The 72089-nt window shown below is 44.0% G+C and overlaps 1 long non-coding RNA gene and 2 pseudogenes across 4 annotated transcripts; 1 reads left to right on the top strand and 2 right to left on the bottom strand.

The window, feature by feature from the left end:
* Positions 1-13751: 13751 nt before the first annotated feature.
* LOC306652204 lies at positions 13752-54118 on the bottom strand. Of its 2 annotated transcripts, XR_013761319.1 has the most exons (4): positions 53938-54118; positions 53569-53734; positions 15449-15528; positions 13752-14039 (listed from the first exon to the last, which is right to left on the bottom strand). It is a non-coding gene; the product is annotated as an uncharacterized lncRNA (long non-coding RNA). The 2 variants fall into 2 exon arrangements; XR_013761320.1 differs by lacking the exon at positions 53938-54118 and having other exon boundaries at positions 53569-53911.
* On the bottom strand, positions 17820-36422 carry LOC306652212 (putative RNA-binding protein 19; annotated as a pseudogene). Its single transcript, XR_013766986.1, has 12 exons — positions 36353-36422; positions 35447-35547; positions 34573-34669; positions 33513-33716; positions 31926-32056; positions 31338-31453; positions 30859-30955; positions 29803-29913; positions 29102-29305; positions 27240-27368; positions 19934-20116; positions 17820-18023 (listed from the first exon to the last, which is right to left on the bottom strand). The product of XR_013766986.1 is annotated as a putative RNA-binding protein 19 (transcript).
* A 13463-nt stretch (positions 54119-67581) lies between the features above and the next one.
* Positions 67582-68691, top strand: LOC306652207 (cell division cycle-associated protein 3-like; annotated as a pseudogene). The gene is made up of 3 exons: positions 67582-67593; positions 67799-67859; positions 67953-68691. The product of its transcript is annotated as a cell division cycle-associated protein 3-like (transcript).
* Positions 68692-72089: the final 3398 nt, after the last annotated feature.

Raw genomic sequence — 72089 nt, 5'->3', positions numbered from 1 at the left:
AAGGCCCTGCTGCCCACCTCCAGTACACCTTCCTCTGCCCAAACCCAAACTACCCTTCCAGACCTCCCCTCCCTCTCACTCTGGATCCATGCAGCATTGTCCTCCAGTGGCCAGCTGCTGTCACCAAGTGTGACACCCTGAGTTCCATCATCCACACTGCAGCATGTGGACCTCCAACTCTTCTTTGGGCTGAACTGTCCTCCCTGGCACCAGTGTTCTGCCCTTGCTTCATCCAGGCATCTGCTGATGGCCATCTGGGTGAATCTACCTTTGGTGACTGGGAATCATGTTCCCAGGAGCAAGTACCTATTTAAGTCCCTTCCAGTGGGTGTCTTCCCAGGAGTGGAGCTTCTGGGTCCTAAGGAAATTTGGCTGCATGGACTGAGGAGCCACAGAAACACTCCAGAGTGACTGCACCCTTAGGTCCTAACTCCAGTGCCCAAGACTCCAACATCTCCTCCTTTTTCCTAACACCTGTGTTGTGCAGGTTTGGGGTTGTTTTGTTTTGTCAGAACCATCTTAACAGACATAAGGTGATACCTCACTGGGGTCTTTCTTCACCTCCCCCTGGTGATTAATGAGGCTGAACATCTTCCTCACTGGCTATTTGTTCTTGGGAGCTGAGTCTACTTGCATCTAATGGAGTCGTTTGGTGGAGGTTATTGGATTTCAGAGTCCTTCACATATTCTGTAAGATAATTCTTTGTCAGGTATATGATTTGTAGACATTTTATCCCATTCCTTTTCACTCTGGTTATCTATGCTTTGATGCACAAAAGTTTTAAATTTTGATGAAGTTCAGCCTACGTGTCTGCTGTTGTTGCCTGTGAATAATATTTTAGAGCTGGATATTGGTTCTCTCTTGTGGGGTCTGATGCAGGAACCCTCAAGCACTGGTTAAGGGTCCTGAGATTCATGCCTCTATACAAACATGGGCATTTGGAACTGGACCCCATATGCTCTCAGACCCACAGATCCCTGAGCACTGCTGTCCATGGAGTGGGCCAAGAGGAGGCGGGCCAGGGAGAGCAGAGACCATGTCAGGCAAGTCGCCCTTCTGCTGCTCCTGAGTTATTAACTGTTTGATCTCAAGGAAGTCAAAGCAGATGCCCCTGCACTCCATAAATGAGGTCATATGAGTCACTTTGACTCCCTGGACCCGACCCCCAGCAGAGATGCAGGAATTAGTTGCTGCCTCCTCCACAAGAGCATCCCAAATGAATCAGCAGATTCCTCTGTGTGGCCACCATCCAATTGAACCAATCGTTCCCCCCTTGTGGAGGTAGATGAACAAAGGTCAAAAGGCAAGGAAAGAGCAGAGTCAGTGCTGGTGTGCCGGAAGGTCACACTGCACACCCTCGTGACAGGGTGAGAGACTTCTCGGCCTTGCCTGGTGGGCATAAAGCCACCAGCTGCACCATCGACACATCAACTTATGGGGGATCAGAACCTAGCAAAATAAAACCCAGGAATATCCCAGGCCAACTCTGCTACAGACAGGCATGTGACCTAGCTGAACAGAATAAACAGGACCACAGAGCAGGGGAGGCCAGGCCTGCCTCTCACGGCCTCACTCCAATGTGCAGACACACCCGTGCAGATGCTGGCAACTGCCCCCTGGTGCTCATAGGGCTTGGTGAGCTTGACCACCGTCATGGCATGCCATGACTTCCTCTGTCCCTCATCATTAAGATGTGATGTCCACCCTGCCATGGGCAGCCATGTCGCATGGCACATGGTGCCTCAGCCACCATGCCCTTGCTCCAGATTCCAACCCCCTGAGCCCCTCCTTCGCCCTCCCCAGTGCTCTGGTGGTGTACCACTGTCCTCCTGGATTCTAGCTGGTCACAAACTCTTAGGAAGGACCCCATGGAACCCTCCTTGAGTGTACTCCTCGCACAGTGCCCTACACACATACCTGAACCTGGTGAACTTGCACTGCATTGGGTTCAGAAATGAAAGTCTCTTTTCCTTGTGTTGCAGTGGAGGGTCACAGTACTGTTGGAGGTGACTTCACGCCTGCACTTGTGAAATCAAGTGAATTACAAGTTCCTTTGTGAAAAATTGAAGAGAACAGTCATGACAGAGGAGGAGATAACTTTTCTCTGGATTGTTCTTTCAGGTAGGTGATCAGTACACACACAGTGCTCCCTTAGCCATGGGGTGTATGTCCAGACCCCAGTGGATGCCTGAGTCCCCCGGAAGCACCAAAGCCTCCATACACTGTTTTTTCCTCTACACAGGCACCTGCAGCAGCATGCAGCATATAAACCCAGCACAGTAAGAGATTAAGAACAAAAATAAAACAGAAAAATTATATAACATCCCATAGTAAGAGTTAATTAACCCTTGTGACTGACTTACTTCTGGAATCTTCAAAGCAGATTTTGACTGTAGGTAACTGAATGTGGATAAGGGGTGACAGTGATCTCTATCTCATTTTAGGGAATAGCAAACACTGCTGTGGCAGATGGGAGGGGGGCTGGGGAGAACACACAGATGTGGCTTCCCTGGTTGCTAAGAACTTGAGACTGCCACAGGGGAGCAGAGCCTCAGGTCCTGAGTGTCTCCAGTAGGTGTGAATGGCCAGCCCTCTCATTGTCAACCTGAGAGGTCAGGGGTCACTGAGAGGCTCCTATCAGCCCCTCCACAAAAGGTGAAGCAAGACAGTCCCCAGGCTCAGCCTGAATGAGCACAGCAGGACCATGAGACTTGCCTGCAGGAGGAGGCAGGCAGAGGCCCCAGGGCTAGGCTGACCACACCAGGGGTACTTGGAGCTCTCTGGGCAGTGGGTACAGCCTCTCACTGAGGCCCAGCATTTCCCAGCCCTGTGGGCAGATCACTGCTTTGCAGGGCATGGATGTGGTGAGAGTGGTCGGGAGGAAAAACAGAGGAAGGAGGAGGGTGCTGCTGACCTCCAACCTCTGGGCCTCACGCTGCACCTGCAGCACCGAAAACACCAGGGTGACACCCACAGTGACTGCCCCTGCTCACTCCTGGGAAGGTCTTGCCCACTTTCTCAACTCATTTTTTTTTCAGTAGTTTGCAGATTTACCAATGGATAAATACTGTCTGCTCTAGGCCCTGTCTGAGCCTGGCAGGTTTGGCCCCTGCCCTCATGGCAATGCAGAAAAAATTAGTATTTCAAGGGAAGGTGTCTCATCATATTGCATGATACTAGTCAAAGCCTTTAAATCTGGGCTGAGACTCTTCTGGAAATTCAGAGGATGAAAAATCCTAACAAATGGTGCAGCACGGATTGTGAGTTTGATCAACCCCTCTGGCTCCTTGTGTTCAGAGTTCATCCAGGCATCTGCCCCAGGGGCTGGCAGGAAGTGTGGAGTCTGAGGCACTGGGCCTCCAGAGTCCCTCTGCACCTGGGAGAATGGAGGGCTCATCCATGTTTGGAAGCACTGTCCTAGAATGTACCTGAGGCTTCACAAGCTCCTCCAGGGGGTGCAAGACCACGAGGACCACCTGAAGGAGCTGGAGTGGCCTTGGCTGGGATCAGACACATGTAGAGAAGCAAATGAGATGCTGCAAAAGCAACGGCTAGCCAGCATCTGGAACACCCAACGCTATAGACACGGAGTGGGAGGAGAGGGAGGGGAGGGCCATTTGGAGTGGCATTGTCTGAGACACGGGTGTGTCTAAGGGCCACACTGCTCCAGGGACAAGGGCTCATTCAAGCACCCCAGTGAGTCTATTTCTGGGGCAGTCATAAAATTAGGGCCACTGGTTCTCCAAAGAGCCATGTAGGAACCAAACATGAGAACACAATGCCTCTGTACAGTGACAGAGTTCAGGGCCAAATAGCAACTGTGCAGAAGAGGCAATGTAACAGGAGATGGGAAACTCAGAACAGAAGAGAGGCTCCAACCAAGACCCCAGTCTGAGCCCACATGGGGCTGGCTTTACTTCTGCTTCTACAACACAGTGACACCGGGCAGGCTCAGCAGTACCTCTGGCAGGTTTAAGCAAGTGTCTTGAGCCAGACAGAGAAATCAAAACCTTTTCACCTAACTGGAGTTGTCCTCAGACCTCACAATGGGAAAAGTAACCAGGAGGCTGCTGATACTCCCACCTACATGGATGGTGAAATACAGCCACTGCAAGCCAGAGAGACCTGGAGCAGGAAGGCCTGGTCATTGGCACAAGGGCCCTGGTGGCTCCAGGCTGCAGGTTCACATGGGGTTAGACTACTGGCTCCCCACCTGGCTGCACAAAGGGCCACCTGCAGAGTGCATTTCATCCTGAAGATTGGTCCAAACCCAAAACTCTGGTGAACTCAGTGTGGGCAATTCTAACATCAGCCCAGCCTGAGATCAGCTCATAACAGGCAACCCTCCAGGATGCAGAGGACCCACTTGGGCAAGGTGTTAAAATGAGGATTCAGAGACCCCTGGCTTGGGAAGGGGTGTCCCCTCCATCTGTCAGTTAAAAAGTGTTGCCCTCCAGAATGGCAACTTGGCTGCAGCCTGTCAGAGTGGAGACTTGGAAGCAGCAGTCGGCCTATGTTGAAATGCCATGATTGCTGGTGGGGATGGGGCAGGCCAGCTTGGATCCTCCTGAACAGACAAGATACAACTGTAAGGGCAGCTGATCTGGGACAGCTCAGAGGTGGCTAAGTCTCAGGGAGAACCAGGGCTGCAGGGCAGCAGCTCTGCTAGGTTTCACAGAATCTCTCCACCAACCTTGCCCAGCAATCACAGAACAGATGGACAGACCTGGAAGTGGCTTCACAGTGAAGGCCCAGGAGGAAAGCAGCAGCCCCTGGGGAGCAAGGCCAGGAGGGCAATCCCCCAACCTCCGTGCAGGGTGGTCACTCCACAGCTGTGAGAAGGAGACAGGGTAGGACTGAACTTGGAGCCCCACTGCTGCTGGAGGAAGGTCGGGAGCACAGAACCACAATTGTACGAGCAGGCCCTTCATTCAGGAGGCTGCATGGCCAGGGTACACTGTGCCTCAGTGTGGGCCCCAGTGGCTTGTGGGAGGGAGCTGGGCTTCCTTCTCGACACTGAGAAGTGCCCCCAGCCCTCCTGCCCCTGCTGCCTGTCTTCCCTGTCCTTCACTTAAACATGGCATGATTAAATTTAAATTTCAGTCACCATCTCTGATTTAAAGTCCAAAATCTCTCTCTTGGGGAAAGTTCACCATGGGGCCTGCTGGGTTCAACATAAGCCTTCTGCTGGTAAGTTCCAGTGTTAGGTGCCTGTGAGGCAGCATCCAGAGGGAAACCATGACCTCACCACTCTTTCCTGGAGCTTCCTCTGTGGGCCCTGTCTGTCTGTCCCTCCCTCTCTGTGTTCTGTCTGCCTCTCTCACACACATATACACAAACATGCAGTTATGGATTTATATATTACATGGCATATTTTAATTTCCTATGTATGTCTAAAAATATTACTATCAAAATGTGAAGGGACAACACATTAATAGATTAATGACATCTAATTTATTTCCAATTTCTGGGAGAATGTAAATATCCTCTTTTAGAGGGATACAGGTACAAAAAGATAAAGTACAAATAAAAATAATTTTTACTCCATATGTCTAATTTTTACTCCATATGTCAGTTCTTCAAGAGAATAGAAAGTTTTCAACTTGTCTTTATCAGTTATAAATTTGGATAATAAAATTGGGAAATAAATATCATGTCATGTCACTTAGAAATTACATTTTAAAATGCAATAAAAATAGAAAGAAGAAAATAAATCTGTCTTGATGATTTAAATGTATTTATATAATTAGACTTTATTCAAGACTCGAATTTAATTTTTCTAATCATTTGTTGAATGACCCCTGCACTTAAAATTCAGTTGTATCTATGCAAAGCCTTTTTAAGTTGCTGTTTTTCCTCTGTAAAGTGTCCCAAATGACCAAAGCAGAAAATGTGCTTCCCAAAATACCAAGCCCTAACTACAGTACTTATCTCATGAAAGATCCTAACAGCTCAATGCAGGAAAGAAATTAGTTTTATAGGTAATAATGCTTCCTTTTATCCCTGAATTTTTTTATTCTCAAATCTATTTGAAAAAAAATTTGTGATGTTCTTTAAAGTGAAGGCCTTTGGACTCTGGACTCACCAGCAGAGGCCAGCTGAGAGTCCTGTGTCCACTGGAGCCACATTGGCCCCACTCACCTGCTGGGCTGGCATGGTCCCATCCTCTCTGGGAAAGGGAGAACCAAGTTCCATGCTGGAATCTGCAGAACCAGTAAATATCCGTGGCCTCTCCTAGGGTCTTGAGGAAAATCTCCCCAAGAAAAGCTATTACCTTAAGCCCCACAGACATCATGGCTCCCTCTGTCTCCAAAGCATCAATTTATCTATTAGCCTGATCTGCCACTGCCTGTTGCAGTTCTGTTCCATGCTGGGTTTTATAAATTGCATAAAGATAAAAGGCTTACCCTGCAAGATATAATATTGAATTTTCACTAAAATGAAAATTTTCCTGGTGCCCCTTATATATTTAAAATGGCTGTTTTCTTGCAATGAATATAATTCACTATCTTTTCTGAAGTATAATCCCACAAGGTTTGACCAAACAAAAATGCTCTAATGATTACAAATGGCTCAAATATTCTGTCCAGTGAGTTAAGTGATAAAAGTTTCTATGTTAAAAGAAATAAGTGGAATTTCACATATATAATAATTTTGAAGCATCCAATTTACATAGATATCATGGGAAAGGATCCTGGTGCCTTGTTTAACTGAATCATTAAGTGCATGGCGGATTTGCTAAGAAGCTGCCACAGGCCAGGTGTGTTTCTTTTAGCATAATAAGCCCTCTAATGGAGTCTTTAAAAGCTTCAAATGTATACTTAGATTAACCTTTCTGTTTTAGGAATCCTCCCACCTCAGGGAAAAAAGCAGGCCAGAGGAGAGGAAGAAAGCCTGCCCCACTTCTTGCGCCCTCTGATTCCTCCAAGCCTCTCCCTCCAGCACACATCCTGTCCTCCAACCCTTCTCTTCACGGAGGCCTGTGAGCAGACCTCTTCTCACTCCACTGGCTGGAGTACCTTCTCTGATCCAGTCCTCTGGCTGCTCAATCAGACACCACTGGTGTGTGCGCCTGAGCCCAGGTTTGCCTCTGGATCCCTCTAGCAATGCAAGGTGGATCCCCAGAGGGTATTGCAGTGGGGCATGTCAGGAAGGTCAGGCTCCACCTGAGGGCCAGGTACAGGGCTCAGGAGGGAGTGACTTCCTGCTGAGCAGGGCCCTGCAGAGCCCTGTCGAGGACAGTTCATGCCTTCATGCTCCCACTTCCGCTGGGCTGGCCTCAAGCCGCCATCTTTCACTCTCCCCAGGAAGTCTCTTCTCCAGGCTGCAGCCTCCTCGTCTCCCCTCATCTGCTGCACAACAGCCCTAGCTGCCTCCTCCAAGAGGAGGACCTGACCATGGCCACTTGCTCTCCAGCTGTAATGGTTTTCCCCTCAAAAGACATGCAGCATACATGCAAGAGCAGACCCAGGAAGTGACTGCCATGTGGCTTTGGGTGGTGAGAGTGACACCACACCTGTGACAGGGGGGTTTGTCCAGGTGTGATGTCCCAGCACACCCTGTCACAGTGACTGCCATGTCCTGTGCCTTTCCCTCCTCTGCTGGCCTCCACCTCAGGGAGTTCATCTCAGCTTGGCTTGTCATAGCCTGAGGCAAAGCTTGAGTGCTCAGGCTGAGTCATGAGCAGTTGGGAGCAAGGACCAGGGAGAGGGGAGCTGAGTGGAGGCTGCAGGGCCTGCCCCGGGGAGGGCTGGTGGTGGGTGTTCAGGTGCAACCAGGGGCTGAGTCACACCCTGGGGCCAGGGCAGAGCTGTGGACCACAGGTGCCCACAGCCAGGAGGCAGCTGGTCTGGGGCAGGCGGGCCAGCAGAGCACAGGAGCTCACAGTGGACCGGGAACAAACTCCCTTTGAAAAACAGGCTGCCTCTGAGGGTCAAGATGACCAGGCCCAGGACGGGACCTTGGATGGACAAGAGGACTGCAGGAAACACCAACATGGCCATAGAGACACCAAGGAGACCCGGCTTTGGGTCAGAGCTGCACCTCTTCCCTGAGCCAGCAAGGCCATGATCGCTGTTGCAGGATTCTCTGCTAAAACCAAGGGGCATTCTGGAGACACAGGGACACCTTATTTCAGAGAATTTATTCTCTTGTACCAGCTGAAAAAATTGCATAACAATTAGTAAAGGAGAGAAAAACAGAAAAGCTGTTAGGCTGTAGCCCACAGGAGATGCCCCATCTGTTGGCGATGAGATTGTTGTGAAGGGTAAAGAGGTAATGGGGGCCGGGAAGCACCTTGGGGTCACTGTTGACCAAGCCGAGGAGGAAGCACTCAGGATGGACTGGCCCAGCGTGAATAATGATGGCATGCAGCAGAGCACTGAGCTCTGGAGGGCCAGCAGTGCCCTGGGAAGACCTTCAAGAGTCCTCCCCTGCCACCTGCCGTCCTGGGACCCTCTCAGAAGCAGGTTCTCCTGGTCTCTTTCTGCACCCCTCCTGTGCTCCCTGACCCAACGGTGGACTGGCCAGCAGTAGAAGGTGGTGGGCAGAGCCCAGGCTCCAGTGGCGGAGTGGTTCCCACATTGTTTTAGGAAAGAGAAGAGAGACAGATGGCTTTCCAATGTACCCATGACTGTAGTTAGAGAGCAGCAGGCCAGCCACACACCTGCCACAGATCCAGCCAGTTGGACACCTACCAGGGACAGCGTGTAACACCCGGCCACAGACCCCATGGCAGGTGGCAAGGGCTGCCTACCCTTCCTGACCAGGATCTGCAGTGAGAGGAGAACCCAGTAGAGGTGGCGGAGCTACACAGCCACACAGGCAAAGAGCCAGGTCTCATCAGGTGTGAAGAACAGGGTTCTGAGGAACAGTACTCTCTGTGGAAGGCTGAAGAAAACTGAAAGCATTTTGTTCTCGTCTTCAGTGAGAATGCACAGAAGACTGGCTGCAGGGAACCAAGAGAAGGGACGGGGTAAAGAGTAAGCCTGCCAGAAGGCACCTGGGTTAGGACTGGCAGCGAACAGGAAGGTGCCACACAGGAAGGTTCAGAGAAATCACAAAGCAAGCTGGGGACTGATGTCTTCACGGAAGCAAGCAGAGACCACTGGTAGTAGGAAAACTCACTGAAGACCTGGGATCCCTTCCTGGGGCCTGCTGAAGGCCAGGGCAGTTCAGAGAGAAGCTCTGTTAGACACATGAAGGGCAGAAAGTGCAGAGAGCTCCCACAGTGACCAGAAGCTCTGCGAGACTCACATAGCACAGGGAGGCTCCATGGCAGGTGCTGGAGCATTCAGGGTAAACTGCATGTCAGCTGAAGTGGAGGGTCCCCAGACTGTCACTGAGGCACATGAACCAAACCCTGAGATGCAAGGACCCGGCTCTGAGATAGTGAGTGTGGGTGTAGCCTTTGGTGCAGAACTCTGTGCCAGTCACAAAGCACACAGAAAGACAGTAAGGCCTTTCTAAACAGGCATGAAGTGCCACCACAAACCCACAGGACCTGAGTGGGGGACACAGCAGGGGCGCTCCTGGCACAGATGTGCAACTGTACATGCAGTTTCACCACTGACGGAAAAGCTTCCCCTATGCTGAGGAACCCCTCCTGACTCTTACTGCTGTAAAGCCCCAGACCTCACTTGACATGTTCTAGAGCATTTCTGATGAGGGAGGACAGTCTTCCCTGGTCTTGCACAGTGAGAGCTCGTCCTGATGTTGGCAGAGAACCTTAGCAGAGCTCAGATCTTAGAAACTCCAAGTTGCAGGAGTGGCAAGGTTCAGCTCAATCCAGTGCCTTGAAGTGCACTTTGGTCTCTATGACATTCAGTGAGCAAGGCACATTCCTCCGAGGGCACAGAGAAGTGTGGCTGGGTCCTGGTGCTCACAGGCGCCCACTGTGATGCTTCTCTACCCTCCTCTTCCTCAGAAGGAAGGTGGGTGTCAGCCAGGCTCCCTCCCATTCTGGTGGCTAAAGTTTCCCTCCCCATCCTGCAGCATGATATGAAAGTGAGTGTGATGGCCACTCAGCTCAGGAGTTCTAAGGCAAAAGGTCCTGGAAACAGGTAGGCCTCCACAGCCAGCAGGGAATGCTGATCAACCTGTGACTGGTTTCTCAACCCATGACACACATTTGCTGTGTCCTCTATGATTCTTTTCAGTCTGAAGGAAAAAAGAGCCCATAGAGGCCTTGCTCACAGAGGGTGAGCTCAAAGAGGCCGAGCTCACAGACATTTTGCTCACAGAGGCCTTGCTCACAGGGGCCGAGGTCATAGGGGCTGGGCTCACAGAGGCTGAGGACACAAGGGCTGGGCTTACAGAGGCCAAGCTCACAGGGGCTGGTTTCACAGAGGCCATGCTCCCAAACACCTTGCTCACACAGGTGGTGTTCACATAGGCAGAGATCATAGAGGTGGTACTCACAGAGTACGAGCTCACCGAGGCTGGGCTCACAGAGGCTGATCCCAGAGAGGCATTGCTCACAGAGGCCTTCCTCACAGAGGCTATGATCACAAAGGCAATGCTCACAGAGGCCGAGGTCACAGAGGCCTTTTGCTCACAGAGGCTCTGCTCACAGAGACCTCGCTCACAGAAGCTGGGGTCACAGAGGCTGAGCTCAGAGATTATGTCACAGACGCCATTTTCACAGAGGCTGTATTCACAGAAGCAATGCTCTCAGAGGCCTAGCTCACAGAAAACTAGCTCAGAAAGGCCTTGCTAACATAGGCCTTGCTCACTGAGGCCATGATCACAGAGACCATACTCACAGTGTCAGAGCTCACAGAGGCCGTGCTCAGAGGCTGTGCTCATAGAGGCCGTGCTCACAGAGACCTACCTCACAGAGGACTAGATCACAGAGCCCTTCATCACAGTGGACGTGCTCACAGAGTCCGTGCTCATAAAGGCCGGGCTTACAATGGCCATGCTCACAAAGGCCATGCTCTCAGAGGCCTATCTCTCAGAGGACTAGACCACAGAGGCCTTTCTCACTTAAGCCTTGCTCATATAGGCCTTGCTCAGAAAGGCCTTACTCACAAAGACCTTGCTCACAGATGATGTGCTCACAGAAGCTTTGCTCACAGATGCTGTGCTCACAGAGGCCATGCTCACAGAGGCCATGTTCACAGAGGCTGTGCTCACAGAGGCTGAGCTCACAGAGGAAGAGCTCAGAGAAGATGAGCTCACAGAGGCCTTGTGTCAGGCTGATCTCAGAAAGGAACAGCTCACAGATTCCATGCTCACAGAGACCTTGCTCACAGAGTCCATGCTCACAGAGGCCATGCTCATAGAGGCCTGCTCACAGAGACCTTGCTCACAGGGGCCGAGTTCACAGGATGAGTTCACAGAGGGCTGTGTCACAGAGGACAAGCTCACAGAGGCCAAGCTCATAGAGGATGAGATCACAGAGGCGGTGCTGATAGAGCCCTTGCTCTCAGAGGCCTTGCTCACAAAGACCTTGCCCACAGAGGCCTTGCTCACAGAGGGCTTGCTCACTGTGGCTGTGCACACAGGCCTTGCTCACAGATGATGTGCTCACAAAAGTCTTCCTAATAGATGCCATGCTCACAGAGGCCATGCTCACAGAGGCCAAGTTCACAAGGCATGAGATCTCAGAGACCTTGCTGATAGAGGCCATGCTCAGAGATGCCTTGCTCATAGAGGCATTGTCTCAGTCCGAGCACAGAAATAACAAACTTACAGATTACATGCTCACAGGGACTTTGCTCAGAGAGGACTTGCTCACAGACGCTTTGCTTACAGAGGCCTTGCTCACAAAGGCCATGCTCACAGAGACTGTGATCACAGAGGTCATTCTCACAGACTCCAAGCTCACAGAGGCCATTCTCATAGAGGCGGTGCTCACAAAATTCTTGCTCACAGAGGCCTTACTCACAGAGGTGGTGTTCACAGAGTCCTGGTCACATGGAGTTGTTCACAGAGAGCTTACTCACACAGGCCAGGCTTAGAGAGGCCGAGTTCACAGAGGATGAGATCACAGAGGCCTTGCTGACAGAGGCCTTGCTCACAGAGAACTTGGTCACAGAGGCTGAGCTTAGAGCAGATTATTTCACAGACACCTTGTTCACAGAGGCTGTGCTTACACAGGCCATGCTCAAAGAGGCCGTGATCACAGAGGCCTTACTCACAGAGTCCATACTCACAGTGTCAGAGCTCACAGATGCTGTGCTCAGCCTCCAACCTCACAGAGCCTGTGCTCACAGAAGCTGTACTCATAGGGGCCGTGCTCGCAGAGACCTTGTGCACAGTTCCTGCTCACAGAGGCCGTGTTCAATGATGCCATGTTCTCAGAGGCCTAGCAAACATTGGACTAGATCACAGAGGCCTTGCTCACTTAGGCCTTTCTCACATAGGCCATGCTCAGAGAGGCCTTGCTCACAGATGCTGTGCTGAGACGCTGTGCTCAGAGGCCATGTTCACAGAGGCCTTGTCTCAGACCGATCTCAGAAATGACCAGCTCACAGATTCCATGTTCACGGACACCATGCTCACAGAGTCTGTGCTCACAGAGACCGAGTTCACAGAGGATGAGATCGCCGAGGCCTTGTTGATAGAGGCCTTGCTCACAGAGGCCTTGCTCACAGAGACCTTGCTCACAGATGCCAAGGTCAGAGAGGCTGAGCTCACAGAAGCCTTGTCTTGACTGAGCTCAGAAAAGACGAACCCACAGATTCCATGCTTGCAGGGACCTTGCCCAGAGAGGACTTGTTCACAGACACTGTGCTCACAGAAGTCTTGCTCACAGAGGCCACGTTCACTGAGGCCATGCTCACGGAGAGCTTGCTCACAGAGGGCTTACACAAAGAGGGTTTACTCACAGAGGCCATGCTCACAGAGGCTGAGATCTTTGAGGGCCATGTCACACAGGCCATGCTCATAGAGGCCGAGCTCACAGAGCCCGAGCTCAGAGAGGACTAGTTCACAGATGCCTTGTTCACAGCAGCCATGCTCACAGAGGCTATGCTCACAAAAGCCAAGCTCACAGAGCACCAAATCACAGAGATCTTGCTCACAGGGGCCGTGCTCACAGAGGCCATATTCACAGAGGCCGAGCTCAGAGAGGCTGAGCTCACAGACACCTTGCTCACAGAGGCCTTGTCTTAGACTGAGCTCAGAAAAGACGAGCTCACAGATTCCATCCTCACAGTGAACTTGACCAGAGAGGACTGTTCACAGACAATGTGCTCACAAAAGCCTTGCTCACAGAGGCCGTGTTCATAGAGGCCATGCTCATGGAGAACCTGCTGAAAGAGAGCTTGCTCACAGAGGGCTTACTCACTGAAGGCTTACTCACAGAGGACATGCTCACAGAGGATGATTTCAAAGAGGATGAGATCACAGAGATCTTGCTCAGAGAGGCCTTGCTCAGAGAGACTTGGTCATAGAGGCATTGTCTCAGTCCAAGCACAAAAATGACGAGCTCACAAATTCCATGTTCACAGAGGCCTTGCTCATAAGAGTACTAGCTCACAGAGGCCTAGCTCACAGTGTACTAGGTCACAGAGGCCTTGCTCACAGAGGTCTTCCTCACAGAGACCTTGATCTCAGAGTGCATGCTCACACTTGCCGTGCTCATAGATGCCATCCTCACAGAGGCTGTGCTCACAGAGGCCTTGTTCAGAGTCCGTTCTCACAGAGACCATACTCACAGAAGCCATGCTCACAGAGGTCTTCCTCACAGAGGCTGAGCTCACAGAGGCTGAGCTCACTAAGGCTGAATTCACAGAGACCTTGCTCATAGAGGCTGAATTCATAGAGACCGTGCTGACAGAGGCCGTTCTCATAGACGCCAAGCTCACAGAGGCCTTTCTCACAGAGGCTGAGCTCACAGGGGCAGTACTCACAGAGGCTGTGCTGGCAGAGGCTGAGCTGGTAGAGGCCAAGCTTACAGAGGCCATGCAGAGGGGTCAGAGTGCAGGCATAGAAGGGCATTCCCCAAGATGGTGGGGTGAGAGCCAGACAGCGACCAGTGTTCACAGAGACCCAGCCTCCAAATGCTCCCTGAACCCTGTGGCAGTTTGAACTTTACAGCTTTCAAGGGCAGAGGCTCAGCCACTGTTTAATAGCATCTGAAGGTTCAGGAGCCCTTATGGTGTGGCATGCAGAGAGAGCTTGTTATCTAATCTGCAGCTTCCAAAATCCCCAGCCTAGCACCCTGCACCTAAAGCAGTGGTCCCTGTGGGTGTAGCTGGTGTCTGAGTGAAATACCCCTAAAGTCCCTCCAACCTCCCAGGAAACACAGCCAGGTGGCTCTGCATGAGCAATCCTCGGTGGCCACGGGCATGCATGTGCACACTGCTGGGGCTGAGCAGTGCACTGTCTGCATGATAGAGTTGAACTAAACCTTGACCTGAGTGCAAGAGTAAGATGACCACAGGGTCTGAGGAGCCACATCTGAGCTGACAGCACACAGTGCTGGTGATACACTGGGAGTTCTGGTGTCTAACCAAAGACTTGGAAGTGCTATTTTCTGTTCCCTGCCCTGGCAAGGCCTGGCATGTGGGCCTCAGTGAGGGAGCTGTGGTCACTGTCAGTGAGGTTGGCTCCCTGGGGGTGGTACAATCCCCTGGCCATGTGCTCCCTGTGGCGATGGCTCCCTCCTCCTGCTAAGGGTCCTATTTATCCCAAGACATAGCGCTCAGCAGGAAGGCTGTCTCCTCCATTTGCACCAGATATTCAATCTACATTCAAATACTCTCCAGCCCCTCCCACCAGGTTTGCTGCCCATCTCTGGCACAAGCTACAGTTTTCTGACCACTGAGGGTTTCCTGCCCATCTCATCTCCACACAGGGACTGGAAACTGTCCTGGAGCACAAATAAGACCCTTCCCCATGTGCTCCCAAGCCCTCTGACAGTCTTGTCCAGCCTTCAGGCTGACATCCAGTCCTTCAAGTGACCTGAAAATCTCGTCCTAAATACCTCCTCCTCCCGATACCTGCCACACACTGCTCTGCCAGCTGCCTTCGGGGGCTTATTCCCCCAACTCCTCAAGTTCCTGACATAGGCCCTTTGCACATGCTGTCTTCTGCTCCTGGATGGCTTTCCCTCCAGGTCTCTGTGCAGGTGACTTCATGTGGGCAGGTTTCAGCTCAGCCATCTGCTCCTCAGGGGCTCCTCTTAGCCCACTCAGCCCAAGGCAACCCCACTTCTGAAGTCATGTGAGTGAGTATGCAGCATGATTTTGTCTTGTCTTAATTGATGGCTCCACTGCCCGTCTCCCCACCAGAAAGAGGAAGGGTTTCCCCAGGCCTACCACAGTGCTGTCATAAACTAGCCCCATGACACAAGCACGTGTGTAGAATAACTGAATGAAAGTGGTTGTCGAGGGCTGTGGTAAAAGGACGGGCCCAGCAGAATAGGAGATCAGGGGTTGCCCCCAGTTTCAGAGGTGACAGGCCCCCAGCATGGGCACTGGCTCACAGCCTGCTTACCTGCAGCTGCTTGAGGGCTTTCTGGGCTTGCTCTGGCTTCCAGTATTCCACGAATCCAAACACCGTGGAAAGCAGTGCTCCTGGAATGGGGGCCCACCATAAGAGGGAGCATAGAGTGAGTCAGGGCTCAGCTTTGGATCCTTTCCAGTTCCCTTTCTAGCCCCCAAACATTCTCAGTTCTGGGCTTGCCATTTACGACTAGTTGCCCCAGCAAATTCGCTGCCAAGGTTGACTATTGATTACCAGATGATTGATGTGATAATTAACTTCCTAATACAATGCTGGCTTCATGAGGGAGGGGGAACTGACATGGGGCTGACTACTGTTCTCCAGCAGGAACCTCTACCTTGATGGCCCTGCCTCCATGTGGTGTCGTGAGCACCCAGGGCCGCCTCCTGGGGGCATTTGTGACCCTCAGATCTGGCTCCTGGATTTCGGTTCTAAAGTTCTGATGTGGAGGGTGAAGGTGCCCTGGCTCTGCCTGGTTCCCCACTCCAAGGCAACAGGAGGCCAGAGGGCAATAGCAACAGCAGCCTCTCCAGGGGCGCTGCTTCCTGACAGTGTGTATGTGTGTCCAGTGTAGGGGGTAACACTGGGGAGTCCCATGGGGCACCCCAAAGCACAAGGTCTCTAACTGCACCTCTGCCTCCCCTGCAGTGCCCTGTGCCTGTGTTTCTATCCAGAGGTTGATGGACCCAGGGCCAGGCATGCTAGGGAACCGTGTGAACAGCCCAACAGGCTCAGAACTGCAGGGACAGGCAGTCCTGTCCCATGGTGACTGTCATTTGCTCTCTGAGCAGAGAGCTTTTGTTTGGGGGCAGAAGGCTGTGGGCAGTGGGCTGCTGGCATCTGCACCTGAGTGTCAAATGTACTCCTGAGAAAGAGGAGCTCACCCAGCCTCCAACATGGCAGGACCATACTGCCTGGGAGGCTGGTCTCTGCCAAGAGCAGCACCTGGCTCCCGGCCTCTGTGCCCATGGGATCAGCCCACAGGAAATGCTGACCTGGGACTGCAGAAGAGGGGCACATGCTGATGCCAAGGACCCAGCTCTGCTGGCCCCCTGTGTGCCAGTTCTGCATGAGCTCTGCCCACCATCTCTCCTTGTGCCCCTCAAGGGTTAACAGTATGACCTGCTGCTGCACAGCCACCTGTGCCCAGGTGTTTTTCATGCCAGCCCCAGGCCAAGCGTGGACTCATCCTGCTGCACCTAGTTTACCAGATACCACCTAGCTCTCCCCAAAGCCTGGCTGGATGGCAGGCTCCCAAAAGGACAGTGGACACCCCAAGAGCTGTTTCCAACACCAAAGACAGGTTGTCAAGGTGCTGCTGAGTGCTCGCAGGGGCGAGGGCAGGCTCCCAGAGGGGCAGTGTCCCTGCAGCCTGATTTATCTGCTGCCATGGCAGCCTGAGCAGACAGAGGCAAGGGACCTCTAACTTCACACACAGAAGCACCTGCTTAAAACCCTTGGCGGTTCCCTACCAGGTTGCAGTCCAAACCCCTGCAGAGCATAAAAGCCACTTCCTAAGCTGGAAAGTGCCTCCCTTTCCACCTCCTGCCTTGGCCTCTGCCACCAGGCTGCTCAGCCTCCCTGCCTCTAGGCCACTCTGACTTGAAGAACCTGCCACAGCCCTCCTGGTCCTGTGCTGATGCCATGTGAGCCACAGTAGCTCACATGTCCTCCAGCTACTGTGGGTGCCTGGGAACAGGGACCACATCTCTGGCGCTCACTGCCTGGCGGTCCAGGCCAGAGAGGGAGTAAATGAGCAGTGGTCACTCTTGATTCATGCTGCACCCCACCATGTCCATGAATCAAATGGCTGCTGAATGGGGTACGTGGCTGTGATAAAGGACAAAGGACGTGTCCTTGCTCATGTTTTGCAGGGAACCAGGGCATGAATGAGGGGAGGCCAGGAGGGTCAGATCAAGAGCCGGGGCTGAAGGGAGAGGTCAGGTGATTTCTGCCTGCCCACTACCTAATGGACAGGGAGGTGAAGATTAATGACGTGATGGAATGATCTAAAAGTTCTATGTATGGGTCATTTCCCTTGGAACTGATGGGGGAAAGCCCACGATCAGTCCTTCTTGCTGTGTCTGGAAGGAGTGAGCACCCGGTTGCTGACAGTACCCTGCCTGCCCACTAAGTACACAGCTCCAGAAACATGTGACAGTCTGCGAGGCTCTGGACAGCTCAGGACACATGGGCCTCTTTGACTGCGCAGCAGGGGTCTCCAGGAGAGAAGAGGGGATGTTTCAGACAAGCCTGGCTGCCCTCCTGCCACAGGTATGATTTCTTCTGAAACCACTTCCTTCCAGCCAAGATTTCCATGGGTTACCAGCTTTGCTCTTCTTCTTGGAAACACAGTAGCTCCTCACAGCACCCGCTTAGGAAAACACCTGGAGAAGAGAGGATCATGCAGCCCCGGACTTCTGGGAGCATCTGCCACCTGCACGGGAACCTTTCCAGTCACCACGGGACCAGCCGCAAGCACAGGAAGAAAGAGGCATGCAGAGCTGACCCCAGGAGACTGCTCACTGTGCACAGGCCTGTGCCAGGCCCCACACCATCCACTCACCTAGTGACCCAGAGGCACCCTCATATGGGCAGCTGAAGGCCAGTTCTCAGGAGCTGGCAGTTGGGGTCACAAAGCTGGACATGCTGGACCTGGCCTGGACTACTGAGCCAGGCTCTGAGCCACTGTGCAGCCTGCCAAGTTGTCCTCCCACATCTGCCCACGGAGATCCTGGGTCATTCAGAGGTGATGAGCGATGGCCTGTTCCAAGTAACCTTGGCAGTCCCTCAGGTCTCTCAAAATGGCAGCTGGGCTGCTTTCTTGCTCCACTTACATAGGGAAGAACTGGACTTTGGAACAGCTGAGAGGTCTGCTGCAGACCCCAGAAGCTGGGGTCAGTTCAGAGGCATGGAGTATACTGACCCCATGCCTGACCGTCACTGTCCTCTGTGCTTAAAGCCAAAATAATCCTAAAAAACTGTAAGTCACACCCTATGTTTCCCCTCCCTTCTGCTGTCTCCCTTTAGAGCCCAGCTAAGGCACACTCCACGTGGCTCTGGCTCTGGCCCCGTCTTCAGTACCAAAGACAAAACAGGTGCTCAGTACTGTCCACCAAGTGAGTGACAGGCAGCAGGAGGAGCGGAGACCCTCACACACACCAGTGGCAGACTCTTGCTTCAGGCATGGACCCTCTACCTAGAGGATCTCACTCGCCCTAGTCAAACCTTCAAAACAACCCAATGGGAAAGTTCCACTCACACCTCTATGACAGCCAGATAAACTGAAGCACAGAAAGGCTACAGGGCTTGCCCACCAGCAAGGAGTGAGGCCAGGATCCAGGCCCAGGAGGATTGTCCCCCGATCATGGCTCCACACTCAGGTGCTGGGACAGGGGTCCTGTGATCTGGGTGTGCTTCCCCACAGTGCTCTAATGGGCTGTGTGAGCTCAAGACAGTGAGGCAACCTCTCTGAAGCTCCATCTCCCAGCTGAACCAGATGGTCCTGGCTGAACCTTCCAGTCCCAGGGCCTTCAATTCTGAGGAAACCCTTGAGCTGCTGTTTGTGCAACTCCAGGAAATGTTGATCCAATAGTGATGTCCCACACCATGCCAGAAGTGACAAGGACAACACAGGACCAGAGCTGGCCTGACAGGCTCAGAGCCACCTGCCCTTGAGACACTGCTAGGGTGCGCCTCTAAAACCACGTCACGTGGGTATCAGTGCTTCACCAGGTGCTCCGGGGCCCTTGGCCATGCTGCCTGCTTGGGTCGGGGCCTCTCCACTGTTGTGGCTCTCCTACCTAGGGACAGTCACGGCACAGAGGTGGGGTCGGTGGACAATGCCTCTTCTTTTGAACCCTCAGTAGAATTTTAGAGCTCAGGGGACATTTCGAAAGGAAGGGGAATCAGAGATTTGCATCCTCTGCCATCTCCCTTTGAGGACAAGTTCAGGGCTGTGAGCTGTGTCACTCATCCATTAAGCAGGAAATCAGGTGAGCATCTGTTCTGTCCCACGATCAATTCACTGAAAGCAATACCTCTGTTGGGGAGTCCCATTTGGGGAGGTGGGGAGTTCACAGACCCCATTCTCGGAGTGGGAGGGACCCCTCTCCCATCCTGGCCCTGCAGTCCATGGCATGCCATGCTCACTGGGCATCTGCCAAACCCCTGCCTGGAGCTCCCTACCCTGCCCCTCCTGCTCTCCTCCCACAGGTACAGACTTGCCCCGTCCAGACGTGCCAGGTGGGGACACCCTCACTGACGAGTCTCCTATAGGCTCCATTAAGCCACTCACCACAGAAGCAGTTGGGGAACTGTTTTCAAGCACGTTTGCAATGTGGACCACCCCCCTCTGACAGCAGGGGTGGTGTGCGGCAGGGTGGGCTGTCCACCACCTGAGCCATGCTGGACCCAGAGTAGATGCACTGCCCGCATCACAGCCTGGAGCGTCCCCCATTCCTGGTGGATACTCACTTCCCTCAGCGTCTCCTCTGTGGTGTTGAAGTTGAGATTTTTAATAAACAGAGTGCATCCTGGAAGGCTCTCATCTTCCTCTTCCTCCTCGTCCTCCTCCTCTTCTTCTTCTGCCCCTGGTTGTGGGGGCTTCTGCTTCTTCCCCTGTTGGCTTCTCACCTTCTGGGGTCTCACCATCAGCCACTAACCCCATCAAAAACAAACAACCCATTATGTAACATCTCCCCACCAAAGCCAGGGCCTAAAGCATGGAACGCTGTACCAAGGGGCTCAGCCTCTGTGGCATGGTCAGAAGGGACAGCAGGTGTCAGCAGCGAGAGCGTCAGGGAGAGAGACAAAGTCCCACCATCTGCCCCTGTTGTATTTTATTTTTTTTTGTACTGAGGATTGAACCCAGGGGCACTTACCCACTAAGCCACATCACCAGCCCTATTTTGTATTTTATTTAGAAACCAGGTCTCACTGAGTTGCTTAGCACCTCCCTTTTGCTGAGGCTCGCATTGAATTCAAGATCCTCCTGCCTCAGCCTCCTGAGCTACTGGGATTCCAGATGTGCCACCACACCCAGATCCTGCTGTTTTAAAGAGAATATGACAGAGATCCAAACCTACAAGCCCCAGATAGGACTAGGCCACACTCATTTTAACTTCAAATCATGGAAACTATGTTCTTGAACCATGAACCTAAGCAAATGTTATTTTTCCTTAAAAAATAGCACTTAGTGAACTTTCAAACTGAAATGCATCTTAGAGTTTTGCAAAAATTACAGAATGGGAAAACACAGAGCATTCTAAAATCCCTTGAATATGGATTTCAAATACCCCTTGAACATGCAAGTGTGTCAAAGTGGTTTTGTCTATACATGAGGAAGTCATAGTATTTTGTAATAGTGGAAACTGGGAAAACCCACCAGTCACAGACATACCAGCAAGGCCACTGGAGGCTGGGATGGTAGGTCACCACTGAAATGATGTGCTGAGGAACGCTGAAGGGCACTGAGGGACCCCAGGAGCTGAAGGTGAAGATGAGGAGGGTGGTGTGTGGTTCCGTCAGTCTGCTTGAGCGGGGAAACATGCAGCCATGAGAACAGTGGGCAGGGGCCGTGGCCGCTTCCACAGCAGCAGACCCAGGTGGTTCACCAGTACCTGTCACCACCTCCCCTGCACCTCGCCCCCTCTGAAGGAACAGGTTCCGGAGAAAGGGAGGGCAAACGTGGCAGTGCCCACGGGCACACTGGACAGAAGGGGCAGGGCCACAGGTGGTTGGCTAGGGCCCTGGCGAGGGTGGTGGACGCCTCAGCCTGAGGACCATTGGAGAAACCCTACTTTAGGGAAATGCGCTCAGTTTGGCTCAACCTCCCCAGTTTCACCAAGTCCTGAGAGCTGGGCCTGGGGACAAGCCCTTTCCCAGTGAAAGGCTCAACAGCTATCTATCCCACAGCCCCAGGGGGACAGCTCCAGGGCAGGGATTCCTCACCCCAACCCACCTTGGTGCTGAGCAGGTGGCCACCCTGCCCGAGACTCCAGCCCTGCTCCCCAGGCTGGCAGAAGCTCCCAAGGTCCTGCGGCCCAAGAGGAGCCCACGGGTTTCTCCTTAGCACGCTTCCCTCCAATAGCTCCCACCTGTGTGGGGCCTAGGGGGCTTCTGGGTTCTCAGACCTGCCCTGCACTGTCACACCAAGTTCCAGGCCCCTGTTCCCTGCCTCTTGCTTGTGGCTTGAAGCTTTCCAGTCCTGATTAGGTGTCAACTGCTTAGCCACTGAACAAGCATTTCAAGCCTCACAGAAACAGCTAGTGACCGAGCTGGATCCCTCCCAGGGCCCAAAGGACACCTCCAGTCCTCCAGCTTCCTGGGTCCCAGGCCACAAGGAGGAAATCTACATGCAGGCTCCCCCCACCCAAGAAACAACCAATAGACTCAGCAAGGGACTGCAGGTGTGGGCACTGATACACAGAAACCCACTTTCAAAGGAGAGAGGAGGAAACAGCCTACTAAGGACACAGCAGCTCAGACTCCAGGTCCTGGAGGAGAACTTCAATCAAAGTGGAAGTCAAGACCATAAGTGGGAAAACCCTCTGGGTCTCCTGGTCATCCTGCATCTCAGAGGTTGAAGGCCAAGGAAAGAGTGGGCAGTAGATCTCCTGCCATGTGCCAGGACCTCAGCTAGGTGCCTTGGCTACCTGGCCTCATCCACAACCACAGAGACCACATCACACACACAAACAGGTGGCCTCGGGAACATTCCAGCATCCCAACACTAGATGCCAAGCAGCTTTAGGAATGCAAGACAGGTTCCCAGAAGACTGACAGAAACTTATAGTGGGGAAAGGTGTGGGGACGATGGTACCCCAGAAGGTTCATGGCTACTGAAAGGGGTAGCCTCTCCTCAGCAATAGCCAGTTTATGCCCCCTTGGTATGGCCAGAAGTTCAGAGTTTTGAAAAGAAGCGTAATACCCAACTTTACATGGGAAAACCCAGTTTTTCAATCTTGGCAACTTAATTCAATGGCACGAGGCTTTTGTGCCAGGCAAGAGCTGGTTAACTGACAAGCAAGCAGACACCTCTCCCTCTTCCTCAGAAACCTCTGGCAAAGACAGATCACTTTCCCTGCACTGTCCCAGGGGTCTGCCAGGGTTCTAGGTGTGGGAGCCTCCCAGGGACACCCTGGGGAGCCCAGGGCCCTCGGCAAGGTGGAGTTGACTCCACCCAACCCGGCCCAGGAGCCTGGTCAGGTGGTCACAGGCATTTGGGTTTAGTGAGAGCCGAGCTGAGCTGAGCAGGCTGGGTCAGTGGGCACCTCAGGAACTGTGCTCAGGAACGGTCCCTCCCCAGGCAGGTCAGCCGCTCTCAGCCCCGCCCAGGGAGGGGCACTGGGAAAAACAGCTGGCTGGAGATGAAAGCCGTGTTCCCGTGTGCCGGGCCTTTCCCCAACAGTACAGGCTGGCTAGTTCCAGAGACGTCCACGTCCTAACCCTTCACACCCACAATGACATCCCTGCCCCTAGAGTGCATGGGTCCTGAAATGCTACAAGAGGAGGGCATGGCAGTCTTTAGAGATCTGCTGACCCCAGGGGTCTGGAGACAGCGGTCAGGAGGGCAGAGCCGTGGGACATGCATGCAGAACACAAGGCTGTGGGCCTGTACTGCCCGTCTCTGCTGTGTATCACCCACACAGCCTGGGCCAGTGACAGAGCTGCCCTGACTCCGCATCCTTCCTGCAGCCAGGAATAAAACCACACTGACACACACACACACACACACACACACACACACACTCTCTCTCTCTCTCTCTCTCTCTCTCTCTCTCTCTCTCTCTCTCTCTCTCTCTCCTGCACTGTGTTGAGCTGTTAAGAAAAACAAGCATCCACTACTCATTCACAAGCCTAGTTACTATCACCTGCCATTGGACAACAGAGTGGCTGCCCTGCCAGTGGCCTCTCAGTGCCTGCTCCCAGTTTGCCATCTCCTATGACCTCATCCCTGACCTCACTGGCCTCTTTGCTGATGCTCAAGCCTGTCAGAGCCATGCTGACCACAGGGCCTTTGCACTTGCTATCTCCTGGCCCAGCCATCTCCCCTCCTGTCTTTCCGGACCTGGTTTCTGCTTGCCCAGTGTCAGTCCAAACATCCTGCCCTCAGACAGGTCTTCCTGACCACACTACCACACTAGTAAAAAAGGCCACCACGTCCCTGGAGTCCTCTTTCCAGAGCCCCTAGCCTGTTCTGAAACCACCTTCCTTACTGGTTGCATCTGAGTCCCCAACTAAAGGGGAGTTCACTGAGGACAGGACCCAGCCTGACGCATCATCCCTGCATCCCCAGCACTGGTCCAGAGAGGACACACCAAAAACATCTGCAGATGGCCAACAAGCCTAGTGCTCGAGGGGAGCAGTGGGGACGGGCAAGGGCTCAGGCCTCAGGGCTCACAGCTGCGGGGCACATCCCCACGCCCTCCAAGTGTGTGACCTCTGGAGGTCACTAACCCCGGGGCTTCCTCTTTTCCATATGTGAGTGGGGACCGTGGTCGGAGCTGCCTGCAGGGTGACTGCGAGGTGAACATCAAGGCTGTGCAACAGCCCCTGGGCCCATCCAACACCCCAGAAGCAACACTGCACCATGAACACTGCCCCTGGACCCTGCATGTCCAGCTGGCCAGGCTGGCACCCAGGGGAGCCCATGATGCCCTCTAAGGGAAGGTGGCTGTGGGGGAGGCCCAGCCCTCCTCCTGCGGGTTCAAGGTCAGACCTCTGTGTGCAGGGAACAGTGTCCCTGCTGGCCCTGAGGACAGGACCCAGCCTGACACAGTCACCCCTGCACCTCCCAGCACCTCCGAGCCACCAGGCCAGACTCAACTGCAACCCACATCCAGGTCCAAGCAGGTCCAGACATGGCCCAGGGCTGAGGCCACCACCCAAAGGTCTTTTTAAGAACTTTGCTGCTGGCCTCAATGGGGAGACAAAGGATGACAAGAAAGAAAAAAATAAGTGACTGTGAGCCTCAAGCAGATATTCGCCAACAGAATCACCAGTTCCTGGCAGGAGGAAGCAGAGGAGGGGCCGGCTGCAGGAGCAGGAGCAGGAACCACTGGGCTGCAGGCAGGAGGCAGGGAGGGGCTTCCGCAGGAGCCCCACAATCAAATCCAGTCACGCGGCACCACACAGCTTTATTATAATCACGCTGCACCACCCCTCCAAGCTCCTGCGCTGTGGCCACTGGCAGACTGTTATCAGTTGCAAGCAGCTTTCCAGGACCCCCCATCCAGAGTCCTTTATCTGGAAGTGAGGGTCTTGGTTGTGGGGAGATAAAACATGCTGGCCTCTCCCTGGAGACTGGCAGAGAGCAGAGCAGAGCACTACAGAGAAGCACGGTCCCTCCTGCTCCCCCTGCCCAGCCCCAAACCCAGGGCCTGGGGCTGCTGGGCCCCCCACCTCCTGTCATCCTGAGGAAGCATCTGGAACAATGTGCAGAGGGTGGGTGGGGTGCTTCAGAGGAGAGGGCACAGCTCAGGGGACCAGGGACTGATGGCTGTGCAGGCAACATGGTCAGAAAAGGAGATCGGCTCCCAGAGGCTACGGCAAGCCCAGCAGGTCTGGACAGATCCCAGCTCTGAAGCCTCCTGTCAGCCAGTGAGCAGACACCAGCCCCTCCAAGCTGCAGGCCTGTCAGGACCCTCAACACTAACCTGAGCCTGGGGACAGAAGAGCATTCTGACAGGGTCCAGACACTGGTGCCCAGAAGACACTGCTCGTGCCCCAGAGCAGGCCTGCACCTGAGGTCCTCCTTGGATGCGGCCATGACCAGCCCAGGAGCTCCTGGGAAGTCTGGGCCATGTCCCTTGTGGTCACCCTGGACAACAGTGGCAGAGTTACAGGCGTGTGCTCCCGCTGCATGGGGGTAACAGTGGTCAGCATGGCATCTCCCCCATCCTCAGGGGGGTGCCTGGGCACCACCCTCACTGTTCAGGACCAGAAATGCCTGAAGAGAGGCAGCTGGCTCAGCCCCAGAGAAGGCATGGGACAAGAATCCTGCCCACCATCACTGGCACACATGACCTCCTCCCCAGAAGCAGCACCTCAGCATGAGAACATGGAGAGCTTGGCACCAGCAGGCAGGGAGCAGGCCCTGTTCTGCCCTGGGGCAGCACCCTCTCTGCACTCCCTCAGGGTGCATGGTCAGGGAGACAGATGAGGTGCCTACTTGAGAGGGCACTATCTATTTCAAACAAAAGCAGCCCAGCCAGATGGAGGCAGACACAAAGAAGAAACAAGGAATGTGCCTATCCCCTGCCTGTGCCCAAAGCAGGGAGGAAGAAGCCAGACTGGAGCTGTCTGCAAGCCTCCTGACCCCGCCACTGTGTGTGCTTGAGAGAAGGGTTCAACTGGGTCAGAAATCATCACCCGGGTTCATGTGCAGCAGCGGAACTGAAAGCCACGGTGGCTGCCAGCTGCAGGGTGATGGCTGCTTATGGACACAGGAGGACCCCACGAGGGGAGTGGTTCATGAGCACAAGCAGGGTGGCACCACAAAGCCAACCTGGGCGGCACAAAGGATGGACTGGAAAGGTTCACGCCTTTCATCATCCACCTAGCAGATGGGGTGCACTCCATCTGCAGAGTGAAGGGATGGGTGTGGCTTCCAGGCCAGCGGGTCCCAAGTGCCCTTACAGATGGCTAGTCCTGAAGACCCACGGCCATGCTCACATGAGCCGCAGGCATGGAGGAAGGCCCCGACCAGGCAAGGACACGGATTCAAATATTACAGGGGCGATCAGAGGCTCCACTGCCCTAGGCTTTTGTTTTTTGCCATAAAACACTTTTTTGGTAAATATATGAGGACAATGGAGATGGTAGACAAGGGGCTTATCTGTCTTTAAGAGGAAAATTCTCATTTTAGTAAACTGAGCAATTGGTAACCCTGTGTGTGGTGGGCTGAGGGGTAGAATCTTAACAACTGGGTCAAACAACCCAGTCTGCAGGAGGCTCCTGAAGGTGTCTGACTAAAAGGTGTGGTTGTGGGTCCCTGAGGAGCTGCCCATCTCCTGAGGAAGCTGTGGGTATGGGGCAGGTCTCAGTTCTTGGTCAGGCAGCTGTGGGTATGGGGCAGGTCTCAGTTCTTGGGCATACTGACAGGGGTGAAGTTCAGAAATGTTCCAGGTCATGCAGTGTGCACAACAGTCTCTACAAGGAAAGCTTACTCTGCTCACATGCCTACTGTGCAGGTCAGCCAGGGGGCTGGGACCACCCAGGCTGGGGTGGCCCACCACTGCTCTTCCCTTTCCTGCCTGTGCAGTCGCTGGACACCAGGGGGCACCGTGCCACATGCAAACAGGGCTCTCCTCCCTGCTGCCAGCTCTCCACACCTACAGAGCAAGGACGCTTTACCAGCTGTTCTGAGTATGAAGAGATCTAGGTTTTCTTCCCTCACCCTCAGCTGCTACCTTACACTGCATTCACAACACTCTATCTGGTACCAGCGATTGAACCAGAGGTGTCTAACCACTGAACCACACACCCGGCCCTATTTTATATTTTAGAAAGGGTCTCACTGAGTTGCTTAGTGCCTCGCTAAGTTGCTGAGGCTGGCTTTGAACTCACAATCCTTTTGCCTCAGCCTCCTGAACTGCTGGGATGAGTGGTGTGTGCCACTGTGCCCTGGTCTGATGCTCTATTTTTCAGGATGTTTTACACATCTATACAATTAGAGACTGAAATCTGTCAGTGTGCAAGATGAACAAAGTGTTAAACCAGTGGCCTGATGAACACTTCCGTACTGCCCTGGTCTCCTCCCACATAGACTTGTTCTTACACATTTCTGGCTCCACCACGTTCTTTTCTGCAGATTTCACTGGTGCCTCTTGGTGATCTTTCCTCTGTGGGGCTATGCCAGAGAAGATGCCAACTGGAGCCCACTTGAGATACAGCGGGACATGGGGAACTGCAGAGGCAATGGTGCCATCCTGTGGGACTCCATCTCGGGACATGGCTGGAGAGGGATTCAGTCCCATGAGCAGATGAAGAGTCTGAGGGTCTGAGGATATGGGTGCTCCCCAGGGCAGAGGAGCCAGAAAGAGAAATGAGGTCCAGAGCCCCAGAAGAAAAACACTCCAGCCCCTGGGCGGCACCTTAGGCTGCAAAGGAGCACCCATGCCTCTCCTGCCTTGCTCAAGGGTGGAGTCAAGGCGCCCCCTGCGTTTTCTCTAGTCAGAGGATGAAAGGGGGAGTGTGACAAGGGGAAGAACTGCTAGCAAGGGGCGGATCCAGCAGGAAGTCAGTGTGGTCACCCAGAGAAGCGCTCTTGTTCCACACACATGTTCAGAGGCGGTTTCTTAACCAAGGAGACACAGATGTTGCTAATGGCTACCTCAGTAGAAGGTGCTGGGAGCTCCAGGGCAGGGTGGAAGACTTGTCAACTTGGGCCCTCTGGGACTTGTTTCAAATTTCACAATGCAAGATTCACAAGTTAATTACAATCAGAGAAAAAAACACAAGCAGTCAGGTGCTGTGGGACACACGTGTAATCCCAGCAGCTCTGGAGGCTGAGGCAGGAGGATCGCAAGTTGAAAGCCAGCCTCAGCAACTCAGGGAGGCCCTAAGCAGCTCAGCAAGACCCTGTCTCTGATAAAATATAAAAAAGGACTGGGGATGTGGCTCAGTGATTAAATGTCCCTGGGTTCAATCCCAGTAAAAAAAAAAAAAAAAAAAAAGAGAGAAAACTCATGCTCGGGAGCCAGACTGAGGAGCAGAGAGTAAGTTGTGCCACTTCTGAGCTGGGTGACTTTGGGCCACTGGGCCTCAGTTTCCCTATGTGCAAAAGAGGGACGTGGCCTTGCCTGGGTGGGCCCTTCGCCACCCTTCACCTGGTGATGATTCCTTCCCACAGCAGCAGGAGAAAGGAAGAAGGGCGTCTGTGGTGCTGGCACCAGCACCTGTCTTGTGGGTCAGGAGCTCACTGACTTCCTGGCAGCACAGTGGGCAGGGCCCTAGCTGGGGATGACCATGGGGGGCAGCAGCTGTGGATAAATAACCTCTGCACGTGCAATGCCTGCCCTGAGGATCACTGGGGGACCACGGTCTGCAAAGCATCAAGGCACCTGACAAAGAAGAAACGACTATGCCTCCACCCCAGAATCTAAGGAGACGTCACATGCAACTGTCACCAAGATCCCGAGGTGGGATGTCCTGTGTTATCTGGGTGGGCTGTAAACCCAGGAGGAGATGTGGGACCAAGAAGGCCCAAAGATGGGGCACAGACGGGAGTGGGATGGTAGTGGTGCAGGGAGCCGAGGGACACCAGGAGCCCAATGGTGGCAGAGACAAGGACAGGTCCTCCCCAGAGCCCTCAGAGGTGCTGGCCACAACCTGGACTTGGACACCTGCCTGCCTGCTCTGCAAGGTGACCTTCTGTTGGTCTAAGCCCACATGCCGTGGCTATAAATATTCTTAAACAGCCCTGTGTATGGTACTCAGCTTATCACGGGTACAGGACAGCAGAGAAGCAGACGGTGAAGGCTCAAGTTGAGGCAGGAAAGGAAGCCAGGGAAAGTGGGGACAGGGCAGGAGAAGGGGCAGGGCACTTTCTGCCACTGCACTGCAGGAGGGCAGAGCTCAGGGTGAGGGCCCTCCCACACGTCAGGTCCCTCTCCCCTAACCATGCAGGGGCAGCCCTACCTTGGAGTAGACCAGGTGTCAGAAGGCCCTGCACACCTCCAGGGACTCCAGAAACTCCACTATGATGGCAGTGACCCTGCCCTCAGACAGCAGCACTCGGCCCAGGCTCCCGAAGTGGCCAAAGGTCTCCCGCAACTCAGCTGCCAGGGTGACTGCGGGGAGGTTCTTGGCCAGAATCATGGTCTCTCTTTGCTCTGCTGCAGCCTGTAGAAAAGACAGGAATCGTGAGGGATGGCAGCGGGGGTTCATTCTGACACCAGCACTGTCTGGAGCCCCAGGGGCCAGGTTCCTGGGAAGCAGACCCAGGAGGCGCCACCCTCTCCAGCAGGCCACCTACTGGCTCCACAGCTGGGTAGTTCTGCTGAGGGGTCAGCCCCCAGCCCTCCACTGAGTCATGCAGACCCTGACAGTGAATGACCAGCCTGCTGGACCTCCCAGGTGCCCCAGCCGCCGTTCCACTGATCAGACTGGCATCTCAGTGTGGAACTTCAGGCCACCTGCTGCCACAGGCATGGATGGAGAAGCCCCAGGAGCAGCCTGTCCCTGCGAGGGCCAGTGGAGCAGTGAGCCCTCAGGTTTTGCATCCAGCCACCACAGGGCCTGTCGACACACCCCCAGCCTCCCTGGAGCCCCATCCCCAGCTCTGTAGCAGCCATCAGTTGGGCCCATCAGAGTCCACGGGGAGGGAAGTTGGGACCCACCTGGCTGAAGGAGTCCAGGCTGACCCCATTGTGGAGAAGGAAGTGCCACACCTCTTGGACCAGTTGGGTCTCCCCAGGGGCCACACAGGCAGCCATGCTGCCATTGGTCTCCTGAGGGAGGGAAGAAAGTAGGCCCACAGCCATCAGGTGGACCTGATCTGCTCTCTCCAGCCAGCAGATGAGCAGACCCAGGGGAAGTGGGTTCAGTGGTGCCCCTCCCCAGCCATACTCGCCTGACCCCCTCTGCCACCCTCTCCAGCCACGTGGTCCCACACCCACTCTGGCTCTTCCCTTCTCCACAGTGGGCAGGTCTGTGCTCCTCTTGCAGCCCCTGGGGGCTTCTGCAGGGCTGACCCTGACCCTGACCCCTCACTCCAAGCAGTCCTTGCTCTGTCACCTCCCCCACCAGCCCAGGCTCTCCTCTCTCCACCTCTCTCCACTAGGAGGTTCAAGAAGGCACCACAAGGCTCTAAAAGGCAGGACCCTGTCATAGCACTGCCAAGCCCTGGTGCTCTGGGCACTCATGGCACCAGAATCACTGCAGCTGTCCCTTGCCCCTCCGTCCAACTCAGGCCAAGCTGCACTGCCCAGCGTGGCAGCCATGAGCCATTGGGCACCTGAGGCATGGCTTGTTCGAATCCACATCCTGCTGTGCATGAAATTCAGTGGGAATTCAAGGCCTGGGTGGGAACAAGGGAGGAGAAACACCCTGTGACTACGCTGGGCACAGAGAATCGATGATCCCTCAGACATGTTAGCTGAAGAAGGCATCTGTTAGAATTAAATTTCCTTTCTTTTAAAAACGTGGCCACCAGGCCATTCAGTTACACATGGGCTTGCCGTCCACCTCCACAGACAGGTTGGCCTAGAGTATCTTGAGGAAGGGCAGAGGACCGTGGAGAAAGCAGCCAAAAGGCAGAATCAAGGGACATCCCTCACCACGTGGCTGAAACACACTCCTGGTTTTGCCCAGAAGAACTCTGCTGAGGTCCAGCCCTGGACAGATTTGCCAAGTGGGTCCACAGACACGAAGCTTGCAAGTCACAGGCTGCTCACGTGGTCCAACGCTTGGCTCTTGGTGGCACTGTACTTCTGTGCGATGGCATTGGCCACAGTGTTGGGCCCCATGAACAGTGTGTTCCAGTGGTGGGAGCTGCGGGCAGGAGCAGAGTAGGACAGGCCACGCTGGGAACCACGGGCGCTCTCTCACAGACACATAGCCTGTCATTCGCCTCCCTGCCTTCCTAGCCCTCGCACCAGCTTGCCTGTCCTGGGTGAGCTCCCCACCCACAGGCAGTGGGGCTGACAGATCCAACCTCTGGCAGTGCCAGCAGCCAGCCTGTGCCAGGAGGCAACTGTCCACTCATAGAGGACACGATACCTCAGAGCATAAGTGATCATGGCACCGCTCTCCCCATCTGCAGTGGCTAAACGGGATCAGAGGTGAGGATGAACCTCAAGCTATAGAGTAAAAGGGACCAGGCAGCCTGGAAAGGCAGAGAAGGCGGCAGAGCCTGGGCAGGGCTGGCAAGGACCTGGAGCTGCTAGCTTTGTCCTTGGAGGCATTCTTCTTGTAGGATGAGCTGGGGGTGTCAGCATCCTCACTGGCTTCCTTTCTGATGGTGGATGGCAGCACGTGCAGCATCCTGCCCTGTGGGGACAGGGGAGGAAGTGGGCAAGCTGCCCTCCCACCCTCCAGCCCTGTACTCCAGTGGGTCCTCCTGTTTAGTGGGGCCTCCTGTCCTAAATGAGTTGGACCCAGGGCCAGACCTTCCAGAGGACAGGGACAGCAGCCAGAGCGGACACATGGTTACTCAGTCCAGCTGGCACTGGGGTCCCCGACAAGGCCATGCCAAGGGAAAGGTGCCCCTCTGTGACACCCCATGGCCCCTCACACTGCACCCCCAGGCCCTGCACAGAGAGAACATGAGTGGCCGTGGGCGGGCCAGGTCTTGCCTGGAGCCCACAAGGCCCGTACACTGTGAATGAAGGTGCACTGGAGGGGAGGTGGCCTGGGCACATCGTAAGGTGACCCTGAAAAGCAGAGCTCTCTGCATTCCACAGAGCCATCCCTCCTCCATCACCAGGCTCAGCAACCCTGGCGGGTGCATGAGCAATCTTACCTGGAACACCTGCCCATCCACTGCCACGTAGGCCTTCACCGCCTGCTCGGGGAACATGAAGGTGACAAAGGCAAAGCCCTTGGGTTTCTTGGTCAGGCTGTCGATGGGGTAGTGGAGCTCTGACAGGGGACCTGAGGACAGGAGAGTGTCAGTCCCCTGGGTTGGAGCTGGGCCCAAGCTAGAGGGAAAGTGCCAGGCACTAAGGGTCATCCACACGAACACAGCACAACTGCTGTGCACTGGCCATGTCCACTCAGCCCGAGGGAAGGACGGTGAATGCCAGCCACGAGGCCCACCTTCACGTCAAGGGTATCATTTCCCAGTCCCCTTGTGCCCACCCTAAGAGAAGCGAGGAGGAAGGTGTCAGGCTGCAACTGGCTCCATGGCCTGCTGTGCACAGCCTGTCCTGGGCAGTGGCATTGCCCTCACAGGCCTCCTCCTCTCGCCTGTGAATGGTACAACTGTCACCACACACACAGTGGCCTCGAGGGTCCAAGAGTTAGTGTGCAGTCACTACCCAGGGCCTGCTGTAATTAGTGCCACATAAGTGTTTATGACACCATCCCTCTCAGAGAACACTGTCTGCAGTGGTTCCACTCTGAACACCAGGTGCGGTCCCATCCCAAGTGGATACCTGCAGTCTATGGTCAAGCCCCCTCCCATCCACCCAGTGCTGCCCTATGGCCAGGGAACCAGCCCATGGGAGGACCTGGGGAGCAGGACAGCAGGATAGACCTTCAGGTCCCATCACCTGGCCTGCAAGCAGGTTCTACTTGGGACCTCTGAGCTGTCCTTGGCCTGAGCCACACTCACACAGCCTCGTTGATCCTCCACACCCAGGACAGCCTCCTGGGAGACAAGGGCACTGGCAGCATCTCCAGAGCACAGATTCACCTGCACTGCGAGCCCATCTTCCCCCCCTCGACAAATGGCCCCTGTGACCAAGCTCAACTACAGGCCTGCAAGTTCCCAGCCCAAGAAGTAACACCAGCAAAACCAAAGATGGCCTTGGTGTTGCCTCTTCTCGGAAGCTCAGTTTTCTTGGGAATACTTGAGAAAGAAACATCCCGGGCAGGAGCAAGGTGGTGGGGAGGGCTGGGCGGCTACTGAATTCCAACACCAGAAGCCAAAGAATCTCAGGAAAATGCCTCCATTACTCCTGCTCTGCATTTGAATGGTGAGAGCTAAGGAATCAAGTTTTGCTGGGTGTGCTGGCTACGCCTGTGGTCCCAGCAACTTGGGAGGCTGAGGCAGGAGGATCAAGGCCAGCCTCATGGACTTACCAAGACAGTCTCAAATTAAAAAATAAAAAAAAAAACTGGGGATGTAGCTTGGTGGCAGAGTGACCCTTGGTTCAATCCCCAGCACCATTAAAAAACAAAAAAAAAGGAATCCAAGTTCAAGTTCAGAAAGCAGAAGATGCCACTGGATCTGCAGTGGGGACAGAGAGCTCTGTTTTCAGAATAGGAGACCAGCTGGAGCCACTGCCCAAGGTCAAGAAGGAGTGGGAGTCAGACAGGGCCAACCAGCCAAGTAGGAGCCAGGTGCAGCAGGGGCCCACATGCGCAGTCAGGAGCAGAGCCCTACTGTAGAGGGAGAAGAGCACCTCCAGGTCCTCCTCGGTGCTGGTGTAGGGCATATTGTGCATGAAGAGCCTCCCGGAGTCAGCCAGGTCCTCCTCCTCCTTGTTCTCCCCAAGCATCCGGCCTTGCCAGGGCTGCACACTGTTCTGCAGGGGCCCCTTGGCTGTGGGCATGTGCTTCTCCCTGAACATCTTGATATAGCGTCCACCTGCAGGAGGAGAGGGTCCAGGGAGCCTGGGACTTGACACACCTGGCTGGGGACCCACGCCCTGGCTGCAGGCTACAAGATGCTCCAGCTGGGAAAGGTGATGGGCCCAGCAGCAGGCTCTGTAGCGGGGCAGTGGTCTGAGCCCCTGGGACCTCACCCAGCCTGCCAGCATGGCCTCAGCCCTCGAAGCCTGCTCCCACTGTCCCAGGCCAAGTGACAGGTACTCTGAACTCTGAGGCCACTCTGGCACTGCTGGCGGCTCTTCCTTGGGAAAGGTCTCCTGTAACAGCCCGAACCTGAAAAATCATCTGCTGTTGAGCAGGTTGCAAAAAAGCACCCTGCATTCATGCCTAATGAGGCCACAGGGATGGTCTGCCTCCGCCCATACCGCCAAAGCTTGATGGATACCTTCCCCAGACGTGCCAGCAGGACTCCCAGGGACCCCATCTACCCTGACACAACGCATCCTCTGGAGTCCATGGCTGGGTCCAATCGCCATCCCTGCCAGAGAGGGTGGAGGACCACGTCCCAGCTCAGGGAAGGTGCCCTTGCTGCTCCCCCACCAAACCTGCCCAGAGGCCAGTGTCTGCTCCTCACTCCAGGAGGCCCAGCAGCCACCCCACTGGAGACCTGCCTCCTCCAACCCCAGCCCTCGTCATTGCCCTGACCGCCCTGTACTGCCCAGGGCCATGTGCCCACTCATGGGCTCCGGTGCTGCCTGCCTCTCTGCAGCCCCTCTGCTGCTGTACCCTCAGAGCCCACAGTGTCAGGTGGGAGGGAAAGCTGGGCACAGACGTACATGAAGGAGCCCACGAGGGAACGAGGAGCCTGAGGGGCCCGGCCAGTGCCCCCTTACCCACGTATACCCTGTCACACTTCAGGGCTTTCTTCACTTCCTCTTCACTGCTGAAATCCACAAAGACATACCCGTAGGGGGACCACAACAAAGGTAACTGCAGGCCCTGAAGATGCTAGGAGTCACTGGGGACTCTGCACCCAGCTCGGGGCAGAGGCAGGAAGCCTCTAAAGCACACCTGCCTCCCCCCCCACCAGGCCAAATTCCCTTTTGAGGAGACCTCTGCACCAGCCTGGCTTGGCAGGCAAAGGTGACAGTTGCAGGGAGTCAGAAACAAGGACCTTTCTGCCTCCTTCTCAGCCTTAGCCCTTCCCTGACCAGGTTCTGCAAAGGAGAAATGCTCACGATGGCCCCATGACCCAGCCTAGCACTGGAGGACTGGATTTTGTGACCACCCTCCCAGCGCCAACTTCCCTCCAGCCATGCCTCCTGCCTCTGAGCAGCCAGATCCGAGGCTCCAAGGCCAGGGGTGGAGGCTCACTGCCCAGAGTGGACACCCAGGGGCAGCACCATGCATGCTTAGAGTACAGCACCACCTGCCAGCACCACTCCTGGGGAGCAACAGAGGCCACGACTCACACAGCACCAGCAGGTGGGGGTCTTTCCTACTTATGGGAGGCCTCCACAGCCTCAGCCTCATGGGGCCTCTACCCATCTTCTGACAGCATGAACTCAGCCCAGCAAAACCAGAACCACTGGCCTCTATCTAAACAGATGAGGAGACCTGCCAGAAGAGCAGACGCTGGGCAAGGAGAGACAGGTGAAGATTCTGACACTGTCTACCAGGCTGCCAGAGGCAGCAAGGAGGCCACCAGAGCCGTGGCTTGACCAGGGTAGAGTGAGACATGCCCCACCCCGTGCCCACCTCCCTGACTTGGCCCAGTTCCCAGACCTCACCCGTCTTGTTCCCATGCATGTTCCTCACTATCTGAATGGCCACTGGCTTCAGGGGTGCCGGAATTCCATAACATTCTTCTGCAAGGAGACATTTGGCCCCTGATCAGTGCAACAGAGAAGTGTGGCCCAATAAAGAGAGGAGGGACAAAGTACTGAATCAGAAAAGAAAACAGGGTGATTGATTACGGTTCTGCTTTCAGTTATACTTGTCTTTCCTCCGTCATAAAATGGAAGAATTGGAAAATAGAGATCAGAAAAGAAATGCATAACAACTATAGAATAATAACATCATCACTACTATTTTAAGGCATCGTATCTTACCTTTTTTGAGGTTTTTATTTTTCTTTTATACTTGGGGTCAAATCTAGCTTTTCTCACTTTACTTTACAGCATAGATATCTGTCCATGACACTTCACATTGTAAGGAGATCCCCCGTGTTCTTAACCATTCTCTTCTCTGGATGTGTGTATGACTTAACACATATTTCAAAAAAATATGTGAACAGGCAGGGTGTGAAATCATGGAAAATGCTAAAAAGTGCAAATCAGAAAACAAAACTCCTAATTCCAGGGGCAAGCTCTCCCTTCCTGGCTCCTTCTGCAAAATAAAAGAAGTGAAACCAGTTTTAATCTGGGCACTGGGTGCTCAAAGTCCCCTGCCCTGAGTAGCCTGTGATGCCAGCCACCAGAGGAAACTAAAAAGCATTCCAAACAAATGGAAGAAGTCCAGCAAAGTAGGGTTTTTACACTGCTCTGCCAATTTCCTGATTATCAGATTCTCTCCAGAAGCCTGGCCTCATTCCTGGTGCCTGGTGGGACAGCCAGCACCTGCACCACATGTGGTCAGGTGTCTCTGGGGATGCATCCACCTGCTGTTCCACACCTGGCTTCTTCCACTTGCCACAGCACCCTGGGTTCTTCCCTGTCTCTGCGTTCTTCATGTGACACCTCATGTTCCCCCATTTTAATGTGCCCCGCAAGTTAACCCAGGCACTGGTGACATTTTGGGCTTGATGATTCTTTGTTGTGGGGGCTGTCCTGTGTGCAGCAGGGCACCTGGCAGCACACCGGGTCCCTGCCCACTAGATGCCAGCAGCAGCCCCTTCAGAGGTGACAACCAAGCGTTCCTCTGGACATCACCAGGTGTCCCATGGAAGCGGATCATTCCCTTCTGAGAATCATGGATACACACCTTTCCTAGAAATGGAGATTTGCTTTTCTATTGTTATTGATTGACAATCTGTTATATATATTCACTTTTGTGGCTATTTGGATAGATTCTACTTTTTTATTATAATCACAAATAAAATTGCTGTGAATATTCCTGTACAAATCTTCGCATACACATAAGCTTTGATTTCTTTTTCTTATAGGGAAAATATCTCATCTAAATGATATAGATTTCTTTGTAATATGTATGAAAACATGATTGTATCCCTTTTCATTCACACTACTAGTATTTGAGAACGCTAGCTTCTCCATGACCTTGACAAGTGATGATATTTATTGTAGATTTAATTTGCATTTTTGCACAGAATAATAATATTGAGCACTTTTTTGTATTTGATTCATGTATTTTCTTTGTAAATTGTTCATGTTATTGCCAATTAAAATTTTTCATTATTATGATCATTATTTTTGCATTATTATCCTATATAAACTTATTGTGTAAATATGTGTGTGGGTGTTTGTTTAGTTGTATTTCCATTGCTATGATCAAAAGACCTGACAAGAAAAAATCAAGGAGGAAGAAATATTTATTTGGCACTCGTGGTTTCAGAGGTCTCAGTCCTCTGAAGACATGCAACATGAGGACTGTAGGCAATAAAACTGTACTGTGTTTGTAATTCCTGCTAAATTAACACATTATAGTTGTTCTTGTTACACAAACACGAACAAAATGTGTGATAATGTAAGATAATAGACATATTAATTTGCTTCACAATAGTAAATATTTTATTACTTAATTGTGACCTCAGCATAGCTACACACTTCTAACGAGTTACCATAGAGAACAAAGGAATGCATATTAAGTTTCCAGTGTGGGACTCAAACAACAACACTACTCCAGGCACATGACTAAGGTAACAACAGCAATTAAAACTCAGCAGTCATAGCATGTACCCTCAACATGCTACAGTGAAAACAACATTTAAGTTTGTGGTCTCAAAAGTCATAATCCCAATCTAGGTGCAGAAAACTTGCAGACAAAGGAGACCATTCTCTGCAATTCCTGACCAGTATTTCTAAAATATTCAGTCTTCAAAAACAAGAAAAAAAGTCTGAGGATCTATTGACAAAAAGAGATACCTAAGGAGATACAATAATAAAATGTGTTGACATTGTTTGGAGATTTATCCCCATCAAAATGTAATTCCAGCATGTGGTGGTACTGGGAGGTGGAGCCAGGTAATGATCATGGGGATAGAGCTTCATGAAAGGGTTGTTTCTCTTCTAGCACTGAAGTTTTTACCATGGAGTGAGTTGTTTTAAAGTAATTTTGACTTCCATGGCTTTTTCTTGATTCCCCTTTCACTGTGGTATCTTTGAAGCTGAGCAGTTATTGTCACCTGTTCTTAAAACTGTCAGCCTCCAGGACTGTGAGCTAAATAAATCACTTTTCTTTATAAATCACTCAGTCTCAGATGTCCTGTTATAGCATTAAGAAATAGACTAAACCATACCAAATGGTATCCTGAATAGGATACTGGAACATCAAAAGAATATTTAATTAAGAACTAAGAAAATCTTAATGAAGTTTCTACTGTGTCAATACTGATTTATTTGTGGAACCAAAAGTGTCATGATAGCATAAATTGTTTAAAATAGAGAACACAGTGTGGTTTATGTGGAATTTTTTGCCCTATCTTTGCAAAAAAACTGTCTAAACTACTCCAAAGTTAAAAAAAAAATTACATGAAAGTAATTCCAAAATCTTAGTGTCCAATGTAGCTTAGAGTACCTGATTATCTTCTCAGGGAATTCTTCACAAATACTTTTCAATCCTGCTAATATAGCAGTATATCTGGCAGAATTTAATAAGTCAACTAATATTTGTGATTCAAGGGCTCAGCACAATTATTTAATGAGTTTAACAATTTATAGTAGGAAAAATGGGTTGCCAAGGAACAGAAAAACCCCTTGGTTTTAAAGTAAAATCTTTCTCTTTAAATATGAGTAAGGGAAAACAGGAAATACAGATACAACTGACAAATGTATTCCAAACCTGTGCTACATGGCAAAACATGTAGGGGTGTCTTCAAATATGTGTGCATATTGTTTTGTTTCTATGGCATACTTTATATCTAACCTACTGTATTTTATGTATTGTATATTAAAACATTATAAACACTATTCTTCTGATCTAAACAGTTCATTCTTGAAATATTCATCCCACCCAAAGCAATATACAGATGCAATATAATATGTATAAATATACCAGTGAAATTTTTCAGAGATATAGAACAAAAGATCCTAAAATGTGTATGAAACCACTTAAGACCCTGAATGACCAAAACATTCTGAGAAGAAAAAAACAAGTTGGAGGCACTACACTTCCTGATTTAAAAATTACACTATTGATTATAATAGTCTAACAAATATTATATAGTACTATCACCAACATAGACACATAGACTAGTGGAACAGAATAAATACCCCAGAATCAAACCCAAACACATAATGCCAACTAATATTTAGCCAGGACACAACAGAAAAAGGATTGTCTATTCCATCAAAGATGTTGGGAAAACCTGGATATCTACATTTAAAAGAAAGAAATTGGACCTATGTATCATATTATACATGAAAATCAATTTGAAATGGATAAAATTCCTCCTAAATGTAATGGCCCAAACTGTAAAACCCATAGAAGGAAACAGGGTGATAATGCTCCTCAAATTGGCATTAGTAATGAAATTTGTGGTAACAATGAGATAGCATCCTCCAGATTTTCAAATCAATAGTAGAAAAGCAAATACCTTACTTAAAAATGGGGTAAGGAGCTGAACAGACATTTTCCCAAAGAAGACATAAACATGTCCAATGAATATATGAAAAGGGGATCTGTGTCACTAATTTTCAGGAAAATGCAAATAACCACTATGAAATAGCACCTTACATTGTTAGGATGGCTACTATCAAAAAGTCAGTAAGTACTGGCAAGGGTGTAGAGAAAAGGAAATGTTTGTGTGCTATTAGTGGGTATGGAGAGTGATGCAAACACTATGGAAAACAGTAGGAGGGTTTCTAGATCCATTCAAAATAGAACTACTATATGACCTTGTGATCCCTCTCTTCTGAGTGTAAACCCAGAGCAAATAAAATTATCACATTGTGTATCTGTATTCCCATGTTCATTGCAATAAAATTAACAAGATCAAAGATAATGAAACAATGGGAACAATTTAAGCATTCACTGATAGAACAATGGTTTTATATATATATATATATGTATATATATACATATTTTTTTTACACATAAACACAGATCTCCCTTTTCAAGTCTAAAGAATGATTTCTCTGATAAGTGGATGTTGACACACAACGGGGGGAGGAGGTAAGGAAAGAATGGAGGAAGGATGGATTCTGTAGAGGGAAATGGGTGGGAAAGGGGTGGGGAAGGAAAGATAATAGAATGAGACACACATCATTACCCTATGTACATGTATGAATACACAAATGGTGTGACTCTATTTCATGTACCACCAGAGAAACGAAAGTTGTGCCCCATTTGTGTACAATAAATCAAAATAAAAAATCAAAATAAAAAATAAAAAGGAGTGGGGATGTGGCTCAGTTGTAAAGCACTCCTGGGTTTAATTCCTGGTACCAAAAAAAAATTAAAAAAAAAAAACCCTATATGTAATATATTTTTTATATTTAAATACTTTAATTAAATTTTTATATAAATATATATTTTGTGTGTGTAAAACTTCATTTAATATATAAATACTTTACAAACACCTTAAAATATTTTACTTTTAGATATTTAATTTGTACATATATTAAATAGTGTATATAATAAATGGAGTATTATACATTAAAGGTATTATATATTATATATAAATTGCATATTAAATAAAATATATCTTAGATTTACATATAAACTGGACTATTATTTTACATTTATTTTTATACCTGATTCATGGTGCTTTTTAGACTTAAAAAAGGAGATTCTGCCATGTAACACAATATAAGATGAATTTAGAGGACATTATGTCAAGTGAAATAAGCCAGACATGAATGAAAAATAATCAAAATCTCAGTTACATAAGAAATATATATTTGGAGTGGGGGTTGTGGCTCACAGTTGTACAGTACTCAGTACATGTGAGGCACTGGGTTTGATCCTCAGCACCACATAGAAAAATAAATAAAATAAATAAATAAAAAAGTAAATAAAATACAGTTATTGTGTCCATCACAATATTAAACAATATTAATATATTTTTTTTAAATGTAAATTGTAGGTATACTATTGGACAATAAAACAATGGTTACCAGAGTGAGGTTGATGGATGAAGAGATATAGGTTAGAGCAAATAGATTTGAGTTTATGCTTTAGCTTTCTCAAATAATTGAGCTATGTAAGTGGAAATAGTCACTAAATCTTTATATTCTTTACTTTTTTAAAAAATTGAGATTAATAGCATTCATTTGTGAATTAAATGATGTAAGTATATAAACCTTTTAGCACAGTCTCTGGCAGGAATATTGCTCTATATATGTTAGCTCTCATTATGTGTAACACTTGAAGACCTTTTCAAAACCATAATTGTAAAAACTATAAGAAGATTTTAAAGACATAACAGGGCTGAGTGAAGCCCACAAAATGCAAAATTTACTAATTTATTAAAATCGGGACATTGAGGGTGAATTATATATTAAATGGCTCAATGATTTTTAATAAAATTTAAGAAATAAAAATAGTAGAGTGAAATAATTTTACAATATTGTTATTAAATGAAACTGGTTCCTTGTGAGTTACCTGAATTTTGTCAGACACATAAAATGTAGTCCTTTTAAATAAATGTAATAATGCTATAATTAATTTTATCAAAAAGGAAAGAATTTCCAGAAGTAATGACTACTTACAGTATGATACATTGCAATAGTTCATTTTAGCCTAACAATGGGTTGAATATTACATAATAATCTAAGTTCTTCTTTAGGGGCAGTAGTAGAAATGTTCATATAAATAGATCTTCTGTGTCTTTTACATAGATAACACTAAAAATGATTTATGCTGCCTTATATTATTCCAGTAATTAAAAAAAATGCAGGGTTTGCCTTTTCTGATTATCTGAGCATCCCACTTTTTATTCAGACAAGGAGGATTAAATAATTTCCCTTTTTCTTCTGACTGAAGAAAAACCATAACTAAACTTCCAATTATGAATATACATTTTATAGAATTTAAAACATCTGTGTATATATGTATAGAACTATTTTGTGATCATTCTAATTTAATTTTTTTAGCTTTTTATATGGCAGTTCACGTTTTTGAATGGAGCTACACATCATACATCAATCTGTAATCTATAAAAGAACAGCAAAATTTCCTTCACCATAAGCTTTATGTTGATATACTTATAAAAACAAAAATAAACGTTCATTACTTAATATCTTTGTTGCAAAATCTTCATTATTTACTTAAATCAAAACTATGTTTTGTCAGCTATATTATCATTTAGCTAGAATAAGAAAGTTTACATTACATAAAAAAGAACCCTGTGTCTGTTCCATTAGGCTATTTCTAGCAACAAACATAAACCCTACACAGTTCAGCTTCTACACTTTGAATAGTTGCAGTAGAAATAGAGAAAATGCACAAAGATAAAAGGAATCTGGAGAAATTTGAATTATTTTTACCATTGAAATACTAATTCAGATTTTTGTTTATTAAAAAAAATCACAGCTCACATTTTAATGTGATAATCCTCATGGCAGATTTTTAAAAATTGTTTAATTTCAATTAATTTTCAGATAGGTAGTATGCTGTACAAGATTCACTGAATTATGTGCACAGTACCAGAATTATGTGCCTTCTTTCTGTGGTGAATCTGTTCAGAGTCAACAGCATCTGGAAGATGTTTCTTTTTTTATTTTTAGTTTTATAACAATGCCAGGGTAGCATCAGGGAATGTGTTCAGAATTTTATAAATAAGTGAAGGAAATAACTTTGAAATCAGCAGCTGTTCAGACACATGCATCTGTTTAAGTGAAGAGATGCATACATTTCTCGAGTAAAAAGAGATTCTGAATATAACTCAGGCTCTAAACATTAGAAACAAGACACTACCTATTTTTAAACATTAAGTAAATTGCCACAAAATCTGCCCAGCTGGCCAAAGACATTGCTACTTGAGAAGTGACTATTACTTGAAGAAACATGGTGATTATACAATAAAATCACTACCCAGTATAATGAACTGAACATCTTGGTATTTAACATTCTGTCCTCATGACTAAATGATCATTTTCCCCTTTTTGACAAACTTGTACATTTCAGCACAAAATAAATAATTTTATGTTTCATTGTATTTTGAAATGATTTGTCTTAAATAAAATATTACTTTTTGTTAGAATTGGACTTATGTGCTTTTTTTAGCCAAAGAATAATATCTTCAAATGTATTCTTAAAATAGCCATATGGGATGTATAAATAGAGTAAAATATGGGCAGAAATAGAAATGTCTGAAGAAAAACAAGTTGGTTTCCAAAACTACCACTTATGAGCTTAGAAATTAACTTAACCTCTATGGTGGTTATTTCTCAATGCATTGCTTTCAATCCAGGAAGTCATTCAAATTAAAAGTGCAGCAGTGGACTCATGATCATTAATATTCTTTGTTCTTATCATGTTCCCAATCATCCTAGTGCATCTGGTTTAACAAAATATGTAATGGTGTTATGAAGGCTCAGCTAAACTGGCAGCCAGATGGCTATACCTTGCATTTTTGGGGTGTGGTATTCCACATGAGGCTGTATTTTCTCTGAATCAGCACTCCATAGTCAAAATTTATGATTCCAGGAATTCATAACAGCAAATGAGAGAGGTCCCAATTCCTATTACTCCTGGCTATCCACAAGCAAAATATTTGCTTCCCCTCACTATGTTCTTGTGCTTTGCTGACCTACAAGACCTATTCATAAAAGGAGGAATGCTTTCACCAGGAGACAAAGCAGTGATTCTAATGAAATGGAAGTTAAGAGTGCCTTTCGGTGTCTTTAGGTTTCTCATGGCTCTCAATCAAAAGACAAAAAAGGAAGTTACTATGCTGGTAGGGGTGATCAATTATGATACTAAGGATAAAGTGAGTGCTACTCCACAATAGAGGTGAAAAAATGTATGTGTGGAATACAGGAGCCTCTTAGGGTACCTTTTGTTACTACCATGCCTCATGCTTAAAGTCAATGAAACCCTGTAATGACTCAGTCCAGGCAGGATATTAGTGACACAGGTCCACCAGGCACCTATGAATGTACTTGCCAGCCTCCATAATTGTGGGAATTCTCCCTCTCTTTTGCCATCTTACATACATATAGCAAATGAGTTTTGTCAAAGACCAAGGGCAATGCAAAGGTGCAAAAGCAAACCTTTCAACAAATAGTGCTGGAGCAGCTGAATATCTATGTGTAGAACATATATAATATGAAGGTCTGATATCTAAAACATACATACAAATCAGACTTGAAACTCAACAATAAGACATTTTAAAAATGTTCTAAGTGTCTGGACACATGCATCACCAAACCTGCACAGATGGCAACTAAGCATATCAAGAGATGTTCAATATCACATGCCATTATGGAAGGACAATTTAAAATGACCATATAGTACATACCTACTAGGATGACAAGAATATAAAACATTGACAACAACAAATCCTGGTGAGGATGTGAATCAAGAGGAATTTACTTCATCACTGGTAAAATTGCAAAGTGGTGTAGTCTGGAGGATTGGCAAGTACATACAAAACTAGTATGCTATCACCATATAACCCAGCAATCATGCTCCTGGATAGTTACCAAAATGGATTGAAAACTTATGTTCACACAATGACCTGGGCAAAGATTAAAAATTATAACAGTGCTATTCATAATTGTCAAAACTTGGAAGCAATCAAGATTTCCCTTAACAGGTATATGTACAAACTGTGGTACATTTGTAAAAGGGAATATTATACAGAATTACAAAGAGAAGATCTTCAGGGGTTTTAGCAGAACAACTTAGTAGAAAGATCCAAGTCTTTGTTTCTCTATGAAAATCATTTCCTTTTAAACATCCATAAACTGGCTACAATAACCTCATATAAGGTGGGAAAAATACTCAAAGGTCAGTAACAACCAACTAAACATCAAATTTTAAAAATACCACATTAAATATAATAATAAATGTCATGTCTTTTAAGTGTATTTTTGTTCATCCATTCCCAGGCATTGCACAGTCTTGGATAGGAGACAGCAGTACAGAGATCAGTTCCTTCCTGCAAATGAGAGGCAGCAGATCATAGTAGGTTTGCAACATTTTAACATGTCTAGGAGCTGCCCAAAGCACAGGTTGCTGTCTCATATCTCAGATGAGAGAAGCAAAGGTCACTGCTACTAAAAACTAGAGGAGGAGTAAACACTAGTAGTTACCTGAAGCAAACTTTTATACTTGAAAATGTACAATGGAAGTCTGAAGAGAAACTTCGGTAATGTTTTACTTAGTTTATTTAGTTTATTTATTTATTTTTTTTTGCTTCTCTGACCAAAAGACCTGATTAGAACAATTTTACAGGAGCCAAAGTTTATTTGGCTCATGGTTTCAGAGGTCTCAGTCCATAGATGGCCAACTCCATTGCTCTGGGCCTGAGGTGAGGCAGAATATCATGGTGGAAAAATATAATGGAGGAAAGCAGGTCAGAACACATGCAACAAGGGAGGAGGGAGAGGGAGGGGTGGGGGGGAGAGAGAGAAAGAGAGAGGGAGGGAGGGAGAGCGTGAGCGAGAGCTAGCTCTGCTCAACAGAAACAAAACATAAACCCAAAGGCACATCCCTCAGAAACCTACTTCTTCCAGCCAACTCCTACCTGCCTAGAGTTACAGCCCAGTTAATCTATATCACTGGATTAATACAACAATTAGGTTAAGATTCTCATAACCCAATCAAGTCACCTCAAAACTTTCTTTCATGGTCTCACATATGAGATTTGGGGGTACACCTCATATCTAAATCATAACAGGAAAGATGTAATGAAACTACAATATATATAAAAAAAAAAAACATTGTGTATTGAGAAAAAAAAGTCAAACACTAACCATACCATGATATTTGCTTAGAAAACAGAATGCCATTACATAGGCTGATTCTGAGTTAATGAGTCAAAGCCTATTACAGCACAGATCAAGTCTGCAAAGACTGAAATTCCTGTGTTTTTCAACACCCTAATTTTCAGTAACACAACTCACACACACAAAATCACAAGATATAAATGAAATAGGAAATATGGGTTATTCTAAGGAAGAAAATTCTTAGAAACTGTTCCTGGAGAAATATCATAAATTTTGAACATAAAAGTTAAAGCAACTATCTTAAATATGTAGAGTACCGTAAGTGAAAATATTAAAAAGAAAATGTTAAAGCAAATATAGACAGAATAAAATTTAATCAGGAAATAATACAAATAAAATGATAAAATAAACAAAAATAACAATTATAAAAAATAGAATTTCTGAAAATGAAAAACATTTAATTACTGAAATGAAGAAGTCACTCACTGCAATGATTCAACAGAAGATGTGAATAGAAAAACAAAAGAACCACCAAACTTGAATAAAAAACATTTCCTATTATCCTATCTAAAGAATAAAAAGAAAAAGAGAATAAAGAAAACTGAATGAAGACTAAGGAACTTGTAACCCGCTGTTAAGTAGGAAAATACAGACATGATCAAAGTGCCAGAATAAAAAAGAAAAGTGTCAGAGTTATTATTTGAAGAAAAATGGCTGAAAATATTTCAAATGTGATGAAATTTTTAAAAAAATTTTTAGTTGTAGATGGACATAATAAATAAATTAATTAATTGATTTGTTTTTTAGGTGGTGCTGAGGAATGAACCCAGTGCCTTACACATAAAGGCAAATACTCTACCACTGAGCTATAGCCCCAGCCGAGTGATGAGATGTTTGAATCTACAAATCCAAGAATCTCAACAAACTGTAGGTAGAAAAACACAAATAATAAAACACATTATAACCCAGTTGTTGAAAGACAAAGACAAAGCAATACCCTTGAAGGCAGAAAGATAAAAGTGATCCTGGAATCAAGGACCTTGAAATCAGACCAGGGACCCTGCATCTTATAGAAAAAAAAAGTATGTCCAAATCTTCAACTTGTTGGCTTAGGATCAGACTTCCCTAACAGGACTCCAATAGCACAAGAAATGAAAGCAAGAATCAATAACTGGGATAGATTCAAACTAAATAGCTTTCTCTCAGCAAAGGAAACTATCAGTAATGCGAAGAGAGAGCCTACAGAGTGGGAGAAAATCTTTGCCACTCATACTTCAGATAGAGCACTAATTTCCAGAATATATAAAGAACTCAAAAAACTCTACACCAAGAATACAAATAACCCAATCAACAAATGGGCTAAGGATATGAACAGACGCATCACAGAAGATGATCTACAAGTAATCAACAAACATGAAAAAATGTTCACCATCTTTAGTGATAAGAGAAATGCAAATCAAAACTACACTAAAATTCCATCTCACCCCAATTAGAATGGCGATTATCAAGAATACAAGCAACCATAGGTGTTGGAGAGGATGTGGGGAAAAAGTACACTCATACATTGCTGGTGGGGCTGCAAATTAGTGCAGCCACTATGGAAAGCAGTGTGGAGATTCCTTAGAAAACTTGGAATGGACCCGCCATTTGACCCAGCTATCCCACTCCTCAGCCTATACCCAAAGGACTTAAAATCAGCATACTACAGATATACAGCCACATCAATGTTCATAGCTGCTCAATTCACAATAGCCAGACTGTGGAACCAACCTAGATGTTCTTCAATTGATGAATGGATAAAGAAACAGTGATATATATATATATATATATATATATATATATATATATATATATACACACACACACACAATGGAATATTACTCAGCTATAAAGAATAATAAAATTATGGCATTTGCAGGCAAATGGATGAAATTGGAGAATATCATGCTAAGTGAGATAAGCCAATCTCAAAAAACCAAAGGATGAATGATCTCACTGAGAAGCGGATGATGACACATAAAAATGGGGGGTGAAAGGGGGGCAAGAATGGAGGAAGGAGGGACTGTGTAGAGGGAAAAGAGGGGTGGGAGGGGTGGGGGGGAAGGAAAAAATAACAGAATGAATCAAACATCATTACCCTATATAAATGTATGATTACACAAATGGTATGCTGTTACTCCATGTACAAACAGAAACAACATGTATCCCATTTGTTTACAATAAAAATAAATTTTAAAAAAACCTAAAAAAATAAGTGATCCTGAAGATAACATTCAAGGATCCTCAGTAAAATTATCCATATTGTTACAAATGACAGAACTTCATTCTTTATATTCCTGAATAGTATTCCACTGTTTATATATATCACACTTTCTATATCCATTCATTCGTTGGTAGACAGGTGTTTCCACTTCTTGGCTATTTTGAATATGCTGTGATGAACATGGACCATCTCTTTTATTTTTTATTGTAAACAAATGGGGTACAGCTTGTTTCTCTGTACATGAAGTAGAGTTGTGCAATTTGTGTAATCATACATTTAGGGTAATGATGTTTGATTGTTACTTTTTCCTTCCCCCCCACCCCTCCCTCCCCTCTTTTCTCTCTATGCAGTCCCTCCTTCCTCCATGTACTATCTCTTTGGCATACTGATTTAGATATATATCCAGTAGTGGGATTTCTAGATCATGTGATATTTCTATATTTAATTTTTTTTTAGAAATTTACATGTCTTCATGATGGTGGTTCTAACTTGTGGTTTTTATTTGTAGTTCCATGATGATTCTGATGTTGAACATTATTCCATCTTTTGGTTATTTGTATTTCTTTTTTTCTTTTAGTTCAAGGGTCTGGGGATTGAACACTTGAGCCACATCCCCCACCTTTTATATTTTATTTAGAGGCAGGGACTCCTGAGCTACTTAAGGCCTTGACAATTTGCTGAGGCTGGCTTTGAATTTGCGATCCTTCTGCCTCACCCTCTTGAGCCACTGGGCATGTGACTCTGTGCCCCACTTATATGTATGCCTTCTTTCAAGAAATGTCTTCTTACATATATGGTTCCCTTCCATCTCTTCTTTTGTTTTTTTTTTTTGCTATTGGGTTGATGTTTAAATATATTAATTCCTTATTAAGTGTATAATTTACAAATTTTTTTGCTATATGTTATCTTTCACTATGTTAATCTTCTTTCCTGTACAGATAACTTTGACTCTTTTAGGAATTTTGTTTAGAGCATTATGGGAAGTGAAATAATCCAGGCAGAGGAAGATACCTATTGTATGATCTCATTCACATGTGGAATATGAAACACAGAAATTGAGAGTGGATTTTTTTTTTCCAGTGCTAGGGATCAGATCCAGGGTCATATACAATTTTATAGAAGATCTTAGCAGAGAATATAGAAAATGGAAGCAGAGTTACCTGGAATGAAGTTTTCCAAATCACTGTACAGCTATTTCATAGATAGCCTCAAGAGAATATTCACCAATTTTAAAAAATGTTATTAGTAGATATTTTGTATAGATAAAGATATGTTGTATAGATAAAGGTTGGTTAAAAGAATGAATTCTAACTATACCAAGAAAGCAATGGACAACTTGCATTAGAACATTTTGACAAAAGTGTTAATGAAATGTTTAAAATCAAACTCGGCAAAACTTCAATATGCTTCCCAGCCTGAAAGTCCAGCTGGATGACAACCTGGGCTTTTAAGAATGAACTCTAGTTTAAAAAATGAAATTTGTCATAAATGCAACAAATATGGATGAGATAATGATTTGAAATAATAAAGGAGCTACTAGAATGGTCAGAAGGAAATTTTTCTGTGTTTGTCATGGAAGGGAGGATGGAAAAGTAATCCACCGATGAAGTTATGTCTGACAAGGGGGACAAGTATGCCTGAAGAAGCATAATGGTTTCAAGAGAAATCCAGAAAAAAGAAGGTAAGAGCCTTGGAAATAAGTGAAAGGAAGAGTATATACAAGAAAAATACCAATGTTCTACAGATAATTTTCTGAGTGAAAAGGAAGAATAAGTGCACTCATCATTTTATACACAAAAGAATTAAAATCAGCATACTACTGTAACACAGTCACATCAATGTTTAAAGCAGCTCAATTCCCAATAGCTAGATTGTGGAACATACCTAGATGCCCTTTAGTAGGTGAATGGATAAAGAAACTGGTAAATATACATAATGAAATATTGGTCGGTTGTAAAGAAGAAGAAATTTATGGTATTTGCAAGTAAATGGATGGAACTGGAGACTATCATGTTAAGTAAAATAAACCAAGCCCCCAAAAACCAAAGGTCGAAAGTTTTCACTTAAGTGGATGATGATACATAATGTAGGTGGGGGGTTGGGAGGAAGAGAAGAATGAAGTAAATTTGGATTACATAGAGGGAAATGAGAGGGGGGAGGGTGTGGGGTATGAAAGAGTGGAATAAGAGACATTACTATGCTATGTACACATGATTACAAGAATGGTATGAATCTACATTATGTACAACCATAGAAACGAGAAGTTGTACTCCATTTGTGAACAATAAATCAAAATGAAGTCTGTAAAAATAAAAAGAAAATAATCTTAAAAACCACTATTATATTAAATGAAAAAGTGGACATAAAAGGTCACAAACCATATAATTCCATTTACATGAACTATTCAAAACAGACAAATCCATACAAACAAATCTATAGAAACTAAAGCTCAATTAGAAGATAGAGAGGTGGTGCACTCGAGTAACAAGCATAGGGTATTTGTAGTGTTCTAAAATTAGTGATGATAACTGCACAAATCTGAATATAATAAAAATTATTTCTTATGTTAAAAACAAAAAATATTTTTATTTTCTTACTCTTTTGTTCCCTTTTTAAAAAATTCAACTTATTACTTTGGAGTATATTTGCAATTATCAAGGATCACAACACCTGCCACCTCCATATCTGTACCAAAAAGATGAGACACAAAGTAACATCAGCCTTCAAAATCAACAACAAACTAAAGGGGGGCTAGGGACATAGCTGCAGTATACCATGCTGAAGACTCTGGGCCTGACTCCTAGCATGGCAAAAAAAAAAAAAAAAAAAAAAAAAAAGAGGGAAAATTGTTTAGTCTTTTACCTAAGACAACCAAATTAATGATAAACATCAGTATGGATAAACAGGTTATTGAAAATCCATAAAATCTAGCAATTCTGTTCATGATCCAAAATATAAAAGGGAGAGCTGGGGATATAGCAGCACACACACATACACACACAATGGAAATTAAGAAAACAATTTCAAGAACAATGGCATCAAAAAAGAACAAACATTTAAGTATGAAGTTAACTGAAGCAGCAAAAGACTAATACATTTATTACTATGAAATGCTACCCAAAAGTGAATATACAAATACATAAATCAAGAGATATTAATGGAAGATGTATATACTACCCAAACTGATCTACAGATTCAATATAATAACTATCAAAATTTCAATCACTTCTCTTTTTTGCAGAAATAGACAATTTCCTCCTAAATTTCACACAGAATTTCAAAGGATCCTATGGTCAGAACAACCTTGAATATCAAGAAGAATTTTAGAGAAATCATGTTTCTTGATTTCAAAATATACAAAGTTATAGTCACTGGAGCAATATTGAAGTTCACTGGTAGACCAGCTGACTAGCATGAGGAAGGACTCTAGGTTCCCTCCCCAGCAGCACAAAAAAGTAAAACCAAGCCAAAGAAAAAAGCCACAGAAGGTAGTGGAGACATAAAAATTAATGGAATGAAATATAAGGTCAAGAAATAATCACTTACACAGTAGTCCTCCTTGCCCAGGTTCACTTTCTGTGGTTCAGTTACCTGAGGTCAAACATAGCACAAAAATATTAAATATCAGTATTAAAATTACAGCAAAAATTTACAAGGCTTAAACTGCATGCTCTTGTATCATAATAAAATATCATTCATGCAAGGATATGAATCCCTTTGTCCATAATATAAATTTCCTGTCCCCTAGTTACTTAGTAGCTATGTCAACCATCCAATCAACTATTGCAGTATCACAGTGCTTGTGTTCAAGTAACACTTATTCATATCCTAAAACAAAGACTGTCACCTCACTTCATCTCATCACAGGTATTGTATTGAGAGGAATGATTTAAGAGGACATTTTTAAATTTTTTTTATTTATTTATTTTTTATTGTAAAGAAATGGGATACATGTTGTTTCTCTGTACATGGCAAAAAGGCATACCATTTGTGTAAAGGACATTTTGAGAAAGTGAAAATCACATTCACATAATATTTATACAGTATATTGTTATTAACTGTACTATTTTATCATATCATTGTTACTTTTTATTATTATCAGTAATCTCATACTGTGGCTATTTTATAAATTATCATTGAAAGTTTGCAAAGAAATAGGTAAAAAGTGTATGTACAGGGTTTCACCCTATCCACAGTTTCAGTCATCCATGGGTCTTGGAACATCCATCCTATCCATGGATAAAAGTGACTACTCTATGATCATACTATTTTTAACAATGATACCAATTATATTCAATAGGGGAAGGACAATCTTTTTGATAATCTGGAAAATTGTATGTGCCTAAATAAAAGAATAAAGTTGGACCCTTCCCTTATACTAAATATAAAACTTAAATCAAAATGGATAAAAGCTAAAATTATAAAATTCTTATAAGGAAACAGGGGAATGCTTCATGACAATGCAGCTAGCAATTATTTCTTGAGTATGAAAACCAAAGACACAAAACATTGTAATGAAAGTAAATTTCTGTAACAAGAGGTATGTGAATGTGGTTTCACCTCTCAAAATATCTTCTTGTACTGTACTTATCTTTCCTGTCATGATATGAGCTGACACAATACGTATGTGATGAGAAGAGAGGTAAATGATAGCCTTTGTGGTGTAATGTTAGGCTACAGGTAAGGGTTACTTGAACCTAAGCACTGTGATACTGCAACAGCTGATTTACTAGTTGACATGGATTTTAAGTGACTAAAGAACAAAGAAAAATACACTATTCTACATCAAAATGAAAACCTTTAGTGTCTCAAAGAGCACTGTCACAGAATAGAAAGGCAACCCACAGGAGAAAATATGTATAAAGCATGTACCTGATGAATGATCAATATCCAGAATATATTTTAAAATTTTTATACCTCTATAAAACAACAAATAGAACTCAGATGTGGGCAGAGTACTTTGTTATGGACTTTGTGTTCCCTAAAATTTCAAATCTTCAAGCCCTATTCCCTAATGTGACAATATACTTGGAAGTGAGATCTTTACAGTTGCAATGAAGATTAAATAAGATCTTCAGTTGTCATGATTCAACAGGATTATTGAGTTTTTCAGAGACACCAGAGGCTCACTCTCCAAGAAGAGAGCCCTCACCAAAAACTGAACACTGTCTGAAGGTTGATTTTGGACTTTTCAAACTCCAGAACTATGAGAAAATAAAGTGATTGCTTAAGCCACAGAGCCTGCAGTATTTTGTTATGGTAGCCAGGAAAAACTATCGTACACTTGAGCAGACATTATAACAAAGACATACAAAAGGCCAATAAGTACCACAAAATATGTTCAATATTGCTAGTCACTAGAGTCATGCAAATCAAACACAATGGAATACTACTTCACCTCCATTAGCATTGCTACTATTTAAAACATTTTTAAAAAATTATTGGTCAGGATATAAAGAAAACAGAACCCTTGAACATAGTGGAGGAAATCTAGAATACAGACACTAAGGAAATAACAAGATTTCTCATAAAATTAAATACAGGGAAAGTCTTACCCTAATGAAAGATGGTGATCTGTCTGGCTATGGAATCGACCAAAAGCAGAAACTTTCTCAGCCATGGATGTTGGATTTGCTGAAGCAATCTGGCCTGGTTCTGAAGAGTTTTCCAGGACACTAGTTCAGTGGTCTCTTGTGAGGACATGGCAGCAAGTGGAGTTGACTAAGGAAAAAGTGAGGGAAGGCAGGTGGGTCATCAAACTTCTGAAGTTTAGCTCTCACTCCCTTAAATTAGTATAAACTTTTGTCACTGTTTAGTAAACATGAAGAGTCTCAAAATCCTGATGCTAAGGAAGACCCCATGGAATGCTGTCTTTTTGTGGAGCCACTGAGATACAGGATATGAACTTTTTCCCTTGCACCTACCTGTAGTTACCAGATTTGTCAATGTTGTTGGCCTAGAAGTTGCACTGATGAAAATGATCTTTGTCCTGCACATAGAAAGCCACATCCAGAAGATCCAGATGATTGTAAACCACTCTCACAGGAAGAACTGCAAAGGATAAAGAATGAGAACAAAATGAGAGAAAACAGAAAAACTACCTTCCACTGTGGGTGTTTGGTTATTATTTTTTTATGTGCCTTGTAAACAAACCTCATCTTTGTTCTAAGTGTGTCCCATTGCCTAGCTGACACAGAGGTTTTAAAACAACCAGAATAATTTGGGAAGTCTGGTAAAGCACATAAAGTTTGTCATCAATAATAGCACATCATATGCAGGCTCACAGAGTCCTAGTGCCAATGCTTATATCTGACCTGTATCTGATCAGAAAATACTCTAAGAGCTTTACATTGTGTCAACAATGTGGTGGTAGATGGCAGAACATCTCTAGGTACAAAAACTACTGCAGTTACTTTTTACAGAATATACAGTGTCCAAAGCCTGACTGCATGAATTGGGAGATGAGGCAGGAAAGTTCACAAATGAGGAAATTCTCATGGGTAAACACCAATAATATGAACAGAAATTATTTCAAGAATTGTATAAGTTAATTTCAATTTTCTTCCATTTATCTATAGGTTCAGTTGATAAAAGTAAGAACCAAGTGACACCACTGCAGAGCCCCAATGACACACCTTCAAGATTCCCTCAGTATAGGAAATTGTGATGTACTTTCATTTGACTTTCTACATGTCCATCTTCAACAAATTATGTTCTTCCAATTTCATAGTTGTCAAATTGCCCACTAGTATCAAAGATCAAATTTAACCCAAAAATTTTGATTAAGAAGATATTTTGGAATGCCACACTGGTAATGAGAAACCACTGATAAGTGAGTATAGTTGTCCTATGTTAGTTGTTTGAAATCTTCATCTGAATTAGACACTTTAATGTTAAAATGTGGCATTAAGTGACAGTTCTGTCTCTGTGTGGTTTTTTTCCCCTTTCACTGTATACTCAAGCATAGAACACTAAAAATTTATTTTTCAGAGATGCTAAAAATAAATCACCAACTTTAAAACAATTTGAATACAGAATAACCATATGATTCAGCAATTTCACTTCAGGCTATAGACCCAAATGTCACAAAATCAGGAACATGAATAGATATATGTATACTGATGCTCACATCAGCATTATTCCCAATGGCTAAATGTTTCAACTATCAATCAATGGATGAATAAATCAACAAAATATGGTACAAATATATAATGGTTGCTGTTCAGTCTTTAAAAGGAAGGTAATTCTGATTCATGTCACAATATAGATGAAGCTTCAGGATTTTAAGCTAAATGAAATAAACCAGTCGCAAAACAGATACTCTACTGTTTCCACTTATATTCAAGTACTTACAGTAGTGAAGTTCATAGAACATGTGAATTGTGGCTGCCAGTGACTAGTGGGGTGAAGAATGGAAAATTAGAGTTTAATGAGTACAGAGTTTTGGGTGAAAAAAGTTCTGAAAATGAATGGTGGCAAGAATTGCAAAAAACAATAAATTACTTACATGAAATATAACTCTAAAATACATAATAAAGTGAAACAAGAATTTCAGAAAATAAATGAACAATTCATTAAAAATAATTAAATCCAAAGCCTTCTCAAAAGAAACTTCCCAACAGACAAAACAGAATATTCATTAAGATACTGTAACATTTTTAAAAAGATATTTTAAATTACTACCATGTACCACCCATGCACCTCAAAAAAACCGAAATAAGAGTTTTAGTTGCAACTCTGACATACTAAATTTGTAAGCCTTGTTTGTGTGTGTGTGAGATAGAGAGCATGCATGTGTGCTAGGAGTCAAATCTAAGGTCTTACGCATCCTAAGCATGCTCTCTACAACTGGGCTACATCACTAACACTGCAAGCTTTAAAAATAATCTTTAAAATAAACAAAACTGGTGGTGTGAGGATATAGCTCATTACTTGCTCAGCATAAACCAGGCCCCAGATTCAATGCTCAGCACTGGGAAAAAAAATTAGCAAATCTTTACAAAAGTAAGCATCCATTCAGATATATTTTTATCTAAGTACCCAACAACTATAACACAACCTTTAAATAGTCTACATATCAGTAATCTTTCAGGTACAAAAACTGAATGTGCAAATTTACCAAGACACTGTTTATTAAAATTCCACATCCAGTTGGGTACTGTGGCCCATGCCTGTAATCTCAGAGGCTTGGGAGTTTGAAGCAGTAGAAAGCAGAGTTCAAAGCCAGCCTTAGCAACTTAGCAAGGCCCTAAGCAACTTAGTGAGGCCCCCTCAGGCCCCCTCTCTTTAAAAATAAAAAAATAAAATGTATTTATATATATATATATATATATATATATATATATATATACACATTTATATATATATATATATATAAATGGAATGTGGCTCACTGGCCCTGGTTACAGTCCCGAGTACCACATAATAATTAATACTACCAATATACCAATAATGATAGGGTAAAATATACATACCTGGTCATCAGCTAACTTCCTAGTTACCTGAAATATTTTGTAAACATAATTTTACCTGATTGAGTTTATCTAGAATAATATGTTTTAAAGATTACAACAAAGACTGAAAAAATGCCTAAACATGATAATAGATTAACAATCCAGAAGTATTTATTAAATTTCATGGCCAAATGTCATAATGGTCAAATATCATTATTTTAAGATTGTATTAATCTCTTGACAAAACATGCCTTTCTTGGCTAGCTTTTGCCTTCGGTGTATACAAAATTGAACAATTTAAATCATTTATTAGATATATCAGTGAGAAATGCATAGCAACACAAAACATCATTTACCTTTAAGTTTGTTCAGTTAAAGATACTAAGAATAAAAATATCCAATGCCAAGTGGCCTAGAAACCACTCTCCCAGATTAAAAAAAGGAATATGAAATAAGGTAATTTGATCTTGGGTTGTAGCTCCTAGCATGTATGAGGGACTGTGTTCAATTCTCAGCTCCACATGAATGAATAAAAATTAAGGTCTACTGACAACTAATATAATTTTTAAAAGATTTTTTTTTAAACGAGGTAATTTTACATCATGACCTAATGGTCATTAGCAAAACTGTGTAGTCACAAGATAATTATCCCAAAAACATTAAGATCAATAATTTTATATTTTTACCTTATAATGAAATATCCCTGGAAGAATAGAGATGAGACACTATAACTGACTACATAAACAGATAAACCTTACTTTGTATCCTTAAAAGCAAACAAGTAATTTTGTACTTCTTAGAATCCATAACACATTGCATTTTTAATTAAATTTCCCTTTACTCTTAATCTTTAACAAGACATATTCCCTTTAAATAAGAATTGAATAACACTTCCTAGTTAATAAGCATCACTGATAAATATTTAATACACAAACAAGCCTAAACTAAGTCCTGCAGAGATAAAAGGTAATGGTGTCAAAGAGTAAATACTTCAAAATATTCCTACCTTATACTCAAATAAAATTTTAAAGTTCAAAATTAATTTGAATTTATGGAAGTTATGGAAATCAGATGCTCAATTTAGAGAATCCTGATAAACACTATGAACTTGTTTTTCAGAATAAGAAGAAAAGTGTTATTTCAAATATGCATTGAGGAATTGGTGTAAGAAAGAACTCCTAGTCTCTACAAAGAACCAATAGACTTGTACAGATCATGCTCTCCAACATGAGGGTTTTTCCTCATGCCAGATAACACCAAGAATCACTATATTTTTTTCTAAATAAAACACTTTTACATTCTTTACATTTGCAACATTAGACATTTAATAATTTCAAAGGAAAAAACATTTTACAATTTCAAACTATATAAGCTACTTCCCTTTTACTAAATGATACTTTGACAGTGATTTGAAATCCACTTAATAGCCAACATTGTGACTCATAAGATCTTCTCACTACTTAAAGATCTTACTTACCCCATACATACATTGATTATGAATATTTGCCTATAAGTGACTTTTACCAAGACATTAAAAATGTTTTAAGTAAAAGCACAATATTTTGATAATGGTATTGTTTGCCTAAAAAATGATAAAACTAGGGGACATTATTTGTCCTCATTTGTCAGTATTAAATGCCAAATCTGGCACAAAGACTTGTTATAGTGAAACAAAATGTCTGGTAAACAGGATGGTCTTATTAGGCAGATGAAAAGCATATTTATGACTATGAAGTCTCTCATAGGTGTATATTGCAACTTGCAATGAGAATTCCAGTGTAATTTTTAAAATCTTACCTGAAGAGTCATTCTTGGATGATGAATGGAGACTGGGTTAATTCTGCTAAGAAAAAATAATTGAAGACTATAAACCTAAATAACGACCCAACTAGGAGGTAATTTTGGCAACACTGTAAGTAATGTAATTTAAGGCCTACTTAATATAAAAATTAGCAATTTTCCATCACTTTTTCTGCTCCAATATTAAAGCCAATTTTTAAGAGTCTCATGTTCTTAAATTATTTTCATATTATGAATACCAAGTGGTTAGAACTAATACAAAATCTTTTACTATATGTGCTGGAATATTTAAAACAAGAATACAATAATTCAAAATTGAATGTTGAGATTATATATTAAAGCTGCAACTACTATAGGAACAGGGACCAGTGAGAGGGTTCTGGTAATTCACTGTAGGCATTAAAAAGCAACCAGTAAAATAGTAGGTCCAGGGCACTACTTACAATACTATTAAGAAAGCTACCATTTCATACTTTACTTGAAGTCTAGTAATGAACAATTAGAAAATGAATGTTGGTTATACCAGGACAACTGCTGCTAGAAGGCTGCCTAAAAATGTAATCTATTCATTTATAAAATAGATTGTAATGGCTCTTATCACATGGAATCCTGTATTTACAGAAGGATTAAAGGAGACTGGCCATGATGGACTAACTTGTTTGAGAGTAGACCTCTCACTGTAAACAACTAAAAAATTGGCAAAATGCATGTTATAACCATTCATAAATGTTGGTCCACAGAAAGGAACTATGATTCCCCAGAGAAAACAAATTACCTGAGCCCTATGACAGTTCAAGCCTTGTGCTTTTGAAGTGCTTTTCAGACTCTGATCACAATGGGGAAATCTGGGAATCTGAGTAGAGCAGAAAGCCAGTCGGAATCTCTACCTGGTTTTTGAAGTCAGTGACAGCTGCAATTTGTGTGACACCCTTTCATTTTTAGTAGTTAAAAATTCTGGACAAAAAATGTGTGAAATTCAATGGACAAAGAATCCATCTTTAGTTAACAAGTAACTACTTGGACACTATAAACCTAAGTACCAGAGTGGACACAGACATTTTTGATCTAACCAAAGAGGTTTTAACTCAGAGCATTCAGCTAAGACCTTGTAAACTGGGTTCAACTAGCCCTATGACAAAGGTCCCTCTCCAAGCCCATTCTAACAAATTTTAATAAAAACAAGTCTTGAATTTGGATAAATACATCTTTTCCACTTTAAGAGATAAATGTCTATTTAAAGCAGATAAAAGTAATAATGAACAGTGGTTGTTAATAATTTAGATATTAGGTGTCCCCACAAAATCAGGTGTGAGATGATGCAATAAGGTTTAGAAGTGAAATGATTGGAAAATGAGATCCTTAACCTAGTCATAGGATTAATGCCCTGAGAGGAATTTACTTGGGTGGTAACTATAGGCAGGTGACTGGAGGAGGTAGGTTACTGAGGGCATGCCTGTAGGCTTTTTATATATTGTCTGTGGTGAAGAGGAGCTCTCCATGCTTCCTGGTGCCATGTCCCCAGTTGCTTTTCTCCGCCACATGCTTCTGCCATGATATTCTGCCTCACTCAAGCCAAGAGCAATGGAGTCAATCACCTGTGGACTGAGACCTCTGAAACTGTAAACCTGAAAATAAACTTTTCCTCCTTAAAATTGTTTCTGTCAGCTCCTTTTGTCAGAGCAGTGGATAAGTTGACTATAATGTATGGGTTTTGCAACATTCCTAAAAATAAAATGCAGAAAAATACCAAAATGGATAGAAGGTGGAAAAGTAGAGATCTACTACCACAGAGTTCTTATTTAATACATCAAGCAGAACACAGTTGTACTTTAAAGAAGATTGTGCCTACTATAAACTCTATAGTCATAGAAAAAATAAACCAGGGCTAGGGATGTATTACCATTTTAAGCAGGCACTCTGTGACTGGGTTACAAACTCAGCACCACAAAATAAAGAAAAGAAAATATAAAAAGAGAAAACAGGGGGGGTGGGAGGGGGGCATGAATGGAGAAAGGAGGGATTGTATAGAGGGAAAAGAGGGATGGGTTGAATGGCGGGAAGGAAAAAATTATAGAACGAATCAAACACCATTACCCTATGTAAATGTATGATTACACAAATGGTATGTCATTACTCCATGTACAAACAGAAACATGTATCCCATTTGTTTACAATAAAAATAAATTTAAAAAAAGAAAACAGATTATCACAGTCTCTGGGACAGGAATCTTCGAATGTTTCTATTTTGCTAGCAAAACAATAAAACTTTTTACTTTTTCTAAAAAAAATAGCAAATATACTAATTTTTAAGTATATTTAATAAAATTTAATATAATGAAATACTAAATAAAATATACTAAAAATATACTAATATTTTATATTTTATACTAATAAAATATACTAAATAAATATAATGAAATGGTAATAAAATGAAATACTTAAAAATACTTATTCAAATCAATGAAAGAAAAACAAAGAATATATGATAAATAGAAAACAAAAATCAAGCCAGGCACAGTGGCACACATCTATAGTACCAGCTACTGGGGAAACGGAGGCAAGAGGATCACAGGGTCAAGGTCAGCATGTCCCAACAGGGCGGGGAAGGACTGGGGGTGTGGTTAATCTACCCTGAGTTCAATCACTAATACGCACCAAAAAAAGACAGAAAAGCAAAACCTCAATCCTTACCTCACTCATTCAACAACCTTTAACTCAAAGCATTTCAAAGACCACAGTGTAAAACCTAACGCTAAAAAACAAAACAAAAACTTCCTGAATAAAAATAAAGAAAATATTAGTGACTTTATAAACAAATACTCAAATAAGATACAAAGAGGGGGGTGGATTCAAAAAAACGGTAACTTGGACTACATAGAAATTAAAAGACCCAGAATAGCTAAAAACAATCCATAGCAGAAAGAAAAAAGCAGGTGGCATCACAATATCAGACCTTCAACTATACTACAGAGCAACAGTAACAAAAATGGCATGGTATTGGCACCAAAACAGACAGGTAGACCAATAATACAGAGTAGAGGACATGGAGACAAATCCAAATAAATACAGTTTTCTCATACTAGACAAAGGTGCCAAAAACATACAGTGGAGAAAACATAGCCTCTTCAGTAAATGGTGCTGGGAAAACTGGACTAAAATATCTGGCTTAAGAAATCTAGAAAGTCAGGTGGGTGGCAAACACCTAGAATCCCAGAAGGTGAGGAAGCTGAGGCAGGAGGATGAAAACTTCAAACCCAGCCTCAGAACTTAGCAAGGCCCTAAGTAACTTGGGAGAAACTCTGTCTTACGAAACAAATGTAGATGTGGCTCAGTGATGGATTGCTCCCGGCTTCAATCCCTGGTTAAAAAAATGAATATAATCTAGAAATTAGTAATAATCTGAATATATATGAAAATTATTCCAACAGCTGTCACTAAATCACTTACCTATAATTAACAAATGTCCTATCACAGGGGAAAAAAGCATAAAAGTCCATTTAATAAACTTATATATATGATATTTTAACAAGAAAAAAGGCAGTCTCAGTTTTAAAAGTTTAGGGATAGGGTATTTCTCAGTGGTAAGGCCTTGGTTAACATGTTCAAGCCCTGGATTCAATCCTGAGTATTTAAAAAGAAAAGGAAAGAAAGAAATACATGATAGTAATTATTATTTCTTAATACAAAGTTCTGTTAGGTTAAACTGAGAGTTAAAATGTTTACAAAATTAAATTACATAAATGAAAAGCTACAAATACTCTATGGAAGGAGACAAGGTCTTTGCTTACGATAATTGTTAAAGCAACACACAGAACATTCTATTAAGGCTTTATCATTTATTAGTCATTTAATCTTAAACCACTACTACAAGATAGGTAATATTTTCCTCATTCTACTACAAAGACAACTAAGTTTCAAAGATAAAATAATTTGCCCAAGTCATAAAGATAGTTAATAAATAATTTACAGATACAAATTTAAACCATATAAAAAATTAGTAGGTATAGCCTACATGGGACCAATTCAAAGGCAAAAGAGCAAGACTAAGGGTATAACTTAATGATAAATGGCTAGCCCAGCATGTGTAAAGCCCGGAATACATACCCAGCACCTATAAAAATGAGGTGGGCAATGACACTATCTCAAAAAGGGTTGAAAACAAATTCAAGGAAACTTCAAGGGATTTGTAGTCCCAAATGCTAAAAAATGTAGCACATTTCTAAAATAATAATAAAGCATTTTTCATTACCCCCAGGGCCTAGTGCATATTAGGCAAGTACATCTGAGCCCTTTTTAATTCTATACTGATAAATGAATTTTCTTCTATTTCTTCCCCTTAGCCTTTTAGACTGGAAACTGAAGCTACCTATAGTCACAAAGTATGTATAAAAGGAAAGTACAATTAAACTGTTATCAATAAAATATGAACTAAAATACATTATTATTTGATTTGAAAATCCTGGCAGTAAAGGCAAAATAATTCAGTTCTATTGATATAAGTAGAGAATATGGAAGCTAGTTCTTGAAGAAGTCATGAAAAATTGGTCACTTAATTCTTTGCCTATAAAATTAAGACTTCAGAGTAATGTTTTAAGTACTCCATTTTAGATCAGTTTTGGTTTCTCACAAAGCAGAGTAAAAGGTACACATGATCAATCTCCTGCCCCCAAACACACAGCTATTCCAGTATTATCAACATTCTACCAAAGAGAAGTACATTTCCTATAGCCCATAAACATACATTGACACCTCATTATCACTTCAAATTCAGTTTACCCTGGTATTCACACTCACTGTTGTCCACTGTATGAGTTTGAGCAAATTTAAAATGACTGTATCTGCCATTGTAGTATTACACAGTAGTTTTCTTAAAAAATTTTTAAGTTTGTTCTAATTAGTTGTACATGACAGTAGAAGGCAGTATTATCGACCAAAAACTTTTGTGCTTCACTTACTCATCTTTTTCTTCTCCCTACCCACTGGCAACAACTGTTCTTTGTACTGTATCCATAGCTTTCCTTTTTCATGATGTCACATAGTTTCAATCATATAGCACATAGCCTGTTCAGATTAGTTTTTTTTTTAAATTCATCTAGTAATATGCATTATGCATTTAAAGTTTTCTCTATGTCTTTTCACGACCTAATGACTCATTTCAAACATTTTGGATTGCATAACACCACATTGTGCATATTCCATATAGTAGTTCCCTTTATCTGCAGTTTTGCTTCCCATGATTTTAGTTGCTTATGATTAATCAACTTCCAAAACATTAAATGGAAAATTCTAAAAATACACTATTCCTAAATTTAAATTATGTTTATTATAGCATATTTTCATTACATTTTGTAATTAGCTCTTGTTAATATAAAATTCTTGGCACATGCTTATATTTGCCTTCTGATATTTGTTAATTTTCATTTTTGATAGTTAAAATGTTACATAAAAGTAACTGCTATAAATAGGCCATCAGTAATCATGTGGGTGGTGTTGAGGAAAGGAAACATTTTTCCTATGATTATCAGCTTATTTTAATAGGACTTTGCCTCTGTATTGTGAACTTCACAAGTGATTTTCCTTCTCACCTTTAGGTAGGATGATGTAGCTAAAGAGAAATGATGTTCGTTTTTCCATTCCCCAAGTCAGTTAAGGCCCTGATAAGACCCCTGAAAGTAAAGTTCTTGTTACTTTCTCCCATAGAAAGACATTAGTAAGAAGAAAAGAATGCTCTAGTATATTTCATGAAGGTCAATTTTTGCCACAGCCTGCCAGAGCATGAGAGGATTTTTTCAAATGTTCTCTACAGAAAACTGAGTTCCTGAAGGTAAAATTTACAAAAAACATGTCCATCACCCATGACTATGACTCTTAAAATTTTTATTTCTCAGACATATACACATTGAGCCTCCAGAAATACAACAATTACAGCTTAAATTTTCCCTATCCAGGCATTACTTTCCATGAAGTTTTCACATAGGGGTTTTATGCTCTGGTAGGCTGTGATTACTCATGTTCACCTATTTCTCCTATTTGGGAAGCTGTAGTTGGCCCTGTGACTTCCCTTTTCTTCTGGATCTAAGACATATTCTTGACTTTTTAGAAGTGTGAATAGTTATTAGACACTTTATTAATATTATTTATTTTCAGTGTGTGGGGTGGAAACCAGGATATTGCACATGCCAGGCAAACACTCTTAACAGTGAATTACATTCTCAACCTCAAATCATTGATCTTGATTTTTCAGTTTGTTCAAGCTTTTTCTATTCGTAAGATGGAGCTGTGACTCTTAAATTGTTACCTGCCAGACTTAAAAGCATAAGTCTAAGGATTTTATCAATATCTACATTGCTGAAAATTTTAAGTAATAATGCACACATACAGACAGATGCTTATCCTGTAACTGAATCTGCATTTACATGTCAGGTCATATTTCAAGTAAATCTTGCATTTTTGTTGCTCTTCCACAAAATGAAGGGTACAGATATAAATTAGAGCACGGCTCCAACCAAGATAGTTAGCTACCAGGTCAGTGGGCAAAAATCTGAAAACCTTCATTGTTTAGCCTTTATCAATTATAGAAACCTTTATCTGCCCTCTTTCTTTTTGCCATTATCTACCAACCTTCAACACATTTCATAGCTGCTATAATATTATAATTAAACAAAGTTAATTAAAAATATAACATATGCCTAAGCATGAAAGGAACCAAAGGAGAAAAACAGGTTTGTATTTTTTAATTATGAAAAAGAAAGGTAAATCTTTTTTTCAACTTGATTATATAAATTCTATGTGTTATGAAAATAATGTTCTTTATTATTACAACCATAATATTTTCAGTGGCAGACCTTCATCCTAAAAATAGTGAACAGCCTTGATGAATTTCTACTACCAACTACTTTTGGCAATAGTTCAAAAATGATGAATGCAAGCTGTGAGAGATTTTATTTTCTAGTAAAAATGGCTATAATGTAAGCATTCCTAAATGACATTTATACTTCACTCAGTCATCTAACCAATACAAGCTATAGTTTCTCTGGTTAGAAAACATTGCACTTAAATACAAAGAAACTAACAGTCAATTTCATAATGTATTGGGACTTTAAAAATAATATTCACATATCTGCGCCTACGTTAGTATAATAACATTTCTTTTATCATCTTTTCAAAATAGAGGTGAAAACTGCAAGGAAAAGCGTTATTTTACACTAACACTGATTTTAGGTTGATTTTGGAAGATTTTTTTAATTATAAAAAATAGTTTTACTCTCCCACTTAAGTGTATTTTTGAAGTAAAACCAAGCAATTGATGAGAATGTGTCTATTTTTGAGTGAAAATAATTACAAATGTTTTATTACTAATTTTCACATGGCTGGCAGTTGGAGCTCACATATTAGTAAGCCTTTAAGAATTATGTGAGGAGACTGATATCTATATTAGTTTTAGGTGTACCATCCTCTACACAACTCTGATTAACATAGGGAGCATATGGCAGTTCATTTCTCCATTTTTGCTCCTACTTTATATTATAATTTCAAGCATTTACTTTTTCAATCCTTTCATGTGTCTACATAAGACACATAGCTTAATCTTCATAGATTTTTATTTAACTCTCTTTTCTTTTTACACACTTTCAAAGGGGAAGAGATTAAAACATAAATTTCAGTAATTATCTACATTAATATAAAGTATATGAAATTTTATTACCTATGATAGAGAAAATTATGTTCCATCACATATACTATGCAATTATACACAACATAAATGCTAAGTATTCCATATAAATAGACATTATTAAATACTTTGGTCAATTCTGTGATTGACCATAAAAAGTATAAATTAGAAACAAAAATCAATTTCCATATGAAATGCTCAAACTAATTTTGCAGTATCAAAGAATTAACTCTTCATCTCTCCTGTACATGATCAAATCTTGCTCTTCTACTCCAATAAAGGGCAAAATGGCAAAGAAAAATGTAATTTTGTAGATTCCCAGTACAAGCATCTCAAATCAGAATATAAAATGGTAGGCCTGAGAATGGGAGACAAGAAAATAATGATTAATCCTCATTAAAATTTGGTTTAATCATTTTTGGTTTCTGATGATAATGGAGTCAAATCACTTTAGGTGCTTAACCTCTTGATGCAACCATTAGATGTGGCAAAATGTAAAAAGCAATGAGCTCAAGTTACAGGAGTTTTAACAACTGACAGGCTCTGTTAAGAAGTGCCCATGCAAAGGAGCTGGGCAGACAGCTATGTGAAGTACTCATTTTGCAGCCTGCCTTCCCTGAGTTCAGCTTGTGGGACATAGGTGATGAGATGTTCATGCCATTAGTATGTAACCATCTTTGTGATTAGGGAAACAAAAAACTGCACCTCATAAACAGGCAATGAAAGACATTGGGGAAAATTAGGAAAACTAGAGATAGGATCTTAATATTAACTCTATCCACAATTCTGACCAAAACCTGATTCATACATTGGTTGCAATATACTTACAAGTATTATAAACATGAATTTATCTGAACTCTTGTTGAAGTTACTAAAAAAATGCTTCAAAATAAAGAATAGCTGGAATAACCACTGATAAACACCTAGGTATGACTATTTCTTCCCTAATATAGACATAAAAATATGACAACTATGTGAAAAGACAGAATATGTGTATGCATGAGAGCATGTTTTACATGAGATACAAAAAAAGTTCCAGGCCTTAATATGCTTAAATTAACAAATATGAGATAACTTAACTTGTGCGGGGAATCCACAAAAATTCTGATAAAACTAGAGTTAAAACATTTGGAATAAATTTTAATTGTATGATTAAAAATGTGTGTATGCTCATGTATATAAGCACACAAGCACATGTAAATCAAGACTTAACACATTATTTCTTGTAGGGGTTCTTTTTGTCTCCCCCGCACATTTATTTCTTGTTCTTCCAGAAATTAGTATCTAACTACTTCAGATTTTCTTATATCAGAATCTGAGAGTCTACCCATGAACATACAGTGTCTTCAGAAAAAAAACAAAAAAAAGCAAGACAAAACACCTTTTGCATTTTCCAGCAACAAGGAAAAAACACAAGTAAAAAGCCACTATAGGAACCTTCAGCACACACATCTGGAAGGTCAAAAAGTAATACTGTGAAACTGGATGGTCTCCACTCCCCAGAGGTGCTACAGTGCAGGACACCCCAGCAACTCACCCTCTTTTTCTTCCAAAGTTCTTCCCTCTTGAATTCGAAGACCGCAATCCACCCGCGAGAATAAGCATTTGTTGACGATCAGAAGTAGAACACAAGCACCTCCACGATGCAGCTCCCTGTGAGTATTCTTCCTCCAAATGACCTTCACAAAGGCGGCAAGGGGTTTATATAGCACTTGGGCTACTGTGATTGGTCCACAGTTATGCTAATTAGGGTTTGCAAATGCACCAAGGCTATTGGTCCAAAACGTACAAATGCTATTGGTCAGTTCTTGAGTCCCAGCTTTCATTCAGCTCTGCCCCGCTTCCTTTTTCTCAAAGCAGGTTGAGAAGTGGGAGGTCCTGGATGGGCCTGGGGTGCTGCATGGGCAGGCTACTGCGACAGGTGTCCCTACTGTTTCGGGCCTGACGGCTGCAGGGTGACAGATCAGCGAGCCTTCCTTCAACTTGGTGCTGGTTCATCGTGCTTCTGTGGCAGTTTTCCTGCTGCATCAGGGCCTCTGGTGCTCAGACCCACCCAGGCCCAACTCCACCATTCCTTCGTGTCACTGCCGCTCTCCTACACTTGGCATTGCATGGACACCTATGAAGACCAGCAGTGCAGACCCTCAGAGTCCACTGGTGAAAGAGTTGGGTACTGAAATCTCCAAATCAAATCTTCCCCCAGAATCTGCTCTGCCCCTCAGTTATCACTTGAGGACCAGATGTTACCTTGGAATGACCCCAAGCTCCCTTTCAAACAGGTGTCTTCCCAGGAGTCTGCAAGTCATCCCACAAAAACCCCTGTGGCCAGAAGAGTGCAGACAATTTCTCAAAAGTCGCTGAGAGTCCCTGATCCTCGGGTTCTAAGCGCTATAGATGGGAAACCAAAAAACAAGATCCTAGGTAGATCCCCCCTCACCATCCTGCAGGATGGCAACTCCCCTGGGACCCTGACACCAGACAGGGTAAGCGACCTTCTCCCCTAAGTGAAAATGTTAGGAAATTAAAGGAAGGAGCCATTCTTGGAACTGGAGAGCTTCTGAAAACTGGAGGATGAGCATGGGAGCAAGGCCAGGATCATGACAAGGAACATCAGCACCTTACTTTGGTAGAGAGCTAGCCCCTTTGTGGCCCCTACATTGGATTCACCCAGGGCCTGGTGATGTTCTCTTTTCTGCCACCCCTTCTTTCCCAGGGAGACTAAGGAAAGGATTGTTTTCTTTGATTCCTCCTAAACTACCATCTCTGAGACTTAGAACTTTATCAGACTTTCTTTTTGTCTTGTGCATTTCCTGTGTATTAAAAGATGTGATTTTAAATGACACTTTTAAAAAACAAAAAACCACTTAGTGAATTTTCCTATTTTGTTCATCTTTAGGGATTCCTTTATTATAGGCTCATCGCCCCTACCTTTTCCATGAACATGTCAATGCTAGTAATTCGCTCCTTCATTTATAAGTGTATACTGAGTCAGACCAATTGATACAGATTTGAAAGTGAAATAATTATTGTTTTCAAATATAATGAGGAGGAAAGTTATAAAAATATTTGAAGTAATATAATTGTTATAATGGATAACACTGCTAAATAATAAGTTGGCACAAATTGGACTTGAAGAACACACTCCAGTAAGAGAGTAGAGGATGATTTTATAGAAGTAAAGACATGCTGGATTTTGAAGGTTCAGAAAGTTATTTTAAGAATCAAGGGAAGGTTGGCCATAATATATAAACACTAAGAAAATTGGGGTCACATGGTGTAATTGCATACATTTGCACAATTAATAAATTCATTAAGGATTTAAAATTGGGCAGAAGTGCCAAATATACAAATTTAAGTCTGGATACTTTTGACCAGTATTAGGAGGAGTTATGAAATTGGCATTTGGTAGAATTATATTGTCTCCCAGGGACAGACCAAAATTTTGCTAGGTGGAGGATTGTAAAAGTTTTTACTTTTATATGCATCATGTATAAATATGCAAAAAATAAACACAGAGGAAGACTATATATTAATGATATTAAAATTTCATTGAAGACAATGTTTGAAATGCAGTGTATTTGTGAAGAACAATAGGATGGGAAGAATTTATAATAACAAAGTTGGGAAATCCTGGTCTGATAGTGGGTGCTGTGTTTCATTATTTATTGAAGTTATTTCAATGTTGTTCATGATTTTTGAAGTCTTGAATGTCAGTTCTCATACCAAACATCATTTAGTGACTACAAAATCACAAGGACAGGTCATCTCCCATTCTTGCACTCCTACTCCAGTCTCTTAGTCTGACATTTTTACATATGCAGCAACTCTGTCATTCTGGGTTTAATTCCTCTCTGCTGAGTTCCTGTCCCTGACGGATAATAAGCTTTGAGTTTTGAGCAAACTATGAACTTGGTGCCAAAACAATTAATATTGCATATTAAAAGATCATTCATGGAATTATCATCATATATTGCTTCAATTGTGAGAGTTTTCTTTCTCCTGTGATATTCCATTTTTATATGTAAAGTGACTGACTAAATTGGTTGTGTTTTTATTGAAGCATTTTATTTTAAGTGCTTGTTTTGGAGATTTATGAATTCTTAACCTGTAGATGGATATTATATAAAAAGTATTTTAATTATATGCTTGATTTGTAGCACATAAAATATTCTGCATTAATAATCCAAGAAGAAACTTGTAATAATACCACTTCTTTTTCTCCTGTACTAACACATAAATAATAAGTTCTGAATATTCTTAAATAACATTTCTCTGAATATATTGTGTGAAATAAGTAGGTGGCCTCTCTGCTTAATGTATGCAAAAGAAAAACATGAGATTTATAATCTAATTCCTCCATGCAGAAAGGCAGTTAGGATGACTAAGCTTAGGGCAGTCTAAATCCTAGCTGAGGATGTTGGAAATAGGTTTGCACGTTTAATTCCTAAAATCTAGCACAAAAAAAGAGTTTAATCTAGCACAAAATAAAGAGTTTAAAGCTGAGGTGTCTTAAAATAACATTCTCACTTTAAATTGTACTTTTGCTGAATTATTTTATAAACAAAAGAATTTGAAAATTAAAAAGTAATTTATAAGATGACACTCTCATCAAAATATCCCAACGGACTATAGTGCAATATAAACCCTTGCATGAAAAGTTCCCTCTTTTTCACCTTTTAGTTTCTTCTAGATTTTAACTATAGAGCTACAGTTCAAAAAATGATAGAAAAATTATTAATGTGTGTTCTTTTTTTAATTTTCCCCTTTATGAGATATTTTGTTGAAAGTGTTATTCACCTGCACACATGAGCACTTCATCTGGTGCTTTTCCATCTCACTTCTTCCCCTTATGTTTGGAGGAACTTTTGGTGGGCAGGGAAAAGAGAAAAGTGACCCCCATCACACATTCCCATGCCTACCCTTTGGTCAGGATTATGCTTAGCACAGTGACAGTCAGTTTTATGTATTCAGCACAGGAAGAGCCAGGCTGCCTCATCTTTGCTCTCCCGCTCCCCAAATACTCCTGCACCTCATCTTTCTGGCCATTTTTAGTGTCTCTTCTTCATCTAAAGAGTCCATCAGGTCTTACATAACAATTCCCTGTATGCAATTTTAAGTAAACTTTCTTTTATTAATAATAAGACATTTTCATATTCCATGCATTATGATGAATTTTATAATATTGGGTATAAAACAGCTGAAAAATATCTATGATGCTAATATTTTTCTGAAGTGTTTTACAATTAATTACTCAGTGTTGCTACTGGAATTTATTAAGAAAATAAAAACAGGAAACAATATGCTAGCAGAACATTATCTTTCATATATTTGAACATGGATTGAATGAGGTGAACATTTCTTTAAAAGAAAAAAATTGATAGCAATCTTTGGGGATAAATAAAGTATGCACTTTTGCTATAAGTGATAACAAATTTACATCATAATAATACATTAGCAACATCTTTTATAATCTAGAGAATTCGAACACTGTGTAATGTCATTTTTAAATTATGAGTAAATATTCTGAATGCATAGAGTTCATCTTGAGAGTGAATAGTAGCTAGAGCCAAGTAAATTAACTGAAGGAAAAGGCAAAAATATATGAATAGACAACAGCATATTTTCCCTTAAGGAGAGGAGCAAAAGAATATTCACAGAAAAGTAATCACTATGAAACTTCTTGATGTATGCAGAAAAAATTGAAAGGAATGTTAATGAGTTAAAGAGAAAAGAGGAAAGTGGCAGTAAGAAAAATATGTTGTTAAAATTTTAAACTTATAAACAAATTCAAATCCATATATAGCATCTGTAGATCATCTGTGTCTTAAATTCACTCACATGCACATCTTATTACTTCCACTAGATTGCAAATTACTTGAGAACAGAATCTGTGTTGCATTCATTTTAAAATTATAGACATCTCCTATTAGAATGACTAGACTGTAGTTAGAATCTCAGAAACATATTTGTTGGACAAGAGAAATTTCATTGCATAACCAGTGTCTGTCTGGACTTCCTCAGCCCACAAATGGCAGGGTCTAGAAATGTTCCCTGAACTGAGTCTCAGTTGTCACAATGTCTTTCTGTATACTTCAGAACACACATGAGGAAACTCTGGATAACTTCTGTTCCTCTATTTTCAAATCTCTTA

Source organism: Sciurus vulgaris (genome assembly GCF_902686455.1).
Source record: "Sciurus vulgaris genome assembly, contig: HiC_scaffold_144_arrow_ctg1, whole genome shotgun sequence".
Classification (NCBI taxonomy): Eukaryota; Metazoa; Chordata; class Mammalia; order Rodentia; family Sciuridae; genus Sciurus; species Sciurus vulgaris.
This window is presented reverse-complemented; position numbering and strand designations above follow the sequence as displayed.